This window comes from Nycticebus coucang, chromosome 3 (genome assembly GCF_027406575.1).
Source record: "Nycticebus coucang isolate mNycCou1 chromosome 3, mNycCou1.pri, whole genome shotgun sequence".
NCBI classification, from domain to species: Eukaryota; Metazoa; Chordata; class Mammalia; order Primates; family Lorisidae; genus Nycticebus; species Nycticebus coucang.
Genome location: NC_069782.1, coordinates 67,307,630 through 67,361,391, shown reverse-complemented (window position 1 = coordinate 67,361,391; position 53,762 = coordinate 67,307,630). Strand labels below are relative to the sequence as shown.

At 47.6% G+C, this 53,762-nt stretch overlaps 3 protein-coding genes across 4 annotated transcripts; 1 reads left to right on the top strand and 2 right to left on the bottom strand.

The window, feature by feature from the left end:
* The first annotated feature begins 4,447 nt into the window (after positions 1-4,447).
* On the top strand, positions 4,448-14,716 carry PALM3 (paralemmin 3). 2 transcript variants are annotated; one of them, XM_053586705.1, is made up of 7 exons: positions 4,450-4,625; positions 7,521-7,569; positions 8,616-8,696; positions 9,247-9,389; positions 9,515-9,599; positions 12,331-12,376; positions 12,503-14,716. In XM_053586705.1, exons 1-7 carry the CDS (start codon positions 4,585-4,587, stop codon positions 14,485-14,487), a joined length of 2,430 nt encoding a protein of 809 aa, XP_053442680.1. In that variant the 5' UTR covers positions 4,450-4,584; the 3' UTR covers positions 14,488-14,716. The 2 variants fall into 2 exon arrangements, with proteins under 2 accessions (XP_053442679.1, XP_053442680.1); XM_053586704.1 differs by having other exon boundaries at positions 4,448-4,625; positions 12,331-14,716.
* A 686-nt stretch (positions 14,717-15,402) lies between these two features.
* On the bottom strand, positions 15,403-35,922 carry IL27RA (interleukin 27 receptor subunit alpha). Its single transcript, XM_053586710.1, has 14 exons — positions 35,743-35,922; positions 35,215-35,332; positions 30,126-30,283; positions 29,881-30,038; positions 28,510-28,669; positions 28,343-28,416; positions 24,548-24,734; positions 24,265-24,453; positions 21,824-21,925; positions 21,594-21,752; positions 17,344-17,469; positions 16,426-16,519; positions 16,152-16,245; positions 15,403-16,028 (listed from the first exon to the last, which is right to left on the bottom strand). The coding sequence occupies exons 1-14, from the start codon at positions 35,852-35,854 to the stop codon at positions 15,843-15,845; spliced, it is 1,917 nt and encodes a 638-aa protein (XP_053442685.1). The 5' UTR covers positions 35,855-35,922; the 3' UTR covers positions 15,403-15,842.
* A 680-nt stretch (positions 35,923-36,602) lies between these two features.
* RLN3 (relaxin 3) lies at positions 36,603-39,619 on the bottom strand. Its single transcript, XM_053586714.1, has 2 exons — positions 39,415-39,619; positions 36,603-36,923 (listed from the first exon to the last, which is right to left on the bottom strand). Exons 1-2 carry the CDS (start codon positions 39,602-39,604, stop codon positions 36,685-36,687), a joined length of 429 nt encoding a protein of 142 aa, XP_053442689.1. The 5' UTR covers positions 39,605-39,619; the 3' UTR covers positions 36,603-36,684.
* Positions 39,620-53,762: the final 14,143 nt, after the last annotated feature.

The following is a 53,762-nucleotide window of genomic DNA, read 5'->3' as shown; positions in this document are numbered from 1 at the left end:
CTTATTTATTTTATTTTATTTTTCTTTCTTTCTTTTTTTTTTTTTAGAGACAGAGTCTCACTTTATCACCCTCGGTAGAGTGCTGTGGCATCACAGTTCACAGCAACCTCCAACTCCTGGGCTTAGGTGATTCTCTTGCCTCAGCTTCCAGAGTAACTGTGACCACAGGCGCCTGCCACAACGCCCGGCTAGGCTTTTTTGTTGCAGTTTGGCCGGGGCCAGGTTTGAACCCACCACCCTCAGTATATGGGGCCAGTGACCTACTCACTGAGCCACAGGCGCCGCCCTCTTTTTTTCTTTCTGTTTTTTTTTTTCCTTTTTTTCTGTCGAGACAGAGACAGAGTTCTACTCTGCCCTGAGCAGAGTGCAGTGGCATCGTAGCTCACTGCAACCTCAGAGTCAGGCTGCGGGCATCCTGCTGCCTCAGCCTCCAAAGCCGCTGGGATTACAGGTGCTTACTATGGCGCCCGGCTGGCTTTTTCGATTTTTTTCATGAGTCAGGGTCTCACTCTCACTCAGACAACTGTTGAATTCCTGAGGTCAAGCAATCGTCCCTCCTCAGCCTCCCACAGTGCTAGGATTACAGGCCACCATGCCCAGCATTTTTTGTTGTTGTTGTTTTGTTTGTTTGAGACAGAGTCTCAAGCTGTCGCCCTGGTAAGAGTGCTGTGGTGTCACAGCTCACAGCAACCTCAAATTCTTGGGCTTAAACAATTACCTTGCCTCAGCCTCCCAAGTACCCTGTTTCCCCGAAAATAAGACAGTGTCTTATTTTAAGGTGTGCTCCCAAAGATGCGCTAGGTCTTATTTTCAGAGGACGCCTTATCTTTCCTGTAAGTAGGTCTTATTTTCGGAGGATGTCTTATTTTCGGGGAAACAGGGTAGCTGGGACTACAGGCACCCACCACAATGCCCGGCTATGTTGTTGTTGTTGCAGTTGTCATTGTTGTTTTAGCTGGCCTGGCAGGGTTCAAACCTGCCAGCCTCAGTGTATGTGGCCAATGCTCTACATCAAAAAATTTAAAGAAATCAAACTGAGGCTGGGCTCAGGATGGTAGCTCATGCCTATAATCCCAGCACTTTAGTAGGCCAAAAGTCTGAGATCCTATCTCTACAGAAAATTTTTTTAAATTAGCCAAGTGCAGTGGTGTGTATCTGTAGCCCCAGGTACTCAGAAGGCTGAGGCAGGAGGATTATTTGAACCTGGGAGATTAAGGCTGCAGTGAGCTGTGATTGTGCCACTGCCCTCCAGTCTGGGACACAGGGTGAGACTCTGTCAGAATCACACTTCAGACAAATAAAATACTTTCTCTCCTCCAAAAAGTGGAAGCAACTCAAATGTCCTTCATGGACACATAGATCAACAAAATGTGGCATGTTCATATAATGAAATATTTTTCGCCCATAAAGAAGTAACAATACATACTACAATGTGAATGAGCTTTTAAAATCTGATGCTGAGTGAAAGAAGCCAGATATTTACATGAAATGTCTAGAATAAGTAAACCCCCACAGATTGGTGGCTGCCAGGGGCTGGAAGGAGGGGAAGGGGGAATGACTGCTTGGTGGGGAATGGAGCTTCCTTTTTAGGTAATAAAAATCTTCTGGAACTAGATAATTACGATGATTGCACAACATTGTGAATGTTACTAAATGCCTCTAATAGTAAATTTTGTTATGTGTGTTTTACCACAATCACAAAAAAATTTTTTTGAGACAGGGTCTTGCTTTGCTGCCCAGCTGGGAATATAGTGGCGTCATCACAGCTCACAGCGACCTCAAGCTCCCAGGCTCAAGCGATCCTCCTACCTCTGACTCCCAAGTAACTGGGACAACAGGCAGGCATCACCATGCCTGGCTAATTTTTCTTTTTTTCTTTTTTTTTTTTTTTTTTTGTAGAGCTAGAGTCTCACTCTTGCTCAGGTTGGTCTCAAACTCCTGACCTCAAGCAATCCTCCTACCTCAGCCTCCCATACTGCTAAGATTACAGGCATGAGCTTCAGTAATCTTGTTTTTAAAAAACAAAATGTTTTTTAAAAACATTTTTTACAGGCTTGGCGCCTGTGGCTCAAGTGGCTTAGATGCCAGCAACATACACCTGAGCTGGCGGGTTTGAATCCAGCCCGGCCCGCCAAACAACAATGATGGCTGCAACCAAAAAAAAAAAAAAAAATAGCCAGACATTGTGGCAGGTGCCTGTAGTCCCAGCTACTTGGGAGGCGGAGGCAGGAGAATCGCTTGAGCCCAGGAGTTAGAGGTTGCTGTGAGCTGTGATGCCATAGCACTCTACCCAGGGCAATAGCTTGAGGCTCTGTCTCAAAAAAAATAATAATATTTTTTCAGGAGGTGCCCGTAGCTCAGTGGGTGGGGCACTGGCCACACACACCACCCTGGCAGATTGGTACCGGGTGGGCCAACTAAACAACAATGACAACTGCAACAACAACAAAAAAAAGCCAGGCGTTGTGGCAGGCGTCGGTAGTCCCAGCTACTTGGGAGGCTGAGGCAAGAGAATCACTTAAACCAGCAGTTCTCAGCCTGTGGGTCACGACCTACAGGAACTGTATTAAAGGATTGCGGCATTAGGAAGGTTGAGAACCACTGGCTTAAGCCTAAGAGTTGGAGGTTGCTGTGAGCTGTGATGTCACGGCACTGTACCCAGGGCAACATAGTGAGACTCAAAAAAAAAAAAAGATGTTTTTTTCAGCTCGGTGCCCATAGCTCAGTGATTAGGGCGCCAGCCACATACACCCGGGCTGGCGGTTTGAACCCAGCCTGGGCCTGCTAAACAACAATGGCAACAACAACAACAACAAAAAGTAGCTTGGTGTTGTGGCAGGCACCTGTAGTCCCAGCTACTTGGGAGGCTGAGGCAAGAGAATCGCTTAAGCCCAAGAGTTTGAGGTTGCTGTGAACTGTGACGCCACAGCACTCTACCAAGGGTGACATAGTAAAACTGTCTCAAAAATTAAATAAATAAATAAAATAAAATGATTTTTTTCATCCTGTCATCACAAATACACCTTCAGAATCAACTGGAAAGCTAGATCTGATTTAAAACAGTTTGAATTCCTCGAAGTTTTTTTTAACTAGAATTTGGGGCAAAAGACCCCAGCCCTTTACCTGCCCCCTTTTTTCCCCTTACCTCCAGCTCTACCTAGCATAGCAAGGAGCCTTGTGTATATACCTATGTATACCCCATCCCAAACACCCAAGCTCTTTCCATATCCAACAGCTGCCCTTGGCCACCCAGAGTAGGATCTAGAAGAGAAAGTGCAGAATATAGTTGGGCACATTCCCTTAGTCCTACTGGGAGGGTCCCTCCTGGAATGTCCTCTAAAGTGTGAGGCATACAACAGCCACAGACCCTTCCTGTTATGGTTCAGATTGTAATTACACAGGGCTGTGATGAAGGAAGCACTAAGGACTTTAGGACATCAGAGGGACTTCTGGCTCAGCCTGGAGAGTAGATTATGACTTCCCCCAAGACTTTGTTTAAATGAAATATGAAGCCAGCTTTGAAAGGGGATGTTAGCCCTTTAAAAACAGAATGGGGGTGTAGAACAAGGACCCTCAAGATTTGGGTAGGAAATTCTTTAGCTCTTTCTAGTCACCTCACCCTTAACTATGGTGGCTCAAGTGGCTAAGGCGCCAGACACATACACCTGAGCTGGCAGGGTTGAATCCGGCCTGGCCCACCAAACAACAATGACAGCTGCAACCAAAAAATAGCCGGGCATTGTGGCAGGCACCTGTAGTCCCAGCTACTTGGGAGGCAGAGGCAGGAGAATCACTTGAGCCCAGGAGTTGGAGGTTGCTGTGAGCTATGATGCCACATCACTCTACCGAGGGCAACAGCTTGAGGCTCTGTCAAAAAAAAAAAAAAGCTTCTAGCAGTGGCCAGGGGTTATCACTTGACTGGATACTGCCATTTCATGGAAAAGAAAACTGAGGCCTAGAAAGCTGCGGCAGTTGCCCACAGTTCGCGAGGTTCCTCTACTGGTTTCATGGCACTCATCCTGTGGACTTCAGAAACCCCTGGCTGGATTCCCCCAGCCTTCTTCCTTCTCTCCTCACTCAAGAGCCAGGGTCCAATAAGGGAGAGTGTTATGCATAAGCATATCCACCATGTATGCTATGAACTGCTATTCTTATGTGGCTGACTTTTGAAAGGCAGTCAGATTCAAGATGATCAGAGGTGCCAGGTGGAGATGCCATCGTCTTGGGTGGGGAGGGAGGCGGTCACCAAATGGCCACACTCTGCAGCATTCCTGACCACGCATGTGAGAGTGTGTTTGTGGAGAGGCAGCCGGGTGCAGCAAGGAGGCCAGTGGCTGGTGAATAATTTATCAGGACAGCTGATAGTACCTCCCCAGAACTGCCTGCCACCCCTCAACCCCCCTCGCCTGCCCGCCTCATGCATGCCTCCCTCCCGCCTCCCTGGCCCAAACCAGATGGACCAGCTCTCCCAGTGCCCAGCCCACAGCCCCCCCTCTCCGGCCAGCCAAGTCACAGCCTGGGCACCTTCAGGCAGGCGGGTGGTGGGTCCTGAACTCGGAGACGAGAGTGGGCTTCTGGGCAGAGATGGCTCTGCAGAGCCAGGTGTGGTCACCGGCCACACCCATGTAAGTGTCTAGGGTCAGAGGGGCTGGTGGGCAGGGCCTGGGAGGGGATCACAGGGGATGCTGGCCTTGCCTGGGAGCCAAGAACCCCAGCTGGCCTCTCCTCAAAGGGACTGGGAGAGTGGAGAGGGTAAGCAGCCAACTCCACAGGCTCCTCAATGCCTTCCTTTCCCAGAGAGTCATGGAGTGGGGGGACATATGGACTCTCCCCTTGCTCACCTTCTTCTATGGGGATTTTCCATTGACATGCTGAGAACCCAGAGTCTAGCCTGGGGGTGGGGCTACCACTGGGGAAGGTCAGGGTCTCTCACTTCCACACTTTGCTTCTAGAATGACCCACTTAATGTGTGTCCAGAGTTGGAGGAAATGTCCAAGATCCAAGAGAAGTTAGACCTTTCTCACAAATGGAGAAAGACAATGGCAAAATCAAAATGATGACCTATATCATGAAATGGCCATCAACTATTTCTGGTGGCTACAAGCCATAGTCAGCTACATTCTTCTTACAGAGTCAGAGATAAACAGTATTGAATGGGGTATGTTGAGTATTTTAATATTTGAGGTATGTGGGCTTTTTAAAGTAACAAGGGTTATGGAGGTTTGTAGAGTTTTGGAAAAGGGGCTCCCCCCAACTAGGGACCCAATTCTGTTCTTCACCCTTCTGGGTCCCCCATTGCATTATTCACCAACTACACACCTGGTTGCCTAGCAATGGGAACCCGATCCCCCCTTCCCCCAGCAAGGAAGAGGCAGAGAGATTACATCTTGGGGGTAGGACAACAGAGAGAGGACTTCAACTGTCCCCCAGGGGCAAACCTATAAGCGGGGAGTCTGGGCTTCCTTTGGGATATCCTGCAAAGTGTGACTTCAGTTTTCTGTCCCAGCCAAAATCAAGGCCCCACTGCTGATCTCTGCCTTCCTAGCTGCCAAGGGGTTCTTGTTCTGAGCCCCCTTATATTTCCAGTATTTGGGATCCAAGAGCCTAAAGTTCTGATCCTGATTCCATAATCTTGGGTGTATCTTTTCACTACTTACCAGAACCTCAATTTCCCTATCCATAAAATGGGGAAAATACACTATTTACCTCCTAAGATCATTGGCAGAATTAAATGAGTTCCCATAGGCTAAGTATTTGAAACAGCACTTGGCACATGATAGGCTGATTTTGTTCTTAGCTGGAATGTTAACTCAGCAAAGAGTTAACTCTAGCTATCATGATCAGGGCAGAGGGTGAGGAGCAAAAATGGCCTTGGGAGCCCAGCAGAAAGCCCATGGGGCACTTAGAATGCTATATATTATAAATACTATTATGCACTCATGGTGTATCCACAGAAAGTCTGGGATTTCCTAGCTAGAGTTTGGGCTTAATAGAGTTAATGTTCAAATTAATAAATGTTTGAGGGCTTGCTCTATACCCACCAGTGTGGTGTGGCTCAGTGTCCAAGATGACAGGCAGATAGATACTGCCTTACAGATATTAGTCTGTGCAGTATAGTCAATATAGCAACATAGACAGAAGTTACCCTCCTCCTTTTTTTTGGAGACAGTGTCTCACTCTATCAACCTGGGCTAGAGTGCAGTGGCCCTATCATAGTTCACTGCAATCTCAAACTCCTGTGCTCAACAGAGTATTCAATGCACACCTGTAAGAAGGTTGATTCAACAATTAATACCCCCTAACCATCCTGCATATGTCATAGTCAGCCTTCCATGGAGAGCTAAAATGGGGCCAGGAGCCACTCTGGAGGCTGGGAAGCAGGAATGTTGAGGCAAATGGGTGAATTTCTGGTTAAACCTTAAACAGCAAGCCCCCCCTCCTCCCAGCTCAGAGTCCAGCTCTCAGTAGTGTGACCCAGTGACCCTTGCACCCAGAGAAAGGGGTTGGCAGTTGGAGGAAGCAGCTCTGGAGTTACCATGGCAATGATGGGATGGCCACTTCTCTCCTTAAACTCTCTCACTGCCCCCTCTCAGTGCTTAAGGGATCCTGGGTAGGAACAGAAGATCAGAGAGGGTGTGGAACTGGACACAGACAGAACATGGTAGGGGCCTGGCAGTATTCAAGAGTTTCTGTAGGTTGGATTGGGAATGGTTATTATAATTAATCATGGGAATTATTTAAATCATAATTAATAATAAATTATGGTGCTATTTTTGGAGCACTATGTCCTAAGCTTTTCCCTGTATGAATACTTTCTTGCAAGGGTCCTGGAAATTGGCTCGGCACTTGTAGCTCAAGCACCAGCCACATACACTAGAGCTGATGAGTTGGAATTCAGCCCCAGCCCACCAAACAACAATGGCAACCGCAACAAAAAATAGCCAGGCGCTGTGGCAGGCGCCTGTAGTACCAGCTACCTGGGACGCTGAGGCAAGAGAATCGCTTAAGCCCGAGAGTTTGAGGTTGCTGTGAGCTGTAACGCCAGGGCACTCACTCTACCCAGTGTGACAACTTGAGACTCTATTTCAAAAAGAAAAGGGTCCTGGAAAGTGGGAGGGGTTGTCAAGCTATTCCTGCCCATTTTAAAGATGAGGAAATTGAGGCTGAGATAGATAACCTAGCAAGGTCTTAGTCTCAACCAATCATGGTCTCTGTTCACTGTGCTCTCCCTTGACTCCTCCTAGGTGGAAAGGGAAACCACAGGCAAAGAACGGGGATCTAGGCTCTTTCCAAGATGCTCAAGTTCAAGAGATAGACTTGGCCCAGTGAGGTGGCTCACTCCTATAAGACCAGCACTTTGGTGAGGCCGAGGTGGTAGGATCATTTGAAGCCAGGAGTTCAAGACCAGTCTGGGCAAGGTAGAGAGACCATGCTTCTAAAAAAAAAAAAAAAATGGTCTTCTGAGATTTGGGGGCCCTTCAGAGTGCCTTCCGTCTCCAGTCCATGCCTTCTCCCCACAGGCCCATGGCGGAGAGCTCCCTCTACCGGCAGCGACTAGAAGTCATCGCGGTAAGCGAAGGGCTCACAGAGCTCTCTGCCCTGCGTTCTAGCACCCCCAAACTTTCCCCCAAGCTCCCTCCTGGTCTCCTAGCACTGTGAAGGGTGTAGAGAGCGCCCTCAGCTCCAGCCCTGTGCAGGACGCCCCACCTAAGTCCCCAGCCCCTCTGCTCTGCATCTCCCCTGCCACCATCAGAATGGTGGGGCTGCCAAAACCTCCATCATCTGATGTCCAAATCCTAAACCCCAAACGCTCCATGTCTCAGCTCCTTCTCTCAGACCGATATTTGCCAGACCCCCACCTCTCAAATCTCCGTTTGGGGACTCCATTCTTAGAGTCCGTCCTACGGGACCTCCAACTCTCTGACCAGCTTTCTAGCTCTCCATCCCTCTGATCCGATTTTTGTCTGTCATCCTTCTGCCCTCCATCTCTGAAGCTTATATTTTTGCACCCCAGTTCCGCACTCTTATCTCTCTGACCTCCCCATCTCACCCACCCTCCTCTCTGCACTTCATCTCTTTGCACTCCAATTTTCTGAACCCCACTTCTGCTCCCATCTCTCTGACCTCCCCATCGCACCTACCCTCATTTCTCTGGACCCCATCTCTACACCAGTCTTTCTAAACGCCCAAGTCTGCTCTCCCCTGACTCCTCCTCCGCCTTTTAGGTCCCCATCTCACTAGCATCATCTCTTCGATCCCCGAATCTGAACCCCATTATCTTGAATCCCGCACGGCGCTGATCCTCCTCCAAATCTACATCCCAAGGCCCCAACCCTCAGCATCCCGTGTCCACAGACCCCCATTGGGCGCAGGCTAGGCCTCCGCAGCGTCCCGGGCGCGGCCGGCCCCACCCTCGCCCCGCCCTGTCCGCCCGGCCGCTGAGTCAGCGCCTCCGCAGCGCCCCCTGTGCCTACCTGCGCTTGGCTGCCCCCTCCCGGCTCGCAGCCCCAGGAACCCCGGGGAGCCCCCGAGGAGGAGGGAGGGAGGGAGAAAAGAGGGAGGAGGGTGGAGGAGGCCGCGCCCAGCAGGCGGTCAGTTCTGGGTCTTCGGTACAGGAGAAGCGGCGGCTGCAGGAGGAGATCCGTGCGGCGCGCCGAGAGCTGGAGGAGGAGAAACTCCGCGTGGAACGGCTTAAGGTTGGGGGCGGGGGGGGGGCTCCTGGCCAGACTGGAGAATGAATGAAGTAGGGGTGTCTGGGCGAGTTGGCTTGGGAAATGATAGGAGCCTCTGTCCAATTTGAGGGGGTTAATTGGGGGCGTTGGCCCCAGCTTTGGGGTAGGGGGTGTCTCTTCCATCCTGAGAGGGGATGAAATGGGGTGGTAAAGGAGACATTTGTTCCACCTAGGGAAGAGGATGGGACAGTGTTGGGAGGTGTTTGTCAATTTGGGGAAGATGGGAGGAGCAGAAAGTGAGGTTCATTGATTTCACCTTTGGGAGTTTGTTCCCTGTTGGAAGGGTTGTGTGGGTAAGGTGGTGTCTGCCCCAGCCAGGGAGGGTTGAGGTGATTGTTGGGTGTGTGTTCCAGCTTGGGGACTATGGGCTGGCAGAAGGGTGTCTGTCCTGCCTGGCAGGGTAGGGGAGTACTGTGGGCATGCATTCCAGGCTAATGTATGTCCCATCTGGGTGGCTGTGGGGAATCTGCCTAGCCTGCAGGGGTCCCAGCCCTGGCTCCCTTCTCATCCCCAGCGGAAGTCTCTCCGAGAACGTTGGCTAATGGACCAGGAAGCTGAAGGGCCAGAGTGGCCCAAGGACCCCACCTCAAAGGAGCCCCAGTCACCAGAAGACCAGGCTCAGGCCCGAATCCAGAATTTGGAAGACAGCTTGTTCACGTGAGTAGAGCCCTGTTAGCTCTGCCCCAGTCCCACTAGACCAGGACTCTTGAGTGTACTCTGGGAAAGTGGCAAATTGAGTCTGGTTGGGGGCCTGGCTCTTAGAAGTCTCCTCTCTTCTCCAGACTCCAGTCCCAGCTACAGCTATTGCAAAGTGCATCCACAGGTGCCCAGCACAAGCCCTCCAGCAGGCCCAGCTGGCGCAGACAGGTGAGGGGCCTGGGGCTGGGATGGGGGACGTGGCCCAAAGCCCCCAAAACAGGATATAGAAAGAACATAGGTGCTGTTCTCTCTAAGCATATCTTGGCCACTAGGTCTTCATTTGAATTCACCTTTTTCTCTGTGATCTTGGGCAAGTCGATATTCCTTCCCAAGCCTCAGTTTACCCATCTCTAAAATAAGAATGACAACAGTGATACCTGGAAAAGCCCTTGGGAGGGCCTGTGAGATCATAGCTTAGCACCAGTAATCAGTGTGAGGAAAATTTTGATATATATGGTCCCATGAATAATGCAGTCAGAAAATATGGGCAGGTGGCCTTGGGATTAGGCCTGGAAAGAGTCCCCATGAGACACTCAGGTGACTGTATCCATATGTTTTTTGTTTTGTTTGAGATAGAGTCTTGTTCTGTCACCTGGCTAGAGTGCATTGACATCATCAGAGCTCCCTGCAACCTCAATTCCTGGGCTCAGGCAATCTACCTGCCTCACCCTCCTCAGTAGGTGGAGCTACGGACATATATATCACCATGTCTGGCTAATTTTTTCTTTTTTTTTTTTTTTAGAGATAGTTTCTCGCTATGTTTCCCAGGCTAGTCTTGAACTCCTTCCTGGCCTGTAGTAATCCTCCCACCTTGGCCTCCCAGAGTGCTAGGATTATAGGCATGGGCCACCAGACCCAACCACATAGGTTTTTGTTTTTCATTTTGGTAGCACCTTTATTAAGCTATATAATCCACATGCCATATAACACACATACTTTTTAAAACAGAACACTCCACATTGAAAACTTATGCTTTGGGTTTACTTTGACCTCCAAAGATCTGGAGATATGCAGTTCTGGTTGCAGTGAAGTGCGGGACTTTTTTTTTTTTTTTGAGACAGTCTCACTTTGTTGTCCTCAGTAGAGCGCTGTGATATCACAGCTCACAGCAACCTCCAGCTCTTGGGCTCAGGCGATTTTCTTGCCTCAACCTCCTGAGTAGTTGGGATTACAGGTGCCCGCCACAACATCTGGCTATTTTTTTGTTGTTGTTGCAGTTTGGCCAGGGCCGGGTTTGAACCTGCCACCCCTGGTATATGGGGCCGACGCCCCACTGACTGAGCCACAGTTGCCACGCCACCCGAAGTGCGGGACTTTTATAGTCTTCATCTCTCTCTGGTGTCTTACCTTAGCTCTCAAAAGCCTTTTGGGTGACAGAAAGGGAAAAGAGATCCTTTAATTGGTGTGGGAAGCACTTATTTGGTTTTAGTATAAACTAGGAGTTCTTTGCTAGAGATAAGCCAGGTGTAGTTCCTGGCACCAGGGAGTTCAAAGTCTGGCAGAAGAGATGGGGTACAAAGAGTCTTTGAGAGACTGGGCATGCACCTGAGTCCTAGTTACTCAGGAGGCTGAGGCAGGAGGATCACTTGATCCTGGGAGATTACAGTGAGTTGTGATGGTGACAATGCACTGTAGACCAAGCAACAGAGCAAGACCCTCTCACAAAACAAACAAACAAACAAACAAACAAAAAAACCCTCTAAATGCACCCACAGAAAAACCATCTTTGGAGAGAGGAACCCAGGGTGTGGAGATAGCCAAGAAGCATCTGAGTGAGGTTAGGAGTTCAGGGAAGAATTGCCTGGAGGCAGTAATATCCAAGTTGAATCTAGTGGGAACCAGACAATAGCAGAAAAGACCTTCCAGGCAAATGAAATAGCTGGTGCAAAGGCCTGGAGGCTGGAAAGAGGAAGATAGATTCAAAAAACTGGGAGATCGATGGGGCTTGGCCTCCGGCCCTTAGAGCTGTCCCCAGCTCCTCTTCATAGTCCATCTTTTTCCTCTGGCTCCCGTTTTCAGTCTAGTCACATATCCCTTTTCTATACCTTAAGCTTGCCTAGTTCACTGCAGCCCTAGGGCCTTTGCACTTGTTCCCTCTGCCTGAAATGCTCTTACCCATCTCTTGACTTACAGCTGGCTCCCATTATTCTTCAGGTCTCTGTTCAATGTCACCACTTCTAAGAGACTCTCTCACTTCTTATAGTTAAAGGAGGTACCTTATCACCTCCCAAGCACTAGTGCTATAGTTCCTTAGCTTGGTTTTTCCCCCCTCCATGGCCCTTCTCACTTGCTGACATTGTATGTTTGTTTGTGTTTATATTTATTGGAATTTAAGTTTCAATAGCAAAAGGCTTAAGTGTCCCTTGGCCATGATAACCTCAGTAGCTGGCAGAATAGCTAATACAGAGATCTTGGCTACATGAACACAGTACTAATTAAGCACCTACTGTGTGCAAGGCTCTAGGGCAGAGGAAGATAAGATAGGTGAGGAAGGCCCTTGCGGTGGTTCATGCCTGTAATCCTAGCACTCTGAGAGGCCAAGGTGGGTGGACTGCTTGAGTCATGAGTTCGAGACAAGCCTGAGCAAAAGCGAGACCCCATCTCTACTAAAAATAGAAAAACTGAGGCAAGAGGATTGCTTGAGCCCAAGAGTTGGAGGTTGCTGTGAACTATGATGCCACAGCACTCTATGCAGAGCGACAGCTTGAGACTCTGTCTAAAAAACAAAAAAAAAAGAAAAAAAGACAAGTGAGGAAGACTGAGGTGCAATACAGAGTTTGGTCCTGAAGGTAATGGGGAGAGACTGAGGAAGTCTGAGAAGGGAGTGAGGTCCCAGTATGCAGGGAGGCTAAGAGTGGGGATGAGGGCTGGTCTGATCTTGTCTCTGCCATCCCTGCAGGGTCACCGTCCTCTCTCCCAGTCCACTGTTGAGGCAGGTCCTGAAGGTGAGTATTGGGGTCAGGTTACCCCAAAAGAGAGTGACCCAAGAAGAGCGAGGATGGGTGGGCTCTTGGTCCTTCCTCACCCTCCCTTCCTGTCTTTCCTTTCTTTTCCTTCCCTGACTCCCCTAGGCCAGACCGATCTGGATAAGAGAGCCTCCTTGCCTGTGGGACCAGTGGGCATATCCCCAGAGTGCCCCTCTGAGTCCAAAGAGGGGGCTATAGGGGTTCTGCCAGCCCTAAGGCAGGTCTCTGGAGCACAAGGGGCCTCCCCAGAAGCCAATGGCCCCTGCCCTGGACTCAGCCCCACTCCTGAGCAGGAGCTGAGTCAAGGATCGGTGGCAGGCACTGGGCGGTTGGGCGAGGCCAATGGAGGGGGCGTGGTCAAGGTGGTGTGGGAGGCCTTGAGAGTTTCATACGAGGACTGCCGCAAGGTAGCCACCGGCCCTGAGCTGGAGGCTAAGGTGGAGGAGGTGGTACTTGAAGCCATAGGGAACAGGCAGGGGGTCAACAGGCCAGAACTCCCAGCCTGGGTGAAGGAGGACAGGGGCATAGTGGAGGTGGTCTGGGAGGGGATGGGAGGCAGCGACCCGGAGGCCACGGGACAGAAGGGCGGGGGCCCGGAGACAGCGGTACAGACCAGCTCCCCCAGGCTGTCAGAGAGATTAGAGGGAGAAGCTTCCAGAATTGGGGAAGGTGCTCCCAGGAGCAGCCCTGAAGGGAATGGGCAGGGGGGTTCTGGGGGAGAGGAGGGGTCCTTCATCTGGGTGGAGAGAGTGACCCTCAACGAGGAATGGGAGGAGCTGCTGGTAGAGGGGTTGGAAGGGCCCTTGGTGACTAGGAGGAAGGGAGGGGAAGGTCCTTTAGGGGCGGGGAGGGGAGGAAGTGCAGAAAACTGGGAGGTGGAGAAGAGAATAGCAGAAGAATCCCTAGGAAGAGGGAAGAAAGGAAGTGAGGAGAAGCTGGGGCCAGAGGGGGATGGGGTGGAGACATCCCTGGTGGCAGAGAAGAAAGGAAATGAGGAGTTATTTGAGCCTGAGAGCAGAGGAGGCGAGGAAAAGCTGGGGACAGAGAGAGAAGTAGAGGAGCCATTGGGAGTAGAGAGAAGTGAAGGTGAGAGACTTTTGAGGGCACAGAAGGAAAGAAGTGAGGAAAAGATAGGGGTGAAGAAGAAAACAGAGGAACCTTTGGGAGGAGAGAAGGAAGGTGAAGAAAAGCTACAGGCAACTGAGGAGCCATTGATGACAGAGAGAAAGGGAGGTGAGGAGCCATCAGGAGCAGAAAGAAAAGGTGAGGAAGCCTTGGAGGCAGAGAGAAAAGGAGGTGAGGAAGCCTTGGAGGCAGAGAGAAAAGGAGGTGAGGAAGCCTTGGAGGCAGAGAGAAAAGGAAGTGAGGAGCCATCAGGCTCAGAGAGAAAAGGAAGTGAGGAAGCCTTGGAGGCAGAGAGAAAAGGAAGTGAGGAGCCATCAGGCTCAGAGAGAAAAGGAAGTGAGGAAGCCTTGGAGGCAGAGAGAAAAGGAAGTGAGGAGCCATCAGGCTCAGAGAGAAAAGGAAGTGAGGAAGCCTTGGAGGCAGAGAGAAAAGGAAGTGAGGAGCCATCAGGCTCAGAGAGAAAAGGAAGTGAGGAAGCCTTGGAGGCAGAGAGCAAAGGAGGTAAGGAACCATTAGAGGTAGAGAAGACCCAAGGGGCTGAGGAAGATCTGAGTCCAGAAGAGCAGAAAGAGTCCAGGGAAAGAACTGAATCCCAGGCAAAGAAGGTGAGCAAGGCAGGGACTCCTTTGGGGGATAATGAGGAGCTAAGACCAGAGGAGGAAGGACTACAGCTCCAGGAGAAGCAAGAAGGCTCCCTGGAGGAGGAAGCAGTGAAGCCCCAAACCACTATTGAGAGCCAGGGCCTCTCGGGGGATGCCACATCCCTCTTGGTACACACCTCAGCCCCAGAGCAGCCTGCCGAGTGCCAGCCACTGCTTCAGGGGCAGGGGTCCAGCACCAACCCCAGTGCCCATGCCGTGCCCACCTATGCACCTGCCCAGCGGCCTGAGCCATCTGTCCCCACTGAGGGTGAAGAGGTGAGCAGCCCTAAACAAAAGACGTGCCAGTGTTGTGTGGTCATGTGAGCCCATGTGCCTCTCCACCCCATGCCTAGCCCCTCTCACAGCTACCTCAGCAGAGGGTCCCAAGAGCAGACAGGGCACCATGGGACTGGCTGTGGCACCTGGGAGTCAGCTGGCCTGCATGTCCACCTATGCCTGGGCTTCCGGACCCTTGCCCACTGCCTGTGACCCTGGCCCCCTTCTGCAATGAAACCTTTATACTTATACTTGAAAATAAAATGTGAAAGCACTCGGACTACTTGAATGTGAGTGTTGTTGGCATAGAATCACCTCATCCTCTCCTGGTGGGTAAATGAGGAGGATCAGTGAGAGTATAGTGCTAGAACAAAAAGACCTCAATCTACAGTAGCTATAAAAACAGAGAAGTTTATTTCTCTCCGTGGCTCTGATCTGTGTGGTCATTCAGGGATTCAAGTTCCTTTCCATGTCTTGCCCCGCCCACCCCTTGGATATGGCTAAAGCTGGATCACAAGGACGTTATGTTCCAGCTCATAGGGAAGGAAAGAGTGCAGAGGAGCTCCTACCCAGTGTTTTAAAGGCCCACTCAAGCCCAGTGTTGTCACATGTGACTCTCCCATGTTACATTGTCAAGAACTCAGTCCATGGCTACTCTAGCTGCAAGGGAGGCTGAAGTGGTGTCCAGATGCATAGTTTTTGTCTTTTTTTTAGACAGAGTCTCAAGCTGTCGCTCTTTGTAGAGTGCTGTGGTGTCACAGCTCACAGCAACCTCAAACTCTTGGGCTTAAGCAGTTCTCTTGCCTCAGCCTTCCAAGTAGCTGGAACTACAGGTGCCCACCACAACGCCTGGCTATTTTTTTGTTGTTATTGTTGAAGTTGTCATTGTTTTTAGCTGGCCCGGGCAGGGTTTGAACCCACCAGCCTCGGTGTATGTGGCCAGCACTGAGCTACAGGCGCTGCCCCAGATGCATGGTTTTTTATTTTGTTTTGTTTTCTAAGAGACAGGGGTTTCACTATGTTACTCAGGCTGGCCTTGAACTCCTAGGTTCAAGTGATCCCCCTGCCTCAGCCTCCTGAGTAGCTGGGACCACAGGCTCTCATCACTGCACCCAGCTGCAAATGCAGTTCTGTTCCAGCAGGAAGACAAGACTTAGGGATGCAGCTGCCACTTTCAATTTCATGTATTTTCCTTTGTTCCTTCATCCATCCATGTCTTCCCTATTGCAGCCAGGTCCTTCTCTGTAGGTATCCTTCAATCCCAGCTCCTTAAGGCTGGGTATCCTCAAGAAAGCAACCCAGCCCCTCTGAGCCTCAGTGTCTTCATCTGTCAAGAGGACTAATCCAGGGCTACATGAGACCCTTCTAGCCTGGCTTGCAACCCCTAGACTCTGAGGTAAGGTTCAGGCTGGAACCTGGGCCCTGGGGGTCTCCAGAAGGCCCAGCTCCTCAGGTGTGGGCAGGAAGTGTTTCTCATAACCATAGTCAAGCAGGGTAGAGGCTTGAGGGGGCTCCAAAACCGGCAGTGGCTCCATCTCCTCCACTTCCAGGATGGGGAAATCCCTAAGGGACTGGGCTTGGGGCACCTCCTGGGAAGAGATAAGGTTAAAATCCTGCCCCTATCCCCACCCCCAACACATGACCCACTTGACACTGTCCCAGGATCCCCCAATCTCGCCACAGTGTTCCTACACGCCAGCTGTCCTGCTCACCTCCATATGAGGCTGGCCAGAATTGCTGTGGGCAGGATCAGGAACCTTATCCCAGACCCAGTGGGGCAGCACCTTGTGCCACAGGTGGAGGCACCTGGCAAGAAGGTAAGAGTCAAGGCACGGCATCCAGGTGGCCAGACACCCATGCCCAGGTTGCAGGGTTTAGGAACATTACAGAGCCCCAAGGCCCTCCCTTCAACCCTGCTGGAAGCTCAGCTAATGCCCAGCTGCCCAACCCCACCTGGGCAGACACCCATGGGTCTGATGGCCTCACCTTCCCAGGGTGGCTAGGCTGAGCCCACAGCCCATCAGAAGCAAGCCCCAGAGGAACAAGACGCCTGGCAGAACTTTCCATCTCAGGGTATTATCTGGTAGGGCAGGGAGCAGAGAACTTTTGTATACCAGAAGAAAGGAGGTAGGGTGGGGCTGAGGGTGGGGGACGTCTTGGAGTGGAGGTGAGCTTGTGAATAGATCTTTCAAATTCAGGGATGATGTGAAACTGTCCCAGACACACATTACTTAATAACACACAACAGCATTTCTTTCTTTCTTTTTTTTTTTTTTGAGACATAGTCTTGCTCTGTTGCCAAGGCTAGACTGCTGTGGCATTAGCCTAACTCACAGCAACCTCAAACTCCTGGGTTCAAGTGAGCCTCCTGCCTCAGCCTCCCAAGTAGCTGGGACAACAAACACTCACCACCATGCCCTAAAGTTTTTCTATTTTTAGTAGACAGGTCTTGCTCTTGCTCAGGCTGGTCTCAAACTCCTGAGCTCAAGCAATCCACGTGCCTCAGCCTCCCAGAGTGCTAGGATTACAGGTGTGAGCCACCGCGCTGGCTCAGAGCAGCATTTAGTAGAATCAAAATGCCCTTGACACATACATAGTCAATAATCATCTCTGATCCATATAACCTAAAATATTTGCACCCCCTTAATATTTTAAAATAAAAAAAGACATCCCTGGGGAGTGTATACTTTCCATTTCCTGAAAGCCATGTCCCCCTCTCCCCCATCAAAATTACAAAATAATAATCATCATCATCGTTCCCACCCCAGCCTGGGCAACACTGCATGACCCGTCTCTAAAATAGTACCAATAATAATCTTCCCCCAAGTCAAAAGATTGTCCACCCACTTAAGCCCTAGTCATACCTCCAGATGCCACCCCTTCCTGGTGGTGCAGACTCCCTACCTGGTAGGTGAAGCCAGAGGCTGGGACCAGGTGGACCCTGTCCTGCGATGGTGGAGGCCATTACCCACAGCTCACAGGGTCCCCAGTGAAGGTCAGGCAGTGTGACATTCTGGGTGTTGCCACTCACTGAAGGACACAACCAAAGAAGTTGGGGAACCCATGAAGTCCTCCTTCAGGGCCTTTGCATGTGCTCTTCCCAGTGTCTATGACACTCTCCCCTAGATGACCTCCTGACTCCCTACCTGTTTCTGTTAGGCCTTTACTCAAATGTCACCTCCTCAGTGAGACCTTCCCTGACCACCCTTCCCTATTTAAAATTACACCCCTGGCTCAGCACCTGTAGCACAGTGGTTACAGCGCCAGCCACATACACTGAGGGTGGCGGTTTTAAACCCAGCCCTGGCCAGCTAAATAACTGCAACAAAAAAATAGCCAGGCATTGTGTCCCAGCTACTTGGGAGGCTGAGGCAAGATAATCACTTAAGCTCAAGAGTTTGAGGGCAACATACTGAGACTCTGTGTCCAAAAAAAAAAAAAAAATATATATATATATATATACACACACCAAAAAAAAAAATTATACCCTTTCCACCACCCACCTACCCTGCTTCATTCTCTACTTAGCACTTGCCAATGTCTGATAAACTGCTTAGATATTATTTAGTTTGTCTATGCCTGTGGGTACCCCATCAGAAAATCAGTTCCACAAGGGCCTTACTCCCCACATTTGCATCAGTGCCTGACATGTATTATGTACTCAAAAGTGGTATGTTTCTGAATAAATAAAAGGATGAATGAACATCTTACCCCTCACCTACACAGAACCTGGTGAAGGGATAGTCACCCCAATCATGAGAAAGATGTTTAGAACCCTCAGAACTATTTTTATTTACTTTTATTCCAGTCCTTTGTCTTTTATTTATTTAAAAATTGGGTTTTGTTGATACAGAATAGATGTACACAGGTAGGGGGTATATGTGGTAATTTAATACATTCATATGATTTGTGAAGATCAAATAAGTGTAACTGAAGATTCATTACCATAAATATTTGTTTTTTCTTTTTTTGTGCAGTTTTTGGCCAGGGCTGGGTTTGAACCCGCCATCTCCGGTATATGAGGCCGGCGCCCTCCTCCTTTGAGCCACAGGCACCGCCCAATATTTGTTTTTTCTTTATACTATCACATTTGAATTATTCTCTTCTAGCCATTGAAAAACATACAATAGATTATTGTAAACTATAGTCACCCTACTGATCTATTGGACACTAGGTTTTATTCTTTCTTTCTTTTTATTTTTATAGGCAGGGTCATACTCTGTGGCCCAGGCTGTAGTGCAGTGGCATAATCATAGCTCGCTGCAGTCCTGAACTCCTGGGTCCAAGGGATATTGCTGCCTCAGCCTCCTGAGTAGCTGGGACTATAGGCATGTACCACCACACCCAGCTAATTTCTCTAGTTTTTTATTTTAATTTTTTTAATTTTTCTAGTTTTTGTAGAGATTTTTTTTTTTTGAGACAGAGTCTCACTCTATCACCCTCAATAGAGTGCCGTGGCGTCATTGTTCACAGCAACCTCAAATTCTTGGTTTCAAGCCATCCTCTTGCCTCAGCCTCCCAAGTAGCTGGGACTACAGGCGTCTGCCATAACATTCAGCTATTTTTAGAGATGAAGTCTCACTCTTGCTCAAGCTGATCTTGAACTCCTGAGCTCAAGCAATCCACGGGTCTCGGCCTGCTAGAGTGCTAGGATTACAGGTGTGAGCCACCAAACCCAGTCTAAAGATGGGGTCTTGTTCTTGCTCAGGCTGGTCTCAAGCCCTTGAGCTCAAGTGATCCTCCCAGAGTGCTAGGATTACAGCCTCTTTGCTTTTTAACCAAAGAGGACATTACCTTTTGGTTCTAGGATTTTAGGAGAAAAGAACACAGATCAAGATATATGGATATAGAAAGGTGTATAGGCCAAATGATCAGGTTTAAAAAAAAAAAGGAAGTTGTAAAATACCAGTCACAATATATTTTATACACACACACACACACACACATAATTTTGCAGGGTAGAATCATGGAAAGGTAATTATGTTAAAAATAGTCCTTGGCCGGGTGGCACCTGTGGCTCAGTGAGTAGGGCACCGGCCCCATATACCAAGGATGGTGGGTTCAAACCTGGCCCCGGCCAAACTGCAACCAAAAAATAGCCGGGCGTTGTGGCGGGCGCCTGTAGTCCCAGCTGCTCGGGAGGCTGAGATAAGAGAATCGCGTAAGCCCCAAAGCTGGAGGTTGCTGTGAGCTGTGTGATGTCATGGCACTCTACTGAGGGCGGTAAAGTGAGACTCTGTCTCTACAAAAAAATAAAATAGTCCTTGGCCAAGCAAGGTGGCTCACACCTGTACCCCCAGAACTTTGGGAGGCTAACGCAGAAGGACTGCTTAAGGCCAAGAGTTCAAGACCAGCCTGGGCAAAATAGCAAGACCCCTGTCTCTAAAATAAAATAGAAAAACTTAGCTAGATATAGTGGCAGGCACCTGTAGTATCAGCTACTCAGAAAGCTGAGGTCAGGAGCATTGCTTGAGGCCAGGAAGTTGAGGGTACAATGAGCTATGATCCTGCCATTGAGCTCCAACCTGGACTGACAGAGTGAGAGCTGTCTGGAAAACAAACAAAAAACAGGCCTTATTAGTTAGAAATAAACATAGAAGTAGTGATTTATAGTGGTGAAATGACACTAAGACTATAGCAAAAAATAAGTGTTGGGAGATAAATTGAAATAAGATTAATGAAACATTGGCAATTGTTCAAGTTGGAGAGTGGGTACTTGTGGATTTGTTATGCTATTCTCCCTAATTGTATGTGCTTGAAATTTTCTATGATAAAAAGTTAAAATATACGGGTGGTGCCTGTAGCTCAAAGGAGTAGGGCGCCAGCCCCATATGCCACAGGTGGCGGGTTCAAACCCGGCCCCGGCCAAAAACTGCAAAAAAACAAAGTTAAAATATATATAAATTTTTATTTTTTTTGCAGTTTTTGGCCAGGGCTGGGTTTAAACCTGCCACCTCCAGTATATGGGGCCAGCACCCTACTCCTTGAGCCATAGGTGCCACCCATACATAAATATTTTTGAGATAAAGTCTCACTAATTCCCCCTAGCGTCAACCTCAAACTCTTGGGCACAAGTGATTCTTTTGCCTCAGCCTCCTGCGTAGCTGGGACTACAGGCACCCACCACAATGCCTGGCTATTTTTAGAGATGGTGTCTCACTCTTGCTTAGGCTGGTCTTGAACTCCTGAGCTCAAGCAATTAGGTGGCCTCAGCCTCCCAGAGTGCTGGGATTACAGGCGTGAGCCACCACACCTTGGCAAAAAAATTAAAATATTTCTAAAACCCCCTACAATTTCCATTTCTATGTTAATACCTGTATAGAAAATTCTGGAAGCTGTACTGTGTTAGTGACACAGTGAGACTACTGACCTTCTTGGTGATATGTTTATTTAATAAGTTAGTTTTTGTAACAAACATGGATAATTTTGTAATCCAAAAAAAAGAGTAATACAAGATTTTTTTTTTTTTGAAACACAGTCTCAAGCTGTTGCCCGGGATAGAGTGCTGTAGCATCACAGCTCACAGCAACCTCAAACTCTTGGGCTTAAGGGATTCTTTTGCCTCAGCCTCCCAAGCAGCTCGGACTACAGGTGCCCACCATAACGCCCGGCTATTTTTTGGTTGTAGTTGTCATTGTTGTTTGGCAGGCCCAGGCTGGATTCAAACCCAGCAGGTCCGGTGTATATGGCTGGTGACCTAGCTGCTGAGCTACAGGCTCCCAGCTACAAGATATTTTTTAAAAAAGGAATTTATGCTCAGAATAAAAATTTAGCCTTATAACCAAAGGTATAATCCTACAACCCCTATTGACATTGAGGGGAATTTCTTTTCATATTTGTGTCTCTGCTTTGCTCAATATGGCATTTGTTTTACCACAAGGGAACCACACCACTGATTTTGTTATCCTTTTATCTTTTTCATTTAATAAAATATGACAGGCATCTTTTAATCCATAAATATAGATTGGAGTCTTCATTGTTAATGGCTGAATAAGAGTCCATTACATTGATAGCCGAGAAGGAATTGATGACTGTCATGTGTGGTCCCAGAGGCTAACAGGGTGCCATAGGGGCCCAGGTAGGGGCAAGGGTGAGGTGACTGGGTGAGGGTCTTGTTGGGGCTGGGAGGACCTGGCCCGAGGCAGGAAACTCACCATTCATGCAGAAGGAGGGCCTGGTTCCACTCTGTGCACACAAGGTATAGTGGGTAAGGTGGCCCCGGAGTTGCCGCCTAGGGACTTCTCTCCATGCTATGGTAGGAATTCCTAGGGGGGCATCTTGGAGTCGCCAGAGCACTGGCCCCGCTAGGGGTACTACAGAGAAAGCCATGGAGTCAAAGTCTGTCTGGGTCTATCCTCACCCACCCTCCAGCCCCATCTGTTACCTAGTTCCTCTCTGAACCCCCAGACAGGAGGTGCAGGGGCCAAGCCTGAAGCAGACACTGCAGTCACTGTGATTCGATAGGGGACCCCTTCTTCGAAATTCCCTGGGTGGCAGAGAGGCACAAAAGCCAGTTAGAGTTGGCTCCCCTCTGCTCATTTTCTACTGGGTAGGAGTCTTCATTTGGGTTCCCAGAAGTGCACTCTGAGATAAGGATTTAAGTATAAGTAATTTATCTGGAAGGCAATCCCAGAAAACGCTAACAAGGCCACAGGGAAGGAGCATGTCCCCACTGTTGAGGCTCAGGCCCCCTGGGGATCTCTAGAGGGCAGCAGAGAGCACATACTTGAAGGCCTCAAACTCATCCCACCCTGCTGGAGGGTGCTGGAATATTTATCCAACAGCCCTCAGAGGTGTTAAGTCTCCAGGGCTTCCAACTTGCGGCTCAAGCAGTCACAATGCCTCAATGACCAGAAAAAGTCTTCGGCTAGAAATGTAAGTGTGGGGTGGTCAAATGCAGAGGTATAATCCTAAAACCCCTATGAGTGGCCAACGGACAGCACCTACCATGGTTAAGCGAGGCTCTTTGAGACCTCACCTCCAAACCCACTGGGAATTTTCCAGAATTGGAGCTCCATTTGATCATACATATTTGTGTGCCTTGGGATTTTGTGCTAAATTTCTCATCCAACACCTTCACTGCTTCACCTTCACTGCTTTTCCAAGTCCTTTAAACCACAGACAAAATCCCCAATATACGGCCCAGTCTAGAACTTTCCAGAACCCCAGACCCAAGTATATGACCATCACAGAATGTCTCCACATGGATGCCCATAGATGAGCATCTCAGACTCAATGTATCTAAAGGGGATGCCAACCAGAATGTGTCAGCATCTCCCCTGACCGTGGTCCATCCCATCATTTATTTTGTTCCTGGACCACTGCAGGTATGTCCTCTCAAGTCTCCTGGCTGCTGCCCTTGTCCCACTTCCACAGTCTGTTCTCCCCTTAGCAGCCAGAGGGCACCTGTGAATACCTGAGTCAGGTCCTGCCCCTCCTCTGCTCAAGAACACTCCATGTCTCCCACCTCAGAGTAACAGTCAAAATCCTTCCAGTGGCCCACAAGGCCCTACACAGCCTGCCCAGTCCCATTTTTTGCCTTTACTTCCTTCCCCTCTGCTCTGGCCACACTGACCTCCTCTAACACACATTCCTGCCTCAGGGCCTTTGCACCAGATCCCTCTCCCCAGAACACTTTTCCCTCAGGCATCCTCATGGCTCCCCTCATCTCTTCCTTCAGGTCTCAGCTCAAATGCCACTTCCCCAGAGAGAACTTTTCTACCCCCTTCTTTCTAAAATAACCAGTCTCTCTCCTCCCCTTTTACCAGCTCTATTTTGCCACAGTTATATTACCAGATGTACTTGGGGTTTTTTTGCTTGTTTTACTAGCTGCCCATTCCACAGGAATATCAAGATCTGTGAGGATGGGAATGTTGCTGAGATGGCTCAGGGCTCAGAGCCTAACTATATGGTTCAAATCCTGGCTCTTCTCCCTACTTGCTCTGTGCCCTTGAGCAAGTTGCTTAACCTTTCTGGGCCTGCTTCTTCATCTGTAAATTGAGAGTTACAATAATAGAAACCTACTTTATTAGGCAGTTTGATTGATTTTGTGCTAATGATACATGCCAGTAGTCATCACCTGCCATTACAGTGTACCAGTGCCTAGAACAGCACCTGGCACAAAGTTAGTAGTCAGTCAATATTTCTTGCATGAATTAATACCTTTTTTTTGAGACAGAGTCTCAAACTGTCACCCTGGATAGAGTGCTATGGTGTCACTGCTCACAGCAACCTCAAACTCCTGGGCCTAAGCGATTCTTTTGCCTCAGCCTCCCAAATAGCTGGGACTACGGGCGTCCGCCACAACACCTGGCCATTTTTTTTGTTGCAGTTGTCATTATTGTTTTAGCTGGCCAGGGTGGGTTCAAACCCACCATCCTCAGTGTATGTGGCCAGCGCCCTGCCGACTGAGCTACGGGCGCTGCCAGAATTAATGATACTTTAATTATAAAACTCTCTCCTGCAAGTTAACACATTGATCTGCTCTCTTTTAACAACTGAGATGGCACAATGGCTCACACCAGTAATCCTAGCACTATGGGAGGCTAAGGTGAGAAGATCACTTGAGGCGGGAGTTTGAGACTAGGCTGAATAAGAACAAGACCTCATCTCTAGACCTGGCAAAAAATAGAAAAAAGTTGCCAGGCATGGTGCTGTGCACCTGTAGTCCTAGCTACTTGGGAGGCTGAGGAGGGATTGCTTGAGTCCAGGAGTTTTGACGTTTCAGTGAGCTAGAATGACACACTGTACCATAGCTTGGGTGACAGAATAATACACTGTCCAAAAAAAAAAACTGGATGGAAACCCAGGTGTTCAGGGCCTTACCTGGTAACAGAGCACTGAGGTTCCCAGGGGGAAGCCGGATCCAGTTGAATTCCTCCAGGGGGTCGCCATCCCGAGCCCAGTCTACCACATGTTCCTGTGGCTCCCTGGACCCCTGTTTCCAGCTCACCAGCAGCTCTGTGCCCCCAGTGACGCCACTGACCTCCACGCCGTGGGGGCCAGAGCCTGGAGCTAAAGAGTGGAGAGAAGGATGCCCAGCTGCCCACTTGGGAATTTGCTCCTCCCTCTTCTGCACACCGAGCTGAGGAAATCCACAGTCTCTTACCCAAGCAGAGTAAAGAAAGGTTGGTAAGAGAATCCCAGCTTCTGGCATTGATGGCAGACACCTTGGCCCATTCTGCCCATGTGGGGATGGAGAAGTTGCAGCAGGGGACGATCCCTTCTGGACCCAGCTCCTTCTCTCCAATCCCGAACCAGACTCTGTACCTCACCTGCACACAGGACCCTGGGCCCTGAAGGATGAGGTGAAGAAGAGGTTAATATCTTCCATTTATTGCCTCGGTGCCCGTAGCTCAGAGGTTAGGGAGCCAGCCACGTATACTGGGGCTGGTGGGTTCAAACCCGGCCTGGGCCTGCTAAACAACAACAACAACAACATAGCCGGGTGATGTGGCAGGCGCCTGTAGTCCCAGCTACTTGGGAGGCTGAGGCAAGAGAATCACTTAAGCCCAAGTGTTTGAGGTTGCTGTGAGCTGTGATTCCACAGCAGCAGGGGACAACATAATGAGACTCTGTCTCAAAAAAAAAAAAAAAAAAAAAATGTTCCATTTATCAAGCACATACAGTGTATCTCTGCAAGGACACCCGATAAACCAGTCAGTGAAGTCTTTTATCTGGCTCCATTTTATAGATGAGAAATTGAGTTCCACAGGAGCTCAGCAGCAGAGGTGGGATTCAGATGGTTCCAGGATCAGAACTAGGGTAAGGCAGGGCAGATAACATGCCTTGGATACAAAATTCAAAATTGGGGGATACCAAAGCCCAGTAATCAAGATAAATAATATATATATTTTTTTATTTTTTTGAGACAGAGTCTCACTTTGTTGTCCAGCTATATTTTTGTTGCAGTTGTCATTGTTGTTTAGCAGGCCCAGGCCGGGTTTGAACCCACCATCCTCGGTGCATGTGGCCGGCATGGTAACTAACCACTGTGCTATCTTGGGTGCTGAGCCAAGATAAATAATATTTTAATGTAGTCTTTTTTTTTTTTTATTGTTGGGGATTCATTGAGGGTACAATAAGCCAGGTTACACTGATTGCAATTGTTAGGTAAAGTCCCTCTTAATGTAGTCTTTTAATCCATCAGAATTAATGTATGCATCCATGACAAATAGAATATCAAAATTTTGTTTTGAGGCCAGATGCAGTGGCTCATACCTGTAATCCTAGCACTCTGAGAGGCCTAGGTGAGTAGATTGCTTAAGCCCAGGAGTTCATTACATGAGACCCTATCTCTACTAAAGATAGAAAAATTAGCTGGGCATTATGGCAGGTGCCTATAGTCCCCAGCTACTCGGGAGGCTCAGGCAAGAGGATTGCTCAAGCCCAAGAGTTTGAGATTACTGTGAGCTATGATGCCATGACACTCTACCCAGGGTGAGAGTGAAACTGTCATCAAAAGAGACAGTCTTACTCTGTCATTCAGGTTAAAGTGCAGTAGTGTCATCATAGCTTACAGCAATCTCGAACTCTTGGGCTCAAGTGATCCTCCTTCCTCAGCCCCCTGAGTATCTGGGGCTTCCAGGCACATGCCATAACTCCCGGCCATTTTTAGAGACGGGGGTCTCGCTTTTGCTCAGGCTGGTTGCCTGGCCTTGTTTGTTTGTTTGTTTTTGAGGCAGAGTCTCACTCTGTCACCCTGGGTAGAGTGTGAGGCATCATAGCTCATAGTAACCTCAAACTCCTGGGCTCAAGCAATCCTCTTGTCTCAGCCTCAGTGCTAGGATTACAGGCATGTAAAGGGATGTTACAAAGTACGCATTATAAGATGCACCAGGGATGAGAATTACTGTTTTAAAAGCCAGAATAACTGGGCATAATGGCTCATGCCTGTAATCCTAGCAGAGATTACAGGAGGCAGAGAAAGGAGGACTGCTTGAGGAAAGGAGTTTGAGAATGACCTGGGCAACACAAGACCCCATTTCTACAAAAAAATTTAAAAAAAATTTCAGGTATGGTGGCATTACATGTAGCCCCAGCTACTCAGGAGACTGAGGCAAGAGAATCTCTTGAGCCCGCGAGTTTGTTGCAGTGAGCCATGATCACACCACTGTATTTCTCAGCTGGAGTGACAGAGTGAGATCTTGTCTCTAAAAAAATAAATAAAAATTTTAAAAAATAGCACAGCCATGAGGCAAGAGAATCACCTAAGCCCTGGAGTTGTGGGTTGCTGTGAGCTATGTGATACCACGGCACCCTACGGAGGGCGATGAAGTCAGACTCTGTCTCTACAAAAAAAAAAAGCACAGCCATGGTGGCTCACACCTATAATTCTAGCACTCTGGGAGGCTGAGGTAGGAGAATCAGTTGGGCTTAGAAGTTCTAAACCAGCCTAAGCAGGAGTGAGACCCCCATCTCTACTAATAATAGAAAAATTAGCCAGACATCATGGTGGGTGCCTGTAGTCCCAGCTACTTGGGAGGCTGAGAAGCAGGAGGATTCCTTGAGGTTGGTGTGAGCTAGGCTGACACCATGGCAATCTAGCCTGGGTGATAGAGTGAGACTCTTATTTTTTTTTTTTTTTTTAATTTTTTTTTTTGTAGAGACAGAGTCTCACTTTATGGCCCTCGGTAGAGTGCCGTGGCCTCACACAGCTCACAGCAACCTCCAACTCCTGGGCCTAAGCCATTCTCTTGCCTCAGCCTCCCGAGTAGCTGGGACTACAGGCGCCCGCCACAACGCCCGGCTATTTTTTGGTTGCAGTTTGGCTGGGGCCGGGTTTGAACCCGCCACCCTCGGTATATGGGGCCGGCGCCTTACCGACTGAGCCACAGGCGCCGCCCTAGAGTGAGACTCTTGTCTGAGCTGCTGATTGGTTCTTTTTTTTTTTTTTTTTGTAGAGACAGAGTCTCACTTTATGGCCCTCAGTAGAGTGCCGTGGCCTCACACAGCTCACAGCAACCTCCAACTCCTGGGCTTAAGCGATTCTCTTGCCTCAGCCTCCTGAGTAGCTGGGACTACAGGTGCCCAACACAACGCCCGGCTATTTTTTGGTTGCAGTTTGGCCGGGGCCGGGTTTGAACCCACCACCCTCGGTATATGGGGCCGGCGCCTTTACCGACTGAGCCACAGGCGCCACCCTGAGACTCTTGTCAATAAATAAATAAACAAACAACATGAATCCCAACTCTGCCATTAACCAGCTGTATGGTTTTGGATAACCTATCTAAGTCTCCTTTTTCTCATCGTAAAGTTAGTTAATATAAATAAGAATGGAGACTAGGACCTATATGTGCTATGGAAGATTAAAATTATGGAAGTTAGATTGTGTGGTCCAAGAAGGTACAGGCCCTTGCCACATTTGCCAAGAGCCCAAGTCTAGCAATGCCTGGCACATAGTAGTTACTCAACAGATTTGAATCAGTGAGGACAACTACAACCTTGTCTGGTCTTTTGATAATACCAGCATTCAAGCTCTCAGCACATAGTTGTATTCTGAGGAGCTGAGCCCCAGTCTTAGTTCCAGACTTTGCATCTTTTGCCCCCCAACCTGGAATACTGCACCCATCCTCATGTCTCTGATCTCTCAAAAGTAGCTGACATTTAAGATATCCAAATATTATGTACCCATAATAGTGTAAAAAAAAACTTCTTTTAAAAAGAAGTAGCTAACATCAGTGGAGGCTTGCTCCATGCTGGACTCTGTGCTGGGACTTCTCTGAGCACCCCTCCTCAGGTCTTGAAGCAACCTAAAGAGAGCAGTACAATAAGCTCTGTCTTGTTCATGCCATTGATATCTAGGGATTTTCTAGCCCTAAATAGCTAAGTTCTATTATTATCTTCATTTTACAGATGAGTGTACTGAGGTCCAGAGAAATGTTAACTGGTCCCCACAGCTCACCTTCCAAAGGAGCACAGGTTCCTCTCCTCCTGACATGCCACAGAGGTTCCCCAATACCCACACATCTTTTGGAGCTGGCAAGGAAGAGGAAAAAATGAGAAGAATGCGATGGGCTAGACTTCTAGGAGGGACAGGGCAAAGTTGGGCACAAGCTCAGCTATGCTTACCAGAAGGCAGTGTCTGGAAGGATGCAATGGGGCTCTGCTCACCCCACAAATCCTCTTCTTGTTCCATTCGGCAGCGGCCATACACCTCATAGCCTGTGCTTAGCTCCAAATCCTGGATCTCAATAGGAGCCAGGGGGATGGTCGTCAGTTGTGATTCCAGCTGAGGAGAGACAGAGAAAAGTAAAGGTACCCATGGCTGAGTTGAGGGTACTTGAGCTTATGTATTAACAGAGTAACTAATTGTCACTCTGGGCTTGCCAGGGACCAATTGTAGAGGGTGGTCTCAGAACATGGATCTTTCAGTTTTAAAACTGACACAATCCCAGGCAGAGACAAGTTGGTCAGTGTGTACTAAGTAAAACAGGAGTTGGTCAGTTCTGTTATTAATATTATACCCATTTTACAGATGAGTAAACTGAGGCCCAGAGAGGGGAAGTGACTTGCTCAAGGTCACAGAGCTGAGATTTATCCCCAAGCATTCAGATTCCGCATCTCAGTGTTGCTCTGAATTGCATGAATAATCACAATGACAACAACTCTATTCTTTTTTTTTTTTTTTTTTTTTTTTGTGGCAGTTTTTGGCCAGGGCTGGGTTTGAACCCACCATCTCCGGCACATGGGGCCAGTGTCCCACTCTGTTGAGCCACAGGCGCTGCCCAACAACTCTATTCTTTATGGTGGTGTTTGGCATCAAAAGCTGCAGGTGAGGAAGTTGGTTCCCCCTGTCCCCAGTATCTTTCCTCTTCTGCTCTTGTTAATAGAATCCAGGCGTTTTAGTTGGGATGATAGCTGCCAAGAATAGACTACATTTCCCCATCTTCCTGTGGTCAGGTGAGACCATGTGACTGTGTTCCTGGCCAATGGAGCATGAGAGGAAACAATATATACAACTTCCAATAGTGCCCTTAATGTGCAGGGGAGGCTCCCCCAATTCCCTTGTTCTGGAATTGTCTTCCACTTTCCTGCTGTGTGACCTTAGGTAAGTTGCTCAATTTCTCTGAAGTTCAACTTTCTTAACTATAAAATAGAGATTTTTTTTGTGTGTGTTTTTGTGGGTTTTTTTGTGAGACAGTGTCTTGCTCTGTTGCTAGAATGCAGTGTCATCATTATAGCTCGCTGCAACCTCAAACTCCTGGGCTCAAGGGATCCTACTACCTCAGCACCCCCAAGTAGCTGACATTACAGACATGAGACACCATGCCCAGTTCATAGATAATTTTGGGAGGAAAATTTTTAGCTGAATAATAGACTAAATGTACACAGACTCCAGAGACAGGTTTGGAGTAAGCCCTGGGCTGGGTCTCTGATTTGAGAATGATGTCCCAGGCCCTACCTGGGCCACGTTTGGGAGAAAAAGTCCCTGACACCCACCGGGGTCCAGGTCACCTCCTGGCATCTTCGATAGTAGAATTGGCAGATCAGGACTTTATGAGACGGCCATGTAGGTGGAGTCCACTGGACACTGGCCTCCAGGGGTTCATCCTCTGAAAAGTCCACATCAGGGCCCACCTGGGGGGCATTTGGCTTCACTGGGAAAAGAAGGACGGGGTGCAGTGAGCTGAGCCCTCCAGAAGCACCCACCCCATACATAATGCCCCACCTTCCTGCCACATTACTTCGGGTTTCCAGGTTCACGAAGATGGGGGGCCAGAGAGGCTGGCCTGCTTTGGTCCCCCAGACAAGGAGTTTGTCAAACATGGTGAACTGCTGCCGAGGAATGGCCACCCAGCTCTGCCCAGCAGGCACTGCCACAGTGTGAGTTTTGTTGGAGTGGCTGCAAAGAGAGAGATGGAAATGGGATGAACCTTGAGCTAGGCCCAGAGCTGTATGGTAACAACCCTTGTATTAGTAGAGTGACTGCAGCCTACTCTATTCGGGTTCAAATCCCAGCCCTGCTGCTTCAGAGCTGTGTGACCCTGAGCAAGTGACGTAATTTCTCCATGCCTCAATTTTCTCACTTACAAAATGAGGGCAATAAAAGTACCTGCCAAGGCCGGATGCAGTGACTCACTCCTGTAATCTTAGCACTCTGGGAAGCCAAACTGGCAGGATCATATGAGACCAGGAGTTTGAGACCAGCCTGAGCAAGAGTGAGACCCCCATCTCTACTAAAAATAGAAAAAATTAGCCAGTCGCGGTGGCTCGAAACTTGGGATGCCGAGGTGGGAGGACCGCTTGAGCCCAGGAGTTTGAGGTTGCAGTGAGTGAACTGTGACAACACCCCTTGCTCTAGCCAGAGTGACCCAGCAAGATGCCGTCTCAAAAAACAACAACAACAAAAGCCCTGCTGAAAGGGCTGAAAAACAGGGGAGGAGAATAAATTAGATAATGGAATGTGTTGAGAACAACATCAGGTGCACATACATGTTACATGAGCACTGGTTATTGTGTTTACTGAACACTCACTATATACACGCACAGTAACCATTATTCAGTCAGCTAATATATATTGCGAGGCCAGTGTCCTGTTCTGGACACTGTAGCCAGATAAGAACCTGCCCTCTGGAGGTGGTGTTCCAGTCAGGGAGACAGATGAGAAACACATAGATGGATTTTGAGGCCATACGAGTAATAAGCAGGGTGAGAGGAATGTAGATGAAGGGGGTGTGGAGAGACACAAAAGGGGGTAAGGAGGGATGGTGCTATTTTAGGGAGAGTGTTAGGAAAATTCTCTTCACTGAGGAGACATTTGGATGAAGGCCTGGCCTGGGCACGGTGGCTCGTGCCTGTAATTCCAGCACTTTGGGAGGCCAAGGCAGGAGGATCACTTGGGCCCAGGAGTTAGAGACCAGCCGAGGAGACAGAGTAAGACACCATCTAAGTGAGGTGGCTCACACCTGTAATCCTAGCAGTCTGAGAGACAGAGGCAGGAGGATCTCTTGTGGTCTATGATGGTCTTGTACAAAAGGAGTTTGAGACTAGCCTGAGAAAGACCCCATCTCTTCAAAAAATAGAAAAATTAGCCAGGTATGGCGGTGTATGCCTGTTGTCCCAGCTACTTGGGAGGCCGATGCAGGAGGATCACTTGAGCCCAGGAGTTTGAAGGTAGTAAGTCATGATGACGCTACTGTACTCTAGCCTAAGTGACAGAGTAAGACTCTGTCTCAAAACAAAAACAAAATAACTCCCCCGAACCCCAAGACTTTCATTAAACAAGCAAGCAATAAAACAAGCTAGGTGCAGTGGCTCACACTTACAATCCCACTACTTTGGGAGGCTGAGGAGGAGGATCACATGAGGCCATGAGTTCAAGACCAACCTGGGCAGATTAGCAAGACTTGGTCTCTACCAAAAATAAGAAAAATTAGCTGGGGTGTGGTGGCACATGCCACTTGGGAGGCTGAGGCAAGAGGACCACTTGAACTCAAGAGTTTGAAGTTGCGGTGAGCTATAATCATGCCACTTCAATCCAGCCTGGGTGACAGAGCAAGACCCTATCTCTTAAAAACAAACAAACCAAAAAGCCAAAAGACCAAGTGCTGGTGGCAGGGGTCCTCAAACTATGGCCCGCAGGCCACATGCAGTGGTGTGATTGTATTTGTTCCCATTTTGTTTTTTTACTTCAAAATAAGATATGTGCAGTGTGCGCAGAAATTTGTTCATAGTTTTTTTTTTTTAAACTATAGTCCAGCCCTCCAACGGTCTGAAGGACAGTGAACTGGCCCCCTGTTTAAAAAGTTTGAGGACCCCTGGACAGAGATTGGTGGTAGGAATGTAAAATGATGCAGCCAATGTGGAAATGCAAATTAAAGTCAAAATGAGCTATCATCTCACACCTGTTAGAATGACTTTTTTTTTTTTGAGACAAAGTCTCACTTTCTTGCCCCATTAGAGTCCTATGGCATCATAGCTCACAGCAACTTCAAATTCTTGGGCTCAAGACATCCTCTTGCCTCAGCCTCCTGAGTAGCTGGGACTACAGGTGCCCACCACAACACCTAGCTTATCTTTAAAGATAGGGTCTCGCTTTTGCGCAGGCTGGTCTCAACTCCTGAGTTCAGGCAATCTACCTGCCTCCACATCCCAGAGTGCTGGGATTACAGGCATGAGCCACTACACCTGGACTTTAGAATGACTTTTATCAAAAAGACAAAGACAAGCATAGTGTTAGGCAAGGAATGTGGAGAAAAGGGAACTCTTGTACACTATTGAGGTGCATGTAAATTAGTACAGACATTATGGAAAACAGCAGTGATTTTCCTTAACGAAACTAAAAACAGAACTACCATAGGATCCAGAAGTCCTACTTCTGGGTATTTATCCAAAAGATTTTAAATCAGTTTGTCGAAGAGAAGTCTGTACCCCCATGTATATCACAGCACTACCCTCAATAGCCAAGTTATAAAATCAACCTAAATTCCATCAACAAATGGATGAATAAAGAAAATATCCATGAGTCAGGTGTGGTGACTCACATCTGTAATCCCACCATTTTGGGAGGCTAAGGTGGAAGGATTGCAAAGGCCAGGAGTTTGAGACCAGCCTGGGCAACATAGCAAGACCTCCACCTCTTAAAAGAAATAGAAAAATTACCTTGGTAGGGTAGCAGGGATCTGTAGTCCCAGCTACTCAGGAGGCTGAGGCAGGAGGATTGCTTGAGCCCCAGTGTTCAAGGCTGCAGTGATCTGTGATCACACCACTGTACTTCCAGCCTGAGCAGATCCTGTCTCTTAAAAGACTGTGTGTGTCTGTGTGTATATATATATACATACATATATACACATATAATGGAATACTATTCAGGCTGAAAAAAGGAAATCCTGTCATTTGTGACAACATGGATGGAACTGGAGAACATTATGCCAAATTAAATAAGTCCACACAGGAAGACAAATACCACATGTTTCTACTTATATGTAGAATCTAAAACATTAGAACTCATAGATGCAGAGAGCTGGGGGAAGATGATGGTCAAAAGGGTTTAGACCTCAGACAAGAAAAATGTGATTTTTCTTTTTTGAGTTCTTCACAGTATGGTGAAAACAGTTAATAACAGAGTATTACACATTTCAAAATTGCTAAGAGACAAGCCTACAATCAATCCTAGCACTCTGGGAGGCTGAGGTGGGAAGACAGTTTGAGGTCAGGAGTTGGATACCAGCCTGAGTAAGAGCAAGATCCTGTCTCTACCAAAAATGGAAAAAAACTAGTTGGACATAGTGATGTGGGCCTGTAGTCCCAGCTACTCAAGAGGCTGAGGCATGAGGATCGCTTGAGCCCATGAGTTTGAGGTTGCTATGAGCTATGATGATGCCACTCCACTGTATCTGGGGCAACAGTGTGAGACTCAATCTCAAAAAAAATTCTTTTTAACTGCTAGGAGAGTAAATTTCAAATGACCTCACCACAAAAAATGTTAAGTATTTGAGCTGATGGATGTTAAGCAGCTTGATTTAATTATTCCATATTATATTCATAAATCGTAACATCACTTTGTACCTTACCAATTTATACAATTATAACATGTCAATTTACAATGAAAAAAGGTTAACCATTGAATTACCACATGACCCAGCAATTTCACTCCTGAGTATATACTCAAAGGAACTGAAAACAGGGACTTGAACAAAAAACTTATACACACATGCTCATAGCAGCACTATTCACAATAGCCAAAAGGTGGGAACAACCCAAATTTCCATCAACAGATGAATGGATAAACAAATTGTGGTCCATATATACGATGGAACAATAGTGCTAAATCAGAATGAAGTTTTGATGCATACTACAACGTGGATGAACCTTGAAAAGGTATGCTGAGTGAAAGAAGCCGAGCATATGATTTCATTTACATGAAATGTCAGAACAGGAAAATACATAGGGACAAAAAATAGATGAGTAGTTGCCAGGGGCTGGGATGGGGGAGGGGGAATGGGAGAGACTGCTAATTGGTACAGGTTTTCTTTTGGGAAAACATAAATGTTTAGAGATAATGGTTGCACAACACTGCAAATATGCTAAACACCGCTGAATTGTATACTTTAAATAGTTAACTTTATGTTATGTGAATTTTACTTCATTAATAAAGAGGGGACCATCTCTGACTCCCCCATCCTGCACCAATTAAAACTAGGGTCTCCTTCTGGAGATGGAGGGTAGTGATGATGGCACCACGTGAATGTACTTACGGCCACTGAACTTACAATAAAAATGGTTAAGATTGTAAATTTCATGTGTGTTTTAATCGCCATTAAGGAAAAAACCCAACACGCTTATGCTGTTACTAAATGTTGCTGACCTTTTTGTTGTTTCTTTCCTCACTTAGTATAATTTGACATTATAAATTTTCATGTATGATTCATTATGAAGGAACAGAGGCCTCTCCCTTAGTTAAGTGCCAGGTTTTCTGTCTACCTCCTTCACTGTGGCATCCCCAGCACCAGACTGAATGAACGTTCCACATGCTCAGAGAGGTTAAGCTACTTGCCTAAGGTCACACAGTAAATTTTTAAAGCCTCACTTTAAGTAATTTATCTTTTCATGTGTCTAACTCATTGAACTCTCAGAATCAACACCGGGAGGCAGGTTCCATTATTATTGGCATTTTAATAGGGTATGAAACAGAGGTTCAGGGTCACACAGCATGGAAATGAAGTAACATAGAATCAAAGGGCTTTAGAACGGATCTTTTCAACCAGAGCAGTCTGGGACTTGAGAGGACACCTCCAAGGCCTCAGTTTCCCCAATCCATCTTACTGTACTCACTACTTTAGGCTCTGGAGGTGCAGCGTGGAGGGTGCTCCCAGATCCCCAAGAGGCTCCCACGAGCAGTTCAAGTCGCCCCTGGGTTCAACTCCGTAGCATTGCAGTGGCCCGAGGTTGCCTGGAGAGGGAGGCAGAGGGTGTCAGGGAAGGGGTTTAAATCCTCCCACGCCTCCTGCACACCCCAAAACCTGAACTTCCAGGCAATTCTGACTATTGCGGAGGGCATACCGGGCTCCCTTACGGAAATGCGCGGCAGGAAGAGGGTGCTGGGTACCTCTACCCAGGCTTTGGGCAAAACTCTTCCCCTCCCTCCGCCTCCCGCCACATCCTGTTAACCAGCTGAGGACGCCCATGGTTCCCACCGCGCTGCCACCCATTTGCCAACTCCTTTCGTGGCCCTGGAGGTGCAGAGTGGAGCCTGCGCCCCTGCCCTGCGTTCCGCAAACCTGAGGTTCACCCTGCAGGATCTGCATTTCAGGGGTGAGAGCAGCGGCAGAGCATCCGGCACGATCTTGCTCCAGAACTCACCGTGCGGACGCGTCTGGTGGAAGAGCGCGAACAACAGAGGAGGCAGCAACGGCAGCAGCCGAAGCCTTGGCAGAGGCCGCAGCCAGAAGAGGGTGACGAGGACCCCCCGCATGGGGCCCTCTGCGCCCGCCGGGTACTTCCCGGCCGCGCTGCTCAGCTCCGGCTCCTCCTCTGGGTCTAGCGCTGGAGGCGGCGACTGGAAACTGAGCCACTCCTGCAGGCCGCCTCTGTATCTTGCGCTCAGGCCCCCGCCCCTTCCCCGCCGCGGAAAGTCCCCGGCGGCATAATGCTGGGGAGCGGGAGTGAGCAGGCGGCTTGGGGCTTTGGGGAAGATGGGGGTGGCTCCGAACGCGAGGCCAAGTTCTCCTGAGTCCCCTCCAATCTTCAACACTCCCAGCAACGACACACGCGCACTCTTGCCAAGTTCAGTGGAACTTTTATTACTAGAGTTGGGGGAGGTTCTGACGCGCCCACTGCGCCTCCCATCCCAGGTTATCAAAGGAAGCTGGGGAACCTGCCACCACCCTGAGATCACAGCCTTAGTGATCTGGCAGGGGAGAGTGGAGGAAGCCAGCTGACGGGCTGGGGTCTCAGTGTGCTGGTTGGGGTAGAATAAGGGCAAAGTTGTAACAAGGGACTGGGTAGATCAGACAAAGACATAGTTTGGACTGGGGAGAGGTCAGGAGTAAGGGTCAGGAACAACACGGTTTGGCCAGGTAGGGAGCACAACTTGCTCAGGACACAGTGTCGGGATAGGCTAGTAAAAAGTCAGAATTGGAAGGTGGCGGGGAGACCGTGCCCAGCCCACAGCACCAGGCATCTGTGACTTGCAGATGAATGAATGTGTGAGGACTGGAAGACAGGTGCCCAGCCAGACACCAGTTGAGCAGATGGTGGGTCTGAAGCATTGCTCCTGGTGTGCACAGCTGCCTAGCTCAGGAACTAGCAGAGGCTGCTGATTTCACTTTTGCTACATCCCCACTTGCAGCAGTTGCTGGAAAGACCAGCCAGGACATCTCGGCTGCTACGAAGAGTCACAGGAGTTCCCTGCCAGCTGGGTTGGCTCCCATAAAAGGCCTGAGGGAACTTGGTCAGGGCCAGCCACTCCCTAGAGCCCACAGCATTATCCAGGTTGCCTGCCAGGCTGTCTGCATCGGTGTCTGCATCAGCGAAGACATCCCCTGCAAAAGATGAAGAGAGTGCTCAGGGCTCAGCTGGTATCACAACCAGACTCCTGGCTGGCCTGGCTACTTCTGTTTTGTGATATATCCTCATGGGTCAAAGTTTTGATTTCACTCAATCCTATAGTCAATTATGACTCTGTCACTAGCTTTAATGAGCAGATTATTCAATCGTACTGACCTTGACCTTCCTTTCCTGTCATTTACTTTCCCTTACTTTTTATTTATTGAGGACCTGGTGGTTAAGAGCATTTGCAAGTCAGGATGATTAAACATGAATGCAGCCTCTCTGAGGTATACATGAGCATGTGAATTTATTCTCTGAACTTTGGTTTCTTTGTCTGCAAAGTATAAAATAATAATATATAATAATACCTTCTCAAGTTTTATCAAGAGTAGAGGAGTTAATAACCATAAAAATACTTAGAACAATCCCTGTCTCATGATAAGTATTCAAAATAGCATTGATCATTTATTGAACACTTACTGTGTGCCAGACACTGTTTTGTTTGTTTCACTAGATTAACTTCTTTTTTTTTTTTTTTTTTTAATTTGGCCGGGGCTGGGTTTGAACCCACCACCTCCGGCGTATGGGACCAGCGCCCTACCCGCTGAGCCACAGGCGCCGCCCTAGATTAACTTCTTTTTTTTTTTTTTTTTTTATTTTGGCCGGGGCTAGGTTTGAACCCACCACCTCCGGCATATGGGACCGGCGCCCTACTCCTTGAGCCACAGGCGGCGCCCTACTCCTTGAGCCACAGGCGCCGCCCTAGATTAACTTCTTTATTCCTCCTAATGACAACCACATGAGGTGGGTCCTGTTATTTTCACTTCCATTTCCAGCAGAAACCACTGAGACATAAGTTGGTAGAGAACTTCCACAAGAATACATAGATGTTAGTTTGTAGAACTATTATTTGAACCCAGGAAGTGTGTCTTCTGGGTTCACCCTCATATCCACCCATCTTCCTTTTCTTCTGGCTCCTTCTTTTGCAAGGCCCCTACTCCTCATAAAACTGCATCTCTTGGCTGGGCACAGTGGCTCATACCTGTAAATTCCAGCACTCTGGGAGGCCGAGGCAGTTATATTGCCTGAGCTCACGAGTTCAAGACCAGCCTGAGCAAAAGCGAAACCCCGCCTCTACTAAAAATAGAAAAATTAAGTCAAGAAGATCACTTGAGCCCAAGTTGGAGGTAAAAATAGAAAAATTGAGGCAAGAGGATCACTTGAGCCCAAGTTGGATGTTCCTGTGAGCTATGACACACGGCACTCTACCTAGGGTGATAGCTTGAGAGTGTGTCTAAACAAAAAACAAAAAAACTACGTCTCCTGTTCCCCCACTCTCCCCTTTGAGCCTAGACTGAGCCCTCCTGCTCTGCTTAGACAGTGCCCTTAACTATTTTGGTTTAATTATATCACTTACTACATCCTGCAGGATTCAGGGACTGTGATTCCCATTCAAAGATAAAGATGCTCAGAGAGGCAAAGCAACTTGCTGGACAGGGTCGTCAACTAGGTGGCAAAATCTCAGCTGTGTATACACCACACCCCTCAACATAACCTACCAGAAAGAGTTGGAAAGCACACAGTCCTTGTGAATGGTGTCCCCTGGAGTCAAGCAAGGAGCAGCATTGCTTAGCACAGGGCTTGGCACCTAGTAGGTGCTCAGAATACAGTACTCAGGACACTGTTCTCTGACTTGTAGCCCCTGTAAATGGCTCTCTCCCCTCACCTCCCATCCCAGCTCTGCAAATTCTGCTAACTCCTGAGCCCTTAGCATGACTTCAAGGCTGGGCAGGTCCACTCCTCTAGCCTCTTTCCTTCCTTCCTTCCCTCCTTCCTTCCCTCCTCCCCTCCCTCCTTCCTTCCTTCTTTTTTTTTTTTTTTGTAGAGACAGAGTCTCACTTTACCGCCTTCAGTAGAGTGCCATGATGTCACAGGACTCACAGCAACCTCTAGCTCTTGGGCTTCCGCGATTCTCCTGCCTCAGCCTCCTGAGTAGCTGAGATTACAGGCGCCCGCCACAACGCCCCGCTATTTTTTGGTTGCAGTTCAGCCAGGGCTGGGCTTGAACCCACCACCCTCGGTATATGGGGCCAGCGCCCTACTCACTGAGCCACAGGTGCCACCCCTTCCTTCTTTTTTTTGACAGAGTTTCAAGCTATTGCCCTGGGTAGAGTGCTGTGGCATCACAGCTCACAGCAACCTCCAACTCTTGGGCTTAAGTGATTCTCTTGCCTCAGCCTCCCAAGTAGCTGGAACTACAGGTGCCCACCACAACATCCAGATATTTTTTGGTTGTAGTTGTCATTGTTGTTTGGTGGGCCCGGGCTGGATTCGAACCCCCCCGGCTCCGGTGTATGTGGCTGGCACCCTAACCGCTGAGCTATAAGCGCCAAGCCTCTAGCCTCTTTTCTTACCTCTGTCCTTGGATCCTTGGCCCTATCCAACATCTGCTCCCTCACACACACACACACTCATCAGCCTCACCCATAGCTTCATGGGCCAGGATGTCTGACCGTCTCCACCGAGAGCCCCCACAGGTGAAGATCACTGCTCGGATGAATTCACGGCCGCAAAGCTTCACTCCGTAGGGTGCTGCCCGGGCCTGGGCTACAAGCCAGAGCTCCCCAGCCAGCACCCCTACCGCAAGCAGCAAAAGCAGTGTGCGCTTGGCCATGCTGGACAGAGTCACGGGAGAGTGGGCCACTGTTTCTGCTGCCTCCTGGCTCCCCCAATTTATACATCATGGTCTCCCCCCGCCCTGCCTGAAGGAAGCCAAGTGACCTCTTTTATCTCCCCCAGCAGAGGGAAGGCGGCACAGCCCCCCTACAACCTGACCTTTCCCGTTTCTTCATCAAAGTGATAACCTTTCGTCAGGGACATAGTGATGTGGTCCAGCTCCACTGTCATTTACAGCAGAGAGAAGTGAGAAGGCCTTGATTGTTTTTTTTTTTTTAGAGACAGAGTCTCATTTTGTCGCCCTCTGCAGAGTGTTGTGGCATCACAGCTCACAGCAACCTCCAGCTTTTGGGCTTAGGCAGTTCTCTTGCCTCAGCCTCCTGAGTAGTTGGGACTACAGCCACCTGCCACAATACCCAGCTATTTTTTATTTTTGTTATTGTTGCAGTTTGGCCACAGCCAGGTTTGAACCCACCACCTTTGGTATATGGGGCCAGTGCCTTAGTCACTAAGCCACAGGCACTGCCCAAGAATGCCTTGATTCTTAATGTTCCCACTAGGCAGGGCTAGAGGACACAGCTAGACCCTTATAGGGCCAGGAAGCTGGACCTCTTCTAAGACAATGACGACAACAACAGTAATAATGAATATTTATGCACTTATGAGCTATGGGATATGCACAGCTCTGAGCATTTTTTATCTGTGTATTGTACTCAATCCTTCTAGCAATCCACAATATCAGTCCTCAAATGTGAGCAAGTCTCAAACCCTTCTGGAGGACTTGTTAAAACACATATTTAAAAGTTGGGAGTGGTGGCTGATGTCTATAAATCCCAGAGTTTGGGGAGGCCAAGGCAGGGGGAGATCACTTGAGGCCAGGAGTTCAAGACCAGCCTGAGAAATGTAGCAAGATCCAGTCTCTATGAAAAATGTAAAAATTAGCTGGTGTGGGGCGGCACCGGCTCAAAGCGGTAGGGCACCGGCCCCATATGCCGGAGGTGGTGGGTTCAAACCCAGCCCTGGCCAAAAACTGCAAAAAAAAATTAGCTGGTATGGTGGCAACTATTGTTCCAGCTACCTGGGAGGCTGAGGCAGGAAGATCACTTGAACCCAGGAGTTTGAGGCTGTAGTGAGCTGTGATGGTGCAACTGCATTGCAGCTTGGTGACAGAGCAAGATCAGTGCTCTTTGCCTGCTCTTGCCTATTTGCCCACGTGCCCATTTTCCCTGGCAATGAAGGCCTGTTCCCTGTCTATGGCAAACGTATCTTGCTCTGTAACCTATATCTCGATCTTACTCTGTAAACCTACCTTTCTCTTCCTCTATAAACTTTGTTTCATGCTTGCCTTAAAGAAAAAAAAAAAGACATCACTGAGTTTCAACTGCAGTAAAATCAACAGGTACGGAATGGGCTATGAGAATCTACATTTCCAAAAGGCTGGGTACGGTGGCTCATGCCTGTAATCCTCCTCTGGGAGGCCAAAGTGGGTGGATCGTCTGAGCTCAGGAGTTCAAGAGCAGCTTGAGCCAGGGTGAGATCTCATCTCTAAAAATAGTGAGCGTTGTGGTGGGTGCCTGTAATTCCAGCTACTTGGGAGGCTGAGGCGAGAGAATAGCTTCAGCTCAAGAGTTTGAGGTTGCTGTGAGCTGTGACACCATGGCACTGTACTGGGAGAAACAAAGTAAGACTCTGTCTCAAAACAAAAACCAAAACAGAACAAAAGTTTCCACTGCCACTAGTCCAGAAACCAGACTTTTGAGAGCCACTGGGCTATGAGATCAGGACTAAGATTATCCCCAAATTATAGATGAAGAAACTGAGGCACAGAGAAATTTGTAAGGTGGCTAGGCATGGTGGCTCATGCCTATAATTCTAGAACTCTGGAAGCTGAGGCCAGTGGATTGCTTGAGCTCAGGAGTTCAAGACCAGCTTAAGTAAGAGCAAGTTAGAAATGTAGCCAGGCATTGTGGCAGGCACCTGTAGTCCCTGCTACCCAGGAGGCTGAGGCAAAAGGATGACTTGAGCCAAAGAGTTTGAGGTTGCTGTGAGCTATGACACCATGGCATTCTATCCAGGATGAAACTTTGTCTCAAATAAATGAATAAATGAAGCAAGTATCTCATTAAAATCATATAGATGGAGGAGCTATGATGTGCTGGGAAATGTTTAACAGTGATCTCTCTACCCCTGATTTGTAGTGGTTGTTGATTTCTGGCCAATTTCAAGATGTCAATGTCATGTCCCCAAATTCCTGAAAAGTTAACAATTTGTTCTCATAAAAGAGTGTGAACTGGTTTCAGTACACCACCGAAATGTGAAAAAAGCACACGTGCAATTTAAAGAATTGTAAACAGGGGGTGGTCCCTGTGGCTCAGCTGGTAGGACGCAGGCCCCATATACCGAGGGTGGTGGGTTCAAACCCAGCCCCAGCCAAACTGCAACAAGAAAATAGCTGGGCATTGTGGTGGGCGCCTGTAGTCCCAGCTACTAGGGAGGCTGAGGCAAAGGAATCGCCTAAGCCCAGCAGTTGGAGGTTGCTGTGAGCTGTGACACCACATCAAGGGCAATAAAGTGAGACTGTGTCTCTAAAAAAAAAAAAGAATTGTAAACAGGACACATGTAATCATTACTCAGATTTAGAAACAGAATGGTATTGACACCACAGATAGTCCCCCACCCCATTTCCTCCCTGGGCACAATCTCTCATTTCCTTCGGAGGTAGCTATCATGTGACTTTTAAAAAATTTTTTTTGAGACAGAGTCTTATTCTGTCACCCTGGCTAGAGTGCAAAGGCATCATCATAGCTCACTGCAGCCTCATACTTGGGCTCAAGTGATCCTCCTGCCTCAGTGTCCCAAGCAGCTGGAACTGTAGGTGCAAAGCCACCATGCTTGGCTGATTTTTCTTTTTATTTTTATTTATCTATCTATTTATTTCTTTATTTGCAGTTTTTGGCCAGGGCTGGGTTTGAACCCGCCACCTCCGAACTCCGGTATATGGGGCCGGCGCCCTACTGCTTTGAGCCACAGGCGCCACCCTGATTTTTCTATTTTTAGTAGAGATGGTATCTCGCTATGTTGCCCAGCTGGTCTTAAACTCGTGAGCTCAAGCAATCCCCCTACCTCGGCCTCCTAGAGTCCTGAGACTGCATCTGGCCTGCTTATGCCATTATCATTTTCTTTACTTTCCATTAAATTTTTTTTCTTTTCTCTATCTCTTTTCTCCATTAATAGTTGTTGTTTTTTTTTTTTTTTTTTGTAGAGACAGAGTCTCACTTTATGGCCCTCAGTAGAGTGCCGTGGCCTCACACAGCTCACAGCAACCTCCAACTCCTGGGCTTAAGCGATTCTCTTGCCTCAGCCTCCCGAGTAGCTGGGACTACAGGCGCCCGCCACAACGCCCGGCTATTTTTTGGTTGCAGTTTGGCTGGGGCGGGTTTGAACCCATCACCCTCGGTATATGGGGCCCGCGCCTTACCGACTGAGCCACAGGTGCTGCCCTCTCCATTAATAGTTTTAAGACTAACATGTAGTACATTTCTGACACAGAGAGTTGAGTCTATTTCATTCTGTTTTGCGTTTTAATAAATTGTCTTTTTTTTTTTTTTAACCTGAGCATGACACACACAGACAGAAAATTCATCCAGTGGAGACTGGGAAGAATTTTCCCCAACTGAGAACACTTCTGTAACCACTATGCAGGTCCAGAAATAGAACATTCCCAACCTCTACTCAGGGCAGAGGAATTAAGTTCCACTTTCTGAGGAGAAAAGGAGTATGAAAGAATTTGTGAACATGTGGTAAAACATCCACGCTCATTGATAAATACTTTGGATGAGACACTGTGAGACTGTGCAAATATCCTATTTCTCTTTAAAGTTTCACATACTAATGCTAGCATTTATTGGTGAATCTTGTGTAGAAATTATAACTATGGTGTTTGCATCACAATAAATATCTATGTGCCTCTTACTTTCTATATTTACTATACATTTTTTTTCAGATAAGGTCTCATTCTGTTGCCCAGGCTGGAGAACAATGGTATGAACATAGCTCACTGCAACCTTGAACTTCTGGGGTCAAGTGGTCCTCCTGCTTTGGCCTCCCAAAGTGCTAGAATTATAGGCATGAGTCATCAAGCCTGGCCAATCTTTTTTTTTTTTTTCTTTTTGAGACAAGAGTCTCACTCTGTTGCCCTAGGTAGAGTGCAGTGGCCTCCTAGGGTGCTGGGATTACAGGCAAGAACCACCATGCATGGCCCTGGCCAACCATTTTAACATCACATGTATAAATATGTTCATAACAGCACTGTTCACAGTAGCCAAAAGATGAAAACAACCTAAATGTCCATCCACAGGTGAATAAACACAATGTGGCATATTCATACAACGGAATATTATTCTGACATAAAAAGGGATAAAGTCTTGATCTATGCTACATGGATGAGCCTGAAAACATGATGCTGAGTGAAAAGAGCCCAGATACATCAGATCACATACTGTGGCCAAGTGTGGTGGCTCATGCCTGTAATCCTAGCACTCTGGGAGGCTGAGGCGGGTGGATTGCCTAAGCTCAGGAGTTTGAGACCAACCTGAGCAAGAGCGAGACCCAGTCTCTACTAAAAAAAATGGAAAAACTGGCCAAGTGTGATGGTTCTATAGTCTCAGCTACTCAGGAGGCTGAGACAAGAGGATCTCTTGAACCCAAGAGTTTGAGGTTGCTGTGAGCGATGATATCACAGTACTCTACTGAGGGTGACAGAGTAACTCTCTCTCAAAAAACAAAAAAACACAGAGCTACATATTGTACTGTTCTATATTTTTTTTTTGAGACAGAGTCTCAAGCTGTTGCCCTAGGTAGAGTGCCTTGGCATCAGAGCTCACAGGAACCTCAAACTCTTGGGCTCAAACTATCCTCTTGGGTCAGTTTTTCTATTTAGTAGAGATGGGGGTCTTGCTTTTGCTCAGGCTAGTCTCGAACTCATGAGCTCAAGCTATCCACCTGCCTCGGCCTCCTAGAGTGCTAGATTATAAGCCTGAGCCACAGCGCTCAGCCTACTGTTCTATTTATATGACATATCCATAACAGGTAAATCCATGGAGACAGAAATCAGGAGCTTAGGGGAAAGGAAAAGCAGAGTGACTGCTTAATTGGCATGGATCTCTTTTGGGGTGATGAAAATGTTTTGGAACTAGATAGAGGTGGTGGCACAACATGGCAAATGTGCTAAATGCAATGAATTGTATATTTTAAAATGGTTAATTTTATGTTATGTCAATTTCATCTCCATTTAAAACCACAACAAGGGATCTGGTAATGGGCAGGCTTTGGTCTGAATTCTAGCTGTGCTTTTTTCCCCTGTGTGACCTTGGACAAGTCACTTAACCTTTCTGTGCCTTGGTTGTCTCAACAGCAACATGGGTAAGATTCAGTGAGTGAGTGAAATTCTTAAGGCAGTCTGGCGTGAAGTAAGTGCTGTTTAAATGTTATTTCTACTGTACACATTCCATTTGGATTAGAACTTTATCTCTTTGTCCTTTTGCCTGTCACAAATTCCTGGCCCCAGTTACCCCACGTTGGTGTCACGGGCCAAAGGCAACGTTCCAGAGGCAGAGGTCACATCTGAGTGTACTGCTTCTAAAGGGCTGATGAATAATATACTCTTTCCTCTTCATGTTCTCCAGGCAGCTCCTCAAGAGACATATCCTTTTGCCCTTTTCTGTATCCTCAGTGCCTGGCCTGGGGGATGGTGAAGAACAAACATGCAGGAAATATTTACTGCCTGACTTAACTAGTGTTCAAAACCAGAAGCTTTTTCTTTTCTTTAATTTTCTTTCCTTTCTCTCCCTCCCTCCCTCCCTTTCTTCCTTTCTTTCTTCTGACAGAGACTTGCTCTGTCACCTCAACTGGAGTGTAGTGGCATCATCATAGCTCACAGCAACCTCAAACTCCTGGGCTCAAGTGATCCTCCTATATCAGCCTCCTGAGTATCTGGCAGTATAGGCTCATGCCGCCACCTGGCTAATTTTTTCTATTTTTATTGGCAATAGGGTCTCACCATTGCTCAAGCTGTTTTTGAACTCCTGACCTAAAGGGATTCTCCTGCCTCAGCCTTCCAGAGTGCTAGGATTACAGGTGTGAGCCACTGCACCTGGCCCAAACCAGAAGCTTCTTCTGTCCCTTATGTAGAATCAGAGTTTTAGGTCCAACCTCTCTGGTTTTGAACCCCAGTTCCTGTGTGACCTTGAACAAGGCTCTATTCCTCTCTGGGTTTTTTGGAAAGATGGAGCTGAGAAGTATATCTCCTCCATGGGTTTGTTGGGGACTTTGGTGAAATTACAGAAAGTGGTGAGCACCTTGTGTAGCACCCAATAATGTGGTGGATTGCATGGTGACCCTCAGAAAGATATGACCACATCATAACTTCTGTTACCTATGAATGTGATCTTATTTGAAAAAAAGAGTCTTTTCGGGTATAATTAAAGATCTTAAAATGAGATTATCCTAGATTATCTGGGTAAACCATAAATTCAATGACAAGTGTTCTTATAAGAGACAGAAGAAAGTCCATGTGAAGACAGAGGCAGAGACTATAGCATAATGTGTCCAGGGAAGCCAAGAAACCACCTGTAGCCACCAGAACCTGGAAGAGGCCAGGAAAGATTCTCCCCTAGAACCTCTGAGTGGACCATGGCTCTTTTGACATCTTTATTTTGGACTGTAAGAGAATAAATGTCCATTATTGTAAGCAACCCAATTTGTGGTCATTTGTGAAAGCAGCCGTAGGAAATGAATATGGTATTGGGAAGTGTTATCGTGTTATCTGCTATTGATATAGTTTTTGTTAGAGACACCCATGCTGGAATGCAGTGACATTAGAGCTGATCACAGCCTCATACTCCGGGGCTCAAGCAACCCTTTCCCCTCAGCCTCTGAAGTAGCTGAGACCACAGGCAGGCATCATCATGCCCAATTCTCTCCAAACCTTTTCTTCTTCTTCTTCTTCTTATTATTATTATTATTATTTTGAGACAGAATCTCACTCTGTCACCTGGGTAGAGTGCCATGGCATCATACCTCACAGCAACCTCAAACTCTTGGGCTCAAGCAATCTTCTTACCTCAGCCTCCCAAGCAGCTGGGACCACAGGCACCCTTGATAATTCCCAGCTAGTTTTTTTTTCTTTCTATTTTTAGTAGAGACAGGGTCATGCTCTTGTTCAGGCTGGTCTTGAACTCCTGAGCTCAAGCAATCCACCTGCCTCTGCCTCCCAGAATGCTAGTATTACAATCATGAGCCACTGCACCTGGCCTATTAGTTTTATTTTTTTAGAGGCAGGTCTCACTCTGTCACCCAGGCTGGAGTGCAGTGACACCATCATAGCTCACTGAAGCCTCAAACACATGAGCTCAGGCAATCTTCCTGCCTCAGCCTCCTGAGGGACTACAGGTGCCCACCACTGTGTCCAGTTAATTTTTTTTTTTTTTTTGAGACAGAGTCTCATTATGTCGCCCTCAGTAGAGCTGCCGTTGCAGCTCACAGCAACTCCAATTCTTGGGCTTAAGCGATTCTCTTGCCTCAGCCTCCTAAGTAGCTGGGACTATAGGCACCCATAATTTTTCTATTTTTAGTAGAGATGGGCTCTCATTTTTGCACAAGGAGGCCTTGAACTTCTGTCCTTTGCACAAGGAGGCCTTGAAGCAATCTTCCTGCCTCAGCCTCCCCAAGTGCTGGGATTCCAGGCATGAGCCACCATACCTAGCACTCCAAACTTCTGCATTTTATTTTTGAGTAATTAATACATTCACATGCTTCAAAAAACAAAAAGCATAAGGTTTTTGAAACAACATCTGCCTTCCAAGTCTCACTTCCTGTTTTTCCCCATGAGTAACCACAATTCTTCCTTTCCTGAGTTTCCTTCTCAAATTTCTGTGTACATACAAAAAACAAATATGAACACTTACTGCGGTAAAATATATATAAAATGTACCATTTTCAAGTGTACAATTCAGTGACATTAAGTAAATTCACATTATTACGCAACCATCATCACCATCTATTTGCAGCACTTTTTTATCTTCCCAACCTGAAATTCTAACTGTGGAACACTAAATCCTCCTAGAGCCCGTCCATCACCATTCTGCCTTCTGCCCCTATACATTTTCCTATTCCAGGTGCCTATTTAAGTGGAATGGCACCATATGTGCCCTTTTGTGTCTAACTTCTTCCACTTAGTATGACACTCATAAGGTTCATCCATGTTGTAACGTGTGTCAGAATTTTATTTAGGTAGCATGTATTGCCCATTCTTCTGCACCTTGCTTTCCCCCTCATTTACCAACAAATGCTAGGGATCTCCCCTTGTCAAAACTCTCCAAACATTCTTTTTTTTTTTTTTTGAGACAGAGCTTGAGTAGGGTAGAGTATTGTGGCGTCATAGCTCACAGCAACCTCCAACTCTTGGGCTCAAGGGAGCCTCTTGCCTCAGTTTTTCTATTTTTCTATTTATTTATTTTATTTCTTATTTTATTTTATTTTATTTTTTGAGACACTGTCTCAAGCTGTCACACTAGGTAGAGTGCTGCGGTGTCATAGCTCATAGGAATCTCCAACTTGGGTTCAAGTGATCTTCTTGCCTCAATTTTTCCATTTTTAGTAGAGACAGGGTCTCGCTTTTTCTCAGGCTGATCTTGAACTTGTGAGCTCAAGCAATCCACCCGCTTGGCCTCCCAGAGTGCTAGGATTAAAGGCCTGAGCCACTGTGCCTGGCCAAGTTTTTCCATTTTTAGTAGAGATGGAGGTGGGGATGGGGTCTTGCTTTTTGCTCAGGTTGGTCTCCAACTCATGAGCTCAAGCTATCCACCTGCCTTGCTTCAGTCTCCCAGAATGCTAGGATTACAGACGTGAGCCACTGTGCCCAGCCTAAACATTCTTATTATTCTATTGTATTTTTTTCAACTGCAGAACATTGTTCTGTGTGAATGCCCCATAGTTAATTTCTTTTTTTTTCTTTATTTTTAAATCTTTTTGTTTGTTTGTTTTTTGCAGTTTTGGCTGGAGCCAGGCTTGAACTTACCACCCCCAGTATATGGGGCTAATGCCCTACTCCTTGAGCCATCGGAGCCACCCTTTATTTTTAATTTTTATTTTTTGAGACAGAATCTCACAATGTCACTCTGGGTAGAGTGCTGTGACATCATAGCTCACAGCAACCTCAAACTCTTGGGTTCAAGCAATCTCTTGCATCAGCCTCCCAAGTAGTAGGACTATAGGCGCCTGCCACAAGCCCGGCTACTTTTCTTCAAGACAGAGTCTCGCTTTTGCTCAGGCTGGTCTCAAACTCTGTGAGCTCAAGCAATCCAGCCGCCTTGACCTCCCAGAGTGCTAGGATTACAAGCATGAGCCACCTCACCTGGCCCCATAATTAATTTCTTTCCCAGAAACAAACATTTTTTTTTATCCATTTACTCTTAGGCAAAGCCTGCAGTAAAGAATTGCATGTTAATGTCGTGTCACACACATGCCATTATATCTGTGGATAAATTCCCCAAAGTGGTATTTCTGGCTCAAAGACTATGTTCATTTGTAATTTTTACAGATATTGCCGAATTTCCTCCCTCGGGAGTTAGATAAATTCACATTCCCTCTAGCAATAGGTAAGAGTGTTGTTTCCTTATAGCCTTACCAATGGAGTGTATTATTAAACTTTGGATTTTTGGCACTAGGACAGGTGAAAAATAGTATCTCAGGGGCAGCATCCATAGCTAAGTGGGTAGGGCGCTGGCCACATGCACCAGGGCTGGTGGGTTCGAACCCAGCCCGGGCTTAGTAAAACAACAAAAAAAAAATAGCCAGGCATTGTGGGGAGCACCTGTAGTCCCAGCTACTCGGGAAGCTGAGGCAGGAGAATCGCTTGGTCCCAGGAGTTTGAGGTTGCTGTGAGTTGTGATGCCACAGCACTTTACTGAGGGTGACATAGTGAGACTCTATCTCAATAAAAAGAAAAAGAAAGAAAAGAAAAGAAAAGAAAAATAGTATCTCAGAGTAAAGAATAATTTGCATTTTCCTATTTTAGTATATGTGCTGCCCAAGCAAGCCCAATTTGCATTTTCCTTACCACAAGGAAGGCAGAGCAAAGGTCCATGTGCTTAAAAGATGTTTTCTCGGGCGGCACCTGTGGCTCAAGGAGTAGGGCGCTGGTCCCATATGCTGGAGGTGGTGGGTTCAAACCTAGCCCTGGCCAAAAACCAAAAAAAAAAAAAAAAAAAGATGTTTTCTCTTTACTCTTCAGTCACCTCCCTTGCCTATTACAATGTTTGGGTTGTTGATCTTTTTCTTCTTGATTTAGTAGGAGTTAATTTTATCTATTTATTTATCTACCTATCTACCTACCTACCTTGCCAGAACTAGGAGAAAGGAGCCTTCATTATATGAAAAGATTTGCCAGGCGGTGCCTGTGGCTCAAGGAGTAGGGCACCGGTCCCATATGCCGGAGGTGGTGGGTTCAAACCTAGCCCTGGCCAAAAAAAAAAAAAAAAAAGATTTGCCATCAGGTTATGAAATGAGTTGTTTATTTATTTATTTGTTTATTTATCTAGACAGAGTCTCACTCTTTTCACCCTGGGTAAAGTGTGGTGGCATCATAGCTCACAGCAACCTCAACCTCAAACTCTTGGGCTTGAGCAATCCTCTTGCCTCAGCCTCCTGAGTAGTTGGGACTATAGGTGCTTACTCCTACGCCTGGCTAGTTTTTCTGTTTCTGGTAGAGATGGAGTCTCACTCTTGGTCAGTCTGGTCTTAAACTCCTGAGCTCAAGCAATCCTCCCACCTCCACCTCCCAGAGTGCTAGGATTACAGGTATTAGCCACTACCAGGCAAGTATGTTTTGTTGTTGTTGTTGTTTTAGAGACAGAGTCTCACTTTATCACCCTCAGTAGAATGCCATAGCGTCACAGCTCACAGCCACCTCCTCCTCCTGGGCTTAGGTGATTCTTTTGCCTCAGCCTCCCGAGTAGCTGCGACTACTGGTGCCTGCCAGACGCCTGGCTATTTTTTGTTGCAGTTTGGCTGGGGCCAGGGCCTGGGTTTGAAACCACTACCTGAACTCACCACACTCAGTATATGAGACCAGTGCCCTACCCAGTGAGCCACAGGCGCCACCCAGGCAAGTAGGTTTCTTTCTTTTTTTTTTTTTTTGTAGAGACAGAGTCTCACTTTGTCACCCTCGGTAGAGTGCTGTGACATCACAGCTCACAGCAACCTCCAACTCCTGGGTTTAGGCAATTCTCTTGCCTCAGCTTCCCAAGTAGCTGGGACACACAGGCGCCCGCCACAACGCCCGGCTATTTTTCTGTTGCAGTTTGGCTGGGGCTGGGTTTGAACCCATCACCCTCAGCATATGGGGCCGGCGACCTACCCACTGAGCTACAGGAGCCGCCAGCAAGTAGGTTTCTCTTGAATGTTTATACAATCACGTTGCAATTTTCACAATAGCATTGTATACCTGATCTTCCTCCCTATCTGTTTAATTCAGGGATAGGGTGTTTTATTCTGTTTTTTAGAGTCAAAGCATTTATTAACTTATTTTCTTCCAGCCCCACCCAACAAAAAGTTGCCTTTCTGTAGGAGGGGAGTTGGGGGAACAGGTAGATGGTCCTGCAGATATGCATGTGCCCCAAGCGTTGATTCTAAAAGCCCAAAGATTGAGAGGATTGCCTCTCAGGTTTTGTTTTTGTTCATGAAGCACAGTCCATTCCTTTCTTTCCCAACTCTTCCTTTAGGTAGGACAATACAGTACCTGCAGTAGCCGATTTCCAAGATGGTCTTAACTCACCAAAACTCTGTTTGGATGACGCCCCCGCCCTGATGCTAGATTCTGTTTTATTCATGGATATATCTGCATGGTGTTTATATATTTACTTATTTTCTTTTATGATATCATATACATAGTTTGAAAAGTTTATTAGGGAAACTAGCCTGTTCATAATTCTCTGCACCTCATATATAGTTAAGTAGAACTGTTCCAGTTTTTATGATGAATCGCCAGCATCATAGAAGGACATCTTGTTTGTATTTCAATGACACCAAGTGTCAGGTTCTTATTACATGACTTGCCTGCACATTAGTGGACGGTTTTTAAATATTCCTTTTCTCCCCCACCCAGCATTTTTTTTTTTTTTTTTTTTGTAGAGACAGAGTCTCACTGTACTGCCCTCGGTAGAGTGCTGTGACGTCACAGCTCACAGCAACCTCTAACTCTTGGGCTTATGCGATTCTCTTGCCTCAGCCTCCCGAGCAGCTGGGACTACAGGCGCGCACAACAACGCCCGGCTATTTTTTCTGCTGTGGTTCGGCCGGGGCTGGGTCTGAACCGGCAACCCTCGGCATATGGGGCCCGCGCCCTACTCACTGAGCCACAGGCGCCGCCCCCCAGCATTTTTTTTTTTTCCATAACAGGGTCGACACCTCTTGCCACTATGCTCAGGAGCAACATTGTAGTTTTTAAAAATGCTATATGAGTCTTCATCAGTGCCACATTTTTTTTTTTTTTTTTTGTAGAGACAGAGTCTCACTTTATGGCCCTCGGTAGAGTGCCGTGGCCTCACACAGCTCACAGCAACCTCCAACTCCTGGGCTTAAGCGATTCTCCTGCCTCAGCCTCCCGAGTAGCTGGGACTACAGGCGCCCACCACAACGCCCAGCTATTTTTTGGTTGCAGTGCAGCCGGGGCTGGGTTTGAACCCGCCACCCTCGGTATATGGGGCCGGCGCCAGAGTCTCACTATGTTGTTGTAGTTGTCGTCGTTGTTTGGCAGGCCCGGGCCAGGTTCGAACCCGCCAGTCCCGGTGTATGTGGCCAGCGCTCTAGCCACTTAACTACAGGCACCTAGCCAATCATTAGTGCCACATTTTTAAGAGCTACTTTGTTGTTTTCACTGATAGGCTTAGTGTTCTGTGCCATAAAGCCTTATGTTTTTTTATTTTTATTTTAGCAGGGCCAGGCCAGGTTCAAATCTGCCACCCCTGCTACATGGGACCGGTGCTCTAACCACTGAGCTATGGGTGCCCCCTATAAAGCCTTATTATTTCATCTTTGTAGACCCCTGATCTGCTTTAATGAACATCCTTATCTGATGCAAAACTTTCAACAAATATAAATACTTGAAGCAGAGTTAGTTAGGTCTTAGATCTCCCAGTTTAACAGGGATGCAATAACTGACTTAAAGAGAAAATATTTGCTTGTCTCAGATCGCAGGTAGCGTGGGGACCTGGGGTCTTTGTTACTTGTTAGCTGCTTCACCATCCTCTAGGCTAGGGCTGTGGTTCAGCCAGACTGTGGTGTTTTGTTTTGTTTTTTTTAATTTTTTTTTGTAGAGACAGAGTCTCACTTTACCGCCCTCGGTAGAGTGCCATGGCGTCACACGGCTCACAGCAACCTCCAGCTCTTGGGCTTACATGATTCTCTTGCCTCAGCCTCCCGAGCAGCTGGGACTACAGGTGCCCGCCACAATGCCTGGCTATTTTTTTGTTGCAGTTTGGCCGGGGCTGGGTTTGAACCCACCACCACACTCGGTATATGGGGCTGGCACCCTACTCACTGAGCCACAGGCGCGGCCCTGGGGTGTTTTTTTTTTTGTTGTTGTTATTTTTGTTTTGACCTCCAGGGACAAATGGAGACATCTTTGGTTGTCACAGGTGGAAGTGAGGGTGGGTGATGATGCTATTGGTATGTTGTAGGTGGTGGTCAGGGATGTTACTCAACATTCTACAATGCACAGGACAGACCTCTACTACACAGAATGATTTGACTCCAACATTAGTGGTGCCATCTGCCCTAGAATGGTCCCTATTCCTCTCTCTCTCTCTCTCTTTTTTTTTTTTTTTTGAGATGTTGTCTTACTCTATTGCCCAGGCTAGAGTGCAGTGGCATCATTATAGTTCACTGCAATCTCAAACTCTTGGGCTCAAGTGGTCCTCTTGCCTCAGCCTCTTGAGTAGCTGGGATTATAAGCATGCACCACCATGCCTGGCTAATTTTTCTATTTGTTATAGGGGCAGGGTACTTGCTCTTGCTCAGGCTGGTCTTGAACACCTGGCCTCAAGTGATCCCTACTCCTTTTTTTCAATAATTTACTTGCCAAAGAGACCAGGACAGCG

Excerpts from the sequence above, each read along its gene's own strand:
- PALM3 (XM_053586704.1), top strand. The coding sequence starts at position 4,585 with ATGGCTCTGCAGAGCCAGGTGTGGTCACCGGCCACACCCAT. Across the intron at positions 4,626-7,520 it reads TGGTCACCGGCCACACCCAT|GCCCATGGCGGAGAGCTCCC; the intron begins GTAAGTGTCTAG and ends TTCTCCCCACAG. Across the intron at positions 7,570-8,615 it reads AGCGACTAGAAGTCATCGCG|GAGAAGCGGCGGCTGCAGGA; the intron begins GTAAGCGAAGGG and ends TCTTCGGTACAG.
- IL27RA (XM_053586710.1), bottom strand. The coding sequence starts at position 35,854 with ATGCGGGGGGTCCTCGTCACCCTCTTCTGGCTGCGGCCTCTGCCAAGG. Across the intron at positions 21,926-24,264 it reads CCTCAGTGCTCTGTTACCAG|GGAATTTCGAAGAAGGGGTC; the intron begins GTAAGGCCCTGA and ends TCTGCCACCCAG. Across the intron at positions 21,753-21,823 it reads GGGGTTCAGAGAGGAACTAG|TACCCCTAGCGGGGCCAGTG; the intron begins GTAACAGATGGG and ends CTTTCTCTGTAG.
- RLN3 (XM_053586714.1), bottom strand. The coding sequence starts at position 39,604 with ATGGCCAAGCGCACACTGCTTTTGCTGCTTGCGGTAGGGGTGCTGGCT. Across the intron at positions 36,924-39,414 it reads CCTGGCCCATGAAGCTATGG|GGGATGTCTTCGCTGATGCA; the intron begins GTGAGGCTGATG and ends CATCTTTTGCAG.